Raw genomic sequence first — 72089 nt, forward strand, 5'->3', positions numbered from 1 at the left:
CTTGTTGTGCAACAGTTCGCGTATGAAGGGAAGTTTTGAAACATGAAAAATATATTGGTGCCGATTTTGTGAAGTAAATTGAGGCTAAATATTTCAATGCGTTGACAGTTTTCACACATGACGTTGGTGTTAGCTTGTTCTGATTTTCGTTTCGTTTTCATTATTTATGCTTTGTAACCTGGAAACTATCGTCTGTATTTCGTGATTTTTACGTATCAAATCAATCAGAGACTTCGGTAAATCAAACAGTTACGTTAACTGTTTACCTGCGCAAATGAAGCAAAATCTGATGTAGGGGTACTGAAATACAATTCATTCTATCGGTAATTCAGCATTATCTTTTGCGTAATGGTAGATTAATGCAATAGGTTTTGTTGAGATGCTCGGCATTTTCTCTAGTTTATTCAGTTTAAATAGAGTTTGATATCGCTTACGGAAATATGTAGGTATATCCATGTAAATATATATGATTCATTTCGAAAAAATAAATTGTGTTCTTTATTTGTTATACATGTAGTGCATGTTGTTTACAATTTCTATTTACTAACCATATTTGAGTGTTAAGCTTCGAATTATAAGCAAGATACAGAGATTTGCTCACAATTCTATGTTTGTACACAGATCTTAAAAGCTAAAGATTAAAAAAGTATAAAAAATTGTCAATATTTATTTCGAAAATTTTCAAAATCTTTTTTTCCAGAAACCCACTTATTGAATTGTAAACTTAACCTTTTTAGCTCACCTGAGGATGGGGCCAAAATGGGGGGTCGAAGTTTAACATAGGAATATATAGAGTAACTCTTTAGAAATCTTCTTCTCAGAAACTAATCGGCCAGGAAAGCTGACACTTGTGTGGATGCATCCTTAGGTAGTGAAGATTCAAATTTGTAAAAATCATGACCCCCGAGGGTAGGGTGGGGCCACAAAAGGGGATCGACGTTTTACATAGGAATATATAGAGTAAATCTGTAAAAATCTTCTTCTCAGAAACTAATCAGACAGGAAAGCTGACACTTGTGTGGATGCATCCTCAGGTAGTGTAAATTTTAAAGTTGTGAAAATCATGACCCCTGGGGGTAGGGTGGGGCCACAATAGGGGATCGAAGTTTAACATAGGAATATATACAGTAAATCTTTAAAAATCTTCTTCTCAGAAACTAATCAGACAGGAAAGCTGACACTTGTGTGGATGCATCCTCAGGTAGTGTAAATTTTAAAGTTGTGAAAATCATGACCCCCGGGGGTAGGGTGGGGCCACAATGGGGGATCGAAGTTTAACATAGGAATATATAGAGTAAATCTGTAAAAATCTTCTTCTCAGAAACTAATCAGACAGGAAAGCTGACACTTGTGTGGATGCATCCTCAGGTAGTGTAAATTTTAAAGTTGTGAAAATCATGACCCCTGGGGGTAGGGTGGGGCCACAATAGGGGATCGAAGTTTAACATAGGAATATATACAGTAAATCTTTAAAAATCTTCTTCTCAGAAACTAATTCGCCGGCAAAGCTGGAACTTGTGTGGAAGCATCCTCAGGTAGTGTAGATTCAAAGTTGTGAAAATCGTGACCCCTGGGGGTAGGTTGGGGCCACAATGGGGGATCGAAGTTTAACATATGATTATAAACAGTAAATCTTTAAAAATCTTCTTCTCAGAAACTAATTCGCTGACAAAGCTGGAACTTGTGTAGAAGCATCCTCAGGTAGTGTAGATTCAAAGTTGTGAAAATCATGACCCTTGGGGGTAGGTTGGGGCCACAATGGGAGTTCGATGTCTTACATAGGAATAAACAGAGTTATTCTTTAAAAATCTTCTTCTCAGAAACTAATCAGCCAGGAAAGCTGAAACTTGTGTGAAAGCATCCTCAGGTAGTGTAGATTCAAAGTTGTGAAAATAATGATCCCCAGGGGTAAGGTGGGGCCACAATGGGGGGGGGGGTCAAAGTTTAACAAAGGAATATATAGGGTAAATCTTTAAAAATCTTCTCAGAAACTAATCAGCCAGATGATTCTTTATAATTGTTAAGACTTTGGCCCCAGGACAATTCTTTGGCCTCACAAGAAGGTTCAGAGTTTGATGTACGTTTATATCCCATATACATGTATAAACTATTGTTAGGGATCTTTTTTAGATCTGCAATACTCAACATATGATATGACTATAAAATCATCCGTTAGAAAAGGGACTAATGATTATAAACATAAGAATATCCAGGGGAAAATGGATTTTATTTATACAGGATTTACATGAATTATTGTACATAGTCCAGATAGTTTGTATTATGACTCCATTGAGCTGATTTTATCATACCGCTTGTTCCTCAGGTGAGCGATGTGGCCCATGGGCCTCTTGTTATAAAAAAAAAATGACATTGCATTCTATTGTACCCGAAAGACTTGAACAAATGACGAATTTTGGTGGCCAAACATAACTCATATCATTTATATTTACAAATCATTGTATCCCAAAAGATATTGATAAGTGTTTTTTCAAAATGAGTACCTAACTTATATCACATTTTAAAAAAATTCTTATATAAATGTAAAAAAAAGAAAACAAAAACAAACTTATAGCCCAACTATATGGAAAATCCTTTGTTTAGTTATACACGTATGATTATATTTGGGACTTCAAACAATATTATACTGTTATGCTTATACATAAAGCTCTACTTAATAAAACAAATCAAGCAAATTTTGCTTGCAATGTGAACCTACCAAAAGCAAAGACATCACTTTTCAGGAAGAGTAGGATGATCAAATACAGCATAACTAGCATATCAGTATATCTGAAACAAATACAAAATGCGTATTTACATTATAGTTACCTCTCATATACATTGCACTACATGTATAATTTCAATGCACTTACTTTAATACATATACTTGTTATCTTTTGTGACATGTTAAACCTTCAATTAAATTAATTCAATTAAAAGAAATCAACATGCTTTTTCTGATTTTTATCATCTAATGATATGGAGGTAAATTTGTATGACTTTATATATTCATGGAAATAATATCTCAAAGAAAAAAAAACACGATGCCTTACAGGTTAAACAAACATTAATGGTTTATAAGATGTTGTAACTTTCCAAATTTCAAACGTCTGTTTAGAAGGTGTTTCTAACAGTTCATACATTTGTAATAAGCATACACAAATATATGAAATTTACAAGAAATATATTGTCCCATAACGTTTTCAATGATTTTTTTTATATATGTAAGGGAAGTGTTATATTAAGAAAATTGATTCATTTGAAGTGCATAGTAATCCTTCAAAATGAATGATTTATCACTAATGACACTGATCAAATAATAATTGGATGGAGAGAGTTTAGATAAAGCTACAAAAGTAAACATTGAATTTTTTTCGTTATGAATAAGTGACTGTAATATCATTAGGTTAACCCGATATACAGAAAACTAACATTCCAAAAAAACTTTATGACTTTCATTAGTAAACTGTCAATATGTATGTACGAATCAACAAAGAGATGGAATGATAAAACACGCAACAAAAACATAAAATACATGAAACAGATAAAAAATCGTTGGGCTTGTTAAAATTTGAATATTTTCTCTTGCTGACCCATGATTGTGCATAGACAGGCATGCTCCTTTATATTACAATAATTAAATATGGAATATTAACTACACATACATACTTTGTACTTCACTATTGACTGCATATCTTCCAATGTCATACCAACGAATTCAATTAACATTAATAAAAACTGTTCTCAATATATAAATAATGCCTGTTTGGGAGGGTACATTTGTAACTGTTGAAATTGACACCCCGAAAAAGTCATTGCCAACCGACGCGAAGCGGAGGTTGACAATGTTTTTTTCGAGGGGTTTCAATTTCAACAGTTACCCTCCTAAACAGGCACTAATTATTTTATAATACTGAATGTCCTGATTTTAAAGAAAATTTTACTGCTTTAATATAGAAAGGAAGTGAAGTCTACGGCGAACCGTACGTGCATAATTTACGCACATGTAACAATTCGTTAAGTTACCCGTTGCAAAGTGTGTTGCTAACGTTGAGGGTAATAGAACGGATTACCAACTGCGTCTAAACCAATCATATTTTAGTATTTAACATGAAAGTATAATAATAGCTTTTGTTTCCTTTAGTTTTTTGTTTTCTTTGTTTTTGTTTTTTTATATGAATCTCGTCAAATATAATGAGAATCAGATAGTAAATGTGTTTGTTTTGATTGTTTGCTATAGTTTGTATATTTCATTTAGATTATACACTTTTGGAGATAATTTTGAATGTTGTACCAAGGTATATCAATCTGGGTTTTTTTTTTCGCATCATATTCAAATAGATGGAACAAACAAACAAACAAACAAACAAACACACAAATAAATAAATAAATAAAATAAAAAACCAAGGCCATTATGAATTTTTTTCTTCCATTCTACGTAATCTGTATTTTTTAATCAGACTTGCTGCTTCCTGGTCGTTCACTTTTTTATGCATTACACATCTGTAGGCATACTAAGAGTTGTAACTATCAATTGGATTTAAATAATTAGATTTACTACATTGGCATTAAACTATTATAAACAGGCATAAGTCATTAACTGCTACTTGTTGAACTCAAATGTACTTAATTGTGAAAATAATAGAAATAGCTCAATACTTTTAAAAATGAAATACAGTTTATGAATGGCAGTGACACTAAATACATACAAAGCATTAAGTTTTCGTTCACAAATTTTATAAATATTCCAGTCCGAATTTCCTCTATCACTTTTCAAGTCCCAGCCCATTTTTTGATCCAATTTTACAAAAAATTGAATGATGATAATACAAACAGATCTATAGTATTAAACTACTTATATTGATCTTATTCTGTTGGCATATAATTTATATGAGGTCAATGATAAAAATTTTGAGATATGGTGTCTTTTCTCGATTTTAAGCAATTTCCATATTTGTTAAATTCGTGCTACATGTATACGATTATTATAATGAATGAGTGAGGTAAAACTAACAGAAAATATGCAAAATTATAAAGACCAAAACATAAAATCTTAACTTTTAAAATTAGAGTATTGCCAAAAATGTTTTAGCGGAAAACAAAATCTGCAAAATTTAGTCCGAATTCCCTCTGTTTGGCGAAAAGTTTATTACTGTTCGGGCATAATTTCATAATATAGTAGAAATATCGAATGTTATGTCAATAATAATTCATTTCACAAGTACTTTTTGTATTTAGAACAAATTTTACTCATGACATTGAACTTTATAACAATCCGAATTTCAGAACTCAAACCCTGAGTAAACAACACCCTTAATGATATAGGCGACATATGTTTATTCTATTTTTAAATGAGTTGAAAAGAAATGCTTAAAAAAGGTAACATGTAAATTCCTCATGATAAAACTCTGATATGTCAGGCCGTTTTAACCAATATATGAGTTATGGCAGTGTTTTACTATACTTTTCCTTTTCCACTTACAATTTGTAAATTCTAAAATACAATGTATGCAGTATGAAACCGCCCAATCGTCAACAACTGTTATTTTTTTATAGATTTTTTAAAGGCCCATTACTACATAAAAGATGTATAAAACATATATGCATATCCTTACCTTGTTAACGTCTGCATGTATGTATAAAATGTTTAGTGCATCAATAATTCTCTTAACGAGACAGTTTACACTCATTTTAATATAACTTCCGTTTCTATGTAATCCAATGGGTTGGGTTTTCTAACTTAAGAGTTCTTTAAAAAAAATTCCTTCCTTATTGATGTGATGAATCACCATGATGTTCGTTGTGAAATTTAACCATTTTTAAAAAATATATTACTTTCTTTTTATTACTTAGGTTTCAATAACTCCGTGCAGTTACATGTAAAGTGGATCCTCTGTCACCAGGACTCTTTCGTTCCCAAGTCAAATCGTTCGGATACGTAAGGGGTCTGGATAACTGAAATAAGTCTAGTGTTATTATAAATGATAGATTATATGTTTTTACTGGGTGTTAATACACTTGTTTCCCTTTCATTTTAAATAGCAATATATTAGTGCTGTCATTTGAAATACAACTGTTTGTGATCAACGAATTATGGTTTATATTGTTATTCAGTCCATAAAAATATCAATACTATAATAATAGCAAATGGAGCTAAATTGATTGTGTTCTAGTGTGAAATAAATGTGCCTAACAAACTATATATAGACAAGTCAATTTTTCATCGATGCACTTTTGATCAGTTGAAATACTTTCCTTATTGTTTTCTTCCCATACTTCCGATGTTCACTTAATCTAACAAGGTCTTCCTGAGACCCTTCGTTTAAAATACTTTTATTTCGAATATATATACCACAAATTTATAAAAACACTTTCCAAGTTTATGAAACACATTTTTTTCTTTTAAATAAAAGGGTTGTTTAAAAAAGTGGTTGCACTTGAAAGGTGCGCAGTGTAAAGATATTCCAGCCACGTGTAATGGGGCGAACTAATCCTGCTTAACTAGCAATATCGGTAACTTTTAAAAGTGGTTCTAGAAGTCAGGGCGTCTATACAAGCTACTCATGGAGGCTAGATGGTGAAAAATGTAAAACTAAATTGTGTAACTCAATTGTGTAATTGACAGTTACACCATTTTTTTGTGGTAAAAACAGATCGAATGATCGGGAACTCGAAATAATTTGTAGCTTATCCGTCAATCTTGTGTATAAACAGAGACAGACCTTTACATTCAATTGGATTTTGTGAAGAACTTATTATACATAGCCATTTTGAATTTCACTATTGATTGTACAATATTCAACGTCATACTAAATAATATTTAATAAAGACTGTTATCTAGCTTTTGTTTTCTAGATTTTTTTGTTTTTCCTCCCTTTGTTTTTTTTTTTATTAAGGAATCTTGTCAAAACTAATCAAATTAGAAACTTTTGATGTTTTCTTTTTAATTTATTGATATATTATTTATAGGTATAATTATTATGAACTTTTAAGGTATGAATACAATATTATGGGTATATTCATCGATTATTTTCTCCTAATTTTATGTACGGAATTAATTGACATCAAAATCATGCTTTCAAATTGTAAGACTTTTTTTTCAGATAATTTGTTCAGGTAGTAAATCAATCTGGACAAGATTTGAAATATGTTAAATTTACTAAAATAAAAGATATAACTTTCTATTATTTAGTTTGCTCTCATTAGAGAAAAGCAAACATGTTGATATAATGAACATCCTATTTAAATTTACTGATATTACATGTACTCGGTATGTTGTTTTCTTTATTTTTGGGGGGTTTTGTTGTTGCTTTTTTGGAGACTATATTCTATTTGATCTAAAGGGTACCCCAAAAAATCGGTATCTCACTGGTGTGAGCTTTCCAGAAAATTGATTTACCTCTGAAAGTCGCTCGGAATCTACAGCCACATAACAACAAACACAAGACAAATATTCTCCAATCAGTCAACTGGGACATGACTGAAGGGTTACATGTATTAGATGGTGAACACATGACAGAGCCTTGCATTACAGTCCCCTCTCAAAACTTTAAAGTTAGCATTCAGGATTTGGTTGCTCAAAACTCTGGTTAGCCTTAATCACTGTTTAATTCAACTTTTGGTCAAAGTCAGTATACACTGGTTTAATAACCAGTGGTCAGTTGAATAACCAGTGGTCAGAGCGGATAGGTATCTAGGCACTGGTTACTATGTTAAAACAGTAGTTAGTATCCCATAATGCACTTTCTTTGTCCCTTTGTCAATAATGGCTGAAAAAATAACAACACTTCAATTTGGACAATAAACACTCAATTGATCATTTAAAAAGTTAGAGACTTTATATTCATCTTAACAGCTTTTTATAAAATACCCCTGTACCTGGCTGAATATTTCTTTTTTAATTGGCATTTATATTTTCTCTACAAGTGTGAATTAATTAACTAATTAGTATTAATTACATTTTTTTCTTTAAAATAGAGGATTTGTTTTTTTAAACAAATGATTGCACTTGACAAGTTCACAGTGTACAAATATCAAATCTACGTGCAGTGAGGTGTTTTAATCATGTCTAACAAGAACAGTCGGTAATTTTTGAAGTGATTTGGGAAGTCAAAGCGTTTATACGAGCTTTTATGGTCTAGCAGGTGAAAGAGGTGTGAGACTCAACTGAAAAGCATCGTCATATTGAACTAAGTGAAGTATCATAGATTGTGTTGTCCATTTAAAGGAAGCAAAATTTATAATGTTAAAAAAAAAGAAAACAGACTGCCCAAGCCGGAAGGTAAATTGAGACAAAATAGCAGATACAAAATCTGATCCTAAATAAAATAGTATGAAATCTGGGTCGGGGTGGCGCCAATGTTTCCATTTTCATTGATAAGAGAAACTTATGTTTATATCATTTTCGATTTTATTATATTCATCGTAGCTGGATACGTTGTGACTTAGTATATACAAATAACTAATGTTTTCATTTTTGTTGGTAGAAGGGACATCAGTTCTTTATTTCCACTTTGGATGAAGTTATGCGGAATGCTTACATTACGTGTCTAAAATGTGCCAGGCCCTTTTGACCCGGTCGGAAAACTCAGCGTTTTTATAATAACTTTACAACTTATATTTTTTGTATCTGATATAGAACAAAAAAAACATCAATTGTCCAAACTTGCTAGCAAATCACTGATCAGATATATAAATGATCAGTCGGTGTGACTTTTCGATATGTTGATATAAATTTTCGGGAGTTTATTTTAATCAACTCCCCAATGCAGTTACTCTGGCAAACCGAAAGTGAAACAGTGTTTGGATCTAAGCACAAATCATCACCGCTGACAATACTTAGTTCTTGAAAATGATAGAAATATTCGATGTTATAAACGTTAAAGCATTGTTTTTCAAGAAAACTTATCTAGAAACACTCTGAAAATAGTCAGATTTTATATAATACGAACAATATAGATATATGTGTAGTTTCATGTATCCATACGCCAGAATTTAATAAAGTCTCGTTTAACCAAACGCTCGGCTGTCTCCGACAAGCAGAGAGGCTTTTTTTTTGTCGGATATTAACGGAGACAGCCGAGCGTCAGTTAGAACGAGACTAGAGTTCGATATCAATAGTGTTTAGATCAATACAATTTTTAGAATTGTTTCAATTACTAATACATGGTTTGAAATCTATCTTTAAATATTACACAACATGAGTCATATGGGGTTTCTTGAAATTCTTGCCGGAAAAGTCTTAAAATTCATATTGTAAAATAGTGCGTGATTCAAATACAGACTAGAAATTAATTGCCATGCAAGATAAGTTGAGTTTGAAATAAATGATAATCGATAAAATTAACTCCCGCCAGTTCTTCAGTACTTTGATTGACTGTGTTATAGTCTGGTTGTTCTTACAAATTCTTCAATGTACCACCATTTTTCTTCATTTTACTTCTTTGTCGATATAATCCAATGAGATTTCCTCAATTAGGAAGTCTTAAAAAATGAATTTCCTAGTTGATGTAATGCATTTAATGCATCATCTCTGATTTCCTTGTTAAATGACTTTTTAAAGTTTAATTCGTGTCATGAGGTAGTAGTATTTTATAAAATCCATATATTTACTGTAATTGCTACAATCATTTATATTTGTTAAATAATTTGCAAAACACGCGAAAAAAACTTGTAAGAGACTCTTCTGTTTTGTAGTGGTAAGGTTTTGCCGTTCATACATGATTCTTTTTTACAGGTAAAGCAGTTTTTGCTTCATACAAAAAATGTTATATCTAAATGAAGTAAGATTAACACAATGCCAATGGCACCTGAGAAGAAAATTTTTAAAGATTTAGTCTATATATTCCTATGTAAAAATTCAACCCCCCATGGTAGCTCCATCGTACCCTCGGGGGTGGGACAATTAATGCATTTTAGTATTTAAGATGAATCTGTTCAGCTTCATCAGAATTGACTTAAATGGAACTTAAATATGGTGTAAAGACAACTTAAAATGGCGTACATGCCACTTAAAGACGCTCAACTGTGACTTACAGATGGTTTAAAGGTGACTTAAAGAAGTTTGGACATAAAGGACCTATACGCTATGGCTTAAAGGTTATTTTGAGGTGGCTTAAAGATCGTACATCCTTAAACCTACCTTTACACCACCTTTAGGGAATTCAAAGATGGTTTGTTCGCCCTGTAACAATTAGTTTGCATTCATTTAAATTGTCTAAAACAGTATTTTGATCTCATCAACATTACCAACATAAAGGCACTATCGCTGAAAGACATCGTCATGCGGCACAATAACCAACTTTTTCCAGTTTCATATGTTTAGATATATCATATTTTATATTGAGCAAAACTCTCTCTCTCTCTAATATATATTTTTGAAACTATGCACCCAGCTCTTTATAAAACTTTGCTTTATGTAATATTATCAATCGATTTTTTTAGTGATATTATGTAGATATGTCTAAATGCAATGATTTCTCACTCATATCTTATATTATTTAACTCGAAATACTTTCATCACTAAGTGCTTTTCTTCTTTAAAAATATTGAGTCTTTATGATCTTAATGTGTACAAATTCTGAAATATTTTAACGAATAGTTTGCTTTTCGTGAGTCATAAGTTAACCAAATAATTTGTCCAAAAAAAATTATCACTTTGTAAACAACACAAACTAATGAAATACAGAATCATTTTTGAATAATTTGAACAAGATCAGAATCTGAATAGGCTCACTGCAAAAGCAAATCTTAAGATCAATTCTATGTAAGAATCAAACATTCGGTGGCCACGCATAGTCACGGATTTTCTTCATACTTGACAATTTGATAGACTTTGGTGAGTAAAAAAGCTGAACACCATTTGTTTGTTGCTATGTGATCCCGTTGCCATGGTAACGGGGAGTAAAGATGTAAAAATGGCATTTGAATGCTTATTTGAGAACATATTGTGAGTAATGTGCAGAATTTGGGGTTTCCAAGGTAGAATATATTATTTTAAAAAGTTGTCATTTTCAAAAGAAAGAAAACAATTCATGGAGAAACACATATTTTTAGAGTGTTTCCATGGTTACTAAACATAAATTTTAGAATCTGTTTTCTTCATCTAATTTGAATAAAAAGTGCAAATCTTGGAATTTTTGGTAAACACTATTATGATTGTGCAATTTAAATTTTAAATATGAAAATTGAGAACCGTTGCTATGGTAACAAGCTTCAAAATAAGGAAAATTATTATATTTTTAGGCATCTTTGAATGGATATTATTCAATATTAATGAATAAATATATAAAATCAAATGGTGAGAAAAAATAAAGTGTGTCCTTAACTTCAATGACACTTGAAAAAAATCTGAAATTTTCTAAAAATAACTACCGTTGCTACGGACTTTTCAAAAAGTAAGAATTTCTGTGTGATTTTTTACGCAACTTAATTTTCCATAGCAACAGCACTTCTCTGTTGCATAACAAAGGTTTTTGTCGTGTTTAATAAAAATTTAGATACATTTTTACAAGTTTCAACTAAAACAATTGCAAATAAATTCTAAAATCAGGAATGAAAGCATATCAAAAAAATCTTCAATTTCTCAGTTTTTCTTAATTTTTGGCCTTGTTGCCATAGCAACGGATGTCAATTTTCATGACAAAATATATATTGCATGGACATTGATATGGATATAAAAATTTAACAGTTTCCCATTTTGGCTTATTAAAAAATAGCAGAAAACTGATTTCGAAAATCTGTAACGGTTTCCATGGTAACATTTTAAAAGTATTGGTTTCTCCATCAATTTTCTTATATAATTAAATAATTGAAAATAGGACAAAGGCTGTTTTATGTCTTTGATAGTTAACATTAGTGGGCAAAACCTTCAAATATGGCTTCAAAGTAGGTAAGTTTGTCTATTTTCCAATTGTTAGCCTCGATTTCCATGGCAACGGTTACCCCCAGCAACCAACTTTTAGTGGGTTTTTGCGTTTTACACCTAGGTGTGTCCATGTATGAAATATAAGAAAAATTGGTGACTATGCGTGGCCAGACCCTTTTATAAATCATTGATTCTTACATAGAATTGATCTTAAAGTTCTACTAGGGGCACCAAATGTGATTTATTCAAACTAAATTTGTGAACCACATTATATATAGCAGACAGGTATGACAAAAGGCAAAGAACAAGGGACGTTATTGGCCGAAATTTGCCGTGTATCAAATATGCACAGCATCAAGCATTTTAAAAAGCCTTGAATTTATCAAATCCAATTATAGTATATAGCTTATATATGTGACTTAAGCATATATATCATGGAATGTATACTGAAAACTGTTCCATTTTTAGCAAGACGTCGAAATTTTAAGTATACCTGTGTTGTAAAACATAACGGTATCTGTGCATGAGTTTCGGGCTTGTGAACCGCAGATAACAAGATTAAATTTGCATGCGTTTAATTTAAATTTCATTGAACTTTTGAAATTATAGATGCTTCAATACAAAGTTGTATATATTTTCCCTATATGGCTTACATGTATATACTTCTGATGCATTATGCCACATTACATCTTTTCAAATGAAGAACATTTCTGTTGATTTGAGACACTATTCTTAGGTGTGGTGAGTCAGTCACATGTAAATACAAGTACCTTACGGCTTCCATTGGTCATTCACTAAAGTACAGGAAGCAAAAGCTTTCATAATCTTTCTTATAACAGGTCTTAATTTTAAATGCATGAACAATGAACTCGAAGAAGGTAGGGGAAAAGGGGGAGGAGGGTCTTCGACTCTCTGAAAGTTTGATAAGCAATCTCAATTAAAAATATAATTGGTTGAAAAAGAAATGGAAATGGGAATGATTGGACTGGACTTGAAAGATGTTAAAAACAAATTGGATCTGTTCATGTTTCACTATATTGTTCGCACCCAAATCTACACTCAAAGAGAGAGAGAGAGAAAGAAAGAGAGAGAGAGAGAGAGACGGGTTTTACACGTGTAGTTTTCTGCTTAAACAAGGTAGTATGTAGACAAATCAACTTTCACACATATAGTGTGTAAGAAGCATATTATACATTAAAAACACTATAAAATACTTTATTGTGAAACATATCAATTTCTATTTTCTTCGGACTTGAAAAACTTTATTACGGAAAGAGCACGTGGTACAGCTCGCGGGCTGATTTGATTGATAGGTGTAGTACGTGGACTGAAATTGCTTGGTTGGACTCTATCACAATGTGCATTACTTTAAAGGATAACATATTAGTGAATTACAAATGAAATGTCCCTCTCTCTCTCTCTCTCTCTCTCTCTCTCTCTCTCTCTCTCTCAGTTTCTTGAAATAAATGATGCCTGCACAAATATTTAAGAATCGATATGAAGTGTCCAAATTTTAAGACAATAACACGGAAGAAACTTTATTTAAATGTTTAAATTGTCTAATAAAGATGAAGTCGAAAATTTTAAGACAAGATCATGGAAGGAACTCTATCTGAGTGTTTTAAATGTATGATAAAGATGGTTTCAAAAACCATAAGACAAGATCATAGAAGGAACTTTATCAAAACGTTTAAAGTGTCTTATAAAGATTAAGTAAAAAACTTTAAGACAAAATCACGAAGGAACTTTATATACCGATCCACTGATTCTACGATTCCTTCTATAAAACAAAAATATACCACATGCACAGTGTAGGAACGGAAGTGTACAGTTATGGGCAGCGCTGTTTGTCGAAGCAAATAAACAAATAGACGAGGTAGCTCTGCGAACAGTCGAAGATTTTAATCAAATGAATTGATAAATGCATGGATGTAAAAAAACCAAAAACAAAAAAACTTCCTTAACAATTCAATACGTTATGGTAATAAACTGGCACAAGTATAAACAGTTGTATTCCTTTTGCAACATAGTTTTCAATGTGGAGGTAGATATATACTTTAAGAGAATAATCTGATAATTTGATATCATTGCAAATAAAAGTAGAAAAAATCCTCAGAATATCATGAGTTGTCATTATTTCATACTGTACGCGTAACGCAATTTTAAGCATATATTTAGAATTTTACTGTACACGTAGTTCTAAATTTAAGCATTGGTTTGTAATGGTAAGTTGACTCAATAGAATGACCATTGTATGAATGAACTCATCACTTCAAAAAATTTCAATGATGGAAACAACTATTTTTGCTGCAGTTTTTTGTAATTAATAGTTTTTAAATCGACATTGCACATCGTTTTACATAGCTGCCATATGCACACTAGTGTTATTTTGAGAACAACTATATAGGTTTTAGATTAATAAGATCTAAAATCGGAGTTCGAGTACAAGTATTTAGATTCAACTATTTTTATTGACAAGTGAAACTAGAAACTTTATCTATAATATGCTTACAGTATACGCAATTGATATCAAAACCTTTAATATAAAAACTAGACTTTGACCCATGCCTGCACGGGACAAGGTTGACGTTGCATATGATATCGGGCATTAACGTTTTGTTGGCATTAACATAACAAAGCTTTAAAGGGGCATGGTCACGATTTTGGTCAAAAATTATTTTTCCGATTTTAATGTTTTCAATTCTTTAGTAAGGCATTTTTTTATATGCAAACTAAATTTATGTGTCATTCTTTGACTTATAAGCAAATTACAGAGCTTACAAGACCTGAAATGAATCGATTAAACATTAGGAACTGTTTTTTATGCTTTAAATGATTAAGATAATATACAAATCAGCTAAAAAAAAAAGGCTGTTTATTGGCATATTGAACCTATGTAAACAAAAACAGGTCACGAGCCTTGTTTACATTCCAAAGAATTGTGAGCTCTGTATCTTGCTTATAACTTAATGAACGATTCTAAAATTTGATTTAATCATTAGAAATGCATTTCTAAAGCATTGTAAATAATTAAAATAGAAAAATAGAATTTGACCAAAATCGGGATCATGTGCCTTTAAGCCTACAATAATACTATTAATTTCACTACACTCTGCTTAGTAAGAATAATCTAAATGTGTCTCGGGACATGCCTTTACCACAGTTAAAACGCGTCCCATATACCTGTAATGTAGCAAAAAATTGCAGAATCGCTCCAAAACAACTTTTGAGAAAATTAATGAAGCTGCATTGAAAATAACAGTCAAATTATTCATAACAAACCATTTTGAGGCTGCAAATACCTTTCATCTAAAATTTTATTTATATTAATGACAAATTCAACACTTTTTCACCAACCTTTTTACTCGCTTCGAATCTAAACACCATGTTGACATTCGGAACTCTCGGGATTTTTTTATATTAAATGCACTGAGAGTTATCTCCCGTATTTCCTTTGACGAACAGAACATATGACAAGTTTTCAATTAAAATTTACACGTATTTTTAATATCTTTAAAGTTTATACTTGTAAATTTGATATTGTGGAAAAATAAAGTAAAGAGCCTCCCATGATTTAGCGTGAATGTAATGCGCATGTGCATGATTGTAAAATGTATACCCCCCCCAAAAAAACCCCAAAAAACCAAAAAAAACAAAAAAAACAAAAAAAAAACAAACAAACAAGAAAACCTTCAAATTTAAAGAATGCATTGCTTCCTTCATATATGTAGTTTTTATCTGAAAGATGTCCTATTGGGGAAATATTTTGAAAACATGAAACAACATGTTTTGTGAAAGAAATGAGAAACGCTTCTCTAGAAATTTTGATTCGATTTCTTATTGAATGTTTGCACTGTTTTAATCCAATAAAAGAATTTCCGAAGAGATATTTTAAGATTTTAATATTAAAATGACGAGCATAAAGATTACAGCGAAGTACATTGAAGCGTTTAGTAGGGGTTAACTCCAGAAAAGTTTCTACGTAATGTTTTGACTGACCTGTGTCCAATCAGATCGTAGCTAGGTGGAGTTAAGACATTGTCGCTCGTGACTTGAATGAGAGAGAGAGACAGAGAGAGAGAGAGAGAGAGAGAGAGAGAGAGAGAGAGAGAGAGAGAGAGAGAGAGAGAGAGAGAGTGAGTGAATTGAGTAAATTATAAGTGATGCCGATGAAGAAATCACTATTAGTTATAAACAGATTAATTAAGGTTTATATATAAAAATTACATGTATATTCTATATTGGTATAACTTTAAAGCGTTTTAAAGAAGGATTGTGAAAATTTCTTTGGCCGTCGACAACAGTGTTTTCATACATGTACATGTATAAGAATGACGCAATTAACCAACTTAATTTCCTGGCATGGGGTCCAAAAATGCGCATTAAATATTTTGAAATGCGAACGAGTCCAAAAATACGCATGTAATATTTTGAAATACTAAGTACATGTAATAAAAAACAACGACGGACAAATTTGTCCTCAGGTGAAAGAATAGAAAGTTTTTATACAAAGTAAATTTACAATCTATATTTAATTCAAGGAATATTCGGCATATTTTTATTAAATACTAACGGTAACACTTGTAATGAAAACAGTTTCTTAAATATTCGTACAATCTTCGATGTTTGACATTACATCGTCCCTTATCTATATATAGACATCGTTGTTTCCCGGTAAAAGGATTTCAAAACACTTCAAAGTTACATGAATAAATAAGATATACTAGATCTTGATGTGTCACTTTATAACTATTGTTGATAGATAGTTCACTCATCTGTGTCATTTATAATTTACTCCATTATCTCTCTCTCTTTCTCTCTCTCTCTCTCAGATAAAGTTACAATCGGTAATGTCTCAACTCCGCCCAGCTACGATCTGATTGGACAAAGGTCAGTCAAAACATTACGTAGAAACTTTTCTGGAGTTAACCTTTATTAAACACTTCCATGTACGTCGCTGTAACTTATTCTAGTTAACAACCGTTTAAAACTCAACACAACACAAACATGCATTATAGAAAAAAAATAACACAAAGTATAAAACTAGATTATTCTTTTTGAGAAAGTAGGCATACAATTGTTTTCATCAGCCCTTAGATTTGATTTCGTTGAATAGAGTTCGTGAGAAAATATAACGGGAGACAATATATGTTCTACCGTTATAATTCTACGCGCTATTTAAATTGATCAGACTGCTGTGTATATATAAACATGATTTAAACAAAAAAAAATTATTAGTGTTTTGATTCAGCCTTTCAATATGTCGGCGATAGCCAACGGAACAATTGTATAGGTCTAAGCGTTGTTTGTTTTGAAATTTGTTGTTGCTGTTGTTTTCCACCCCCACCCCATTAGTGTTTCTTTAGTAAATTAAAATATAGTTCAGTTTGTTAAAAATAACTAAATAAAACCAAAAAATGTTGTTCTTGAATCCTCCATTTTTTTTTACATATATATGTATACACCGGGTGTTACACGTTGTTGAGCCGTGCCGCACCGTACGTGTTCGTAAGCTGTACTGTATGCATAATTTAAGAATCAGTGGAACAACATTTAGGGCTAACAGAATAGTAACTTATCAATTTTAAATGCATTCTACTAATCAGCTTCTCACTCAGCGTCGATAGCGTTGTTGACGTCGATAACAATAGATAAAAACATTATTGACGTCATTAAGATATCATTTTTGTAATCATTTTCTAAAAAAATCATATTGTTCACCAGTCACAACCAACACCATTTTAAGTGTATGAAGAAATGATGAAATCATGAGCCGGCACGTAAACTATAAAAGTGGTTGCCGCATGTGAGAGTGTTTAATTTTAACGAAAACTACTCATAAAACATCATATTGTAACGCATTTAAACGAGCATTCCATGTTTAGCGCACATTAGTGACGTCATAATGAAAAATGACGTCATTTTAGTGCCTGTAGGATTTCGCTATTAACATATTTAGTACAATGCACAACTTCAATAACGCAGACAGAGACGTTGAAAGTATCGTAAATTTTGCGGCCAAATAATGCCAATAATTATTATAATCAAGATTATCAACGTAAAGTGAACATGTATATGTACCTTTAAGAGAAAGTCAAACTCTATTAAAAAAAAAATTTATGCAATAATATGGCCCACAAAACAAACCCAAACTGTCACAAATCTTCCTTTAATAACCTGAACTCTAGATCTATAAATAACAACATATGAATTTTACAATACAAGTAGCGATTTTATACCATAGTAGAATACAAACAAATAGTGCTTCCTCTTTACGAGTTGCAGATAATCTTGTGTACAATAGACACATACTGGTGACCATATTGAGAGGCTCTATTAACAGAAATGATATAAAATTAAAAACAGAAGAAAATACATCATTAAATATTGATGACCTGAGACAAAGTAACGAAGCACAGAAAAAAACTCACCAAGTCCTTTTATAAATCTGACATTTGCAGAGCTGTCAATAATCGTTAACACCCTAATCAATGCAAATTATGTTTTCAGTTTTACACTGTTCACAATAAAACTATATGTATGGATTTGATTATGAATAAAACTTAATAATAACAGAATTAACAATATTAGCAAGACACAAATGCATTTTTAACAAATAAAACAATCCTTAAAAAAATAACTTTGTTTAAAAACACAAAGCCAAAAATGCACTTGTGAAAATACATCACTTTAATCTACATGTAACTATTGATTGCATTATATGCATTACTGGTATATTGTTAGAACAAACTGATAAATGGCAATTATCATTCAAAAACATTGTGTCTTATCTACGGTACTTTCATCCCAATATGTAAGAAAAAATGATACATATGTTCACAGGTTTGAATGAATTGAACACCTGTTGATTTCATCGTAGTTGCTGGATTTGTTAATGATACCAAGTTCTGTGTATTGTTGCGATGTTTCACTTGGTCCATATGTTAACAGGAGAATGTTTCTTGATAACAATTTTTTTAACTTCATTCACCATTTATCATGCTTGTTTTTTTGTTGTTGGTTTTTTTTTTTTTTTTTTTTTTTTTTTTTTTTTTTTTTTTTTGGTTAAAATTTAACAAATATCATTTAATATTTACAAATTATTCGTTTTTAGTTAATATTTATATGTTGGCAATCTCAATAATTAGGCAAAATATAACTTCTACTATTCGAACTTACTAATCTTATTTATGTTTACAGTAAATTTTCAGTAACCGTTGTGTATGGAATGTGTTGTAAACAGTAAAAAGCATACTTGCATACAATTTAATTTTAGTTTCTGTTAAAATGATTATAATAAGCAGTTAAACTGTTATTTATTAGGGCGATTTAAAAACATTCAGTTGTTTTAAGTTATTTTTTTTATTGGATATTTATATTTGTTTGTTTTTTATGTGTTTTCTTGATGCGTTTATTAGATGAATAAGTTTATTGCAATTTTATCTCGTAAAAATGAATAATATCTATATAGTAAGAAATAAATACTTCTAAACACAATTTACCATATTAATCCTAATTAAAGATATGTCTTCGATAAAATGATTGTTAATATAATTTAATAACATAGTTTTTATAGACATATATTTGAAAGCGACTTAAAATGACAAACATAGTTTACAATTGGCTGGTATGACAAACTTATAGGCATATCGAAGCACATTTTGTATAAATATATAGACAGTTCGTCAAGAAGAAGTGTTGAAAATATTGTCTCATTGAACTTAATTTATGTGTTAAGAAGGATTGGGAATTTACGTCTTGGATATAATGTAAAATTAGTAATTTAGACCTAACCTTTTGAAACACACACTCATTAAAGTTGGTCTTTTAACTGAAGGAATTTGAAGTGTTGTACCTGTTTTCCTTCTCCGTAACATAAAATGTATCATACTTCCAGCGAGGAAAATCACACATGAAACAACAACACCAATGACAATAAGCTTTTTGTCACCATACGACTGCGGATTTAACTTGTCTGAATCAAAGAGTACATATTAACTTGATTATAATTATAAACATAATTCTTAAGTTTTTAAATATACGCAGGTAAACATGACTAAATGAATATCTATGTTTATGATCTTAACGTTTGCATTCATTATTGCATAAATCGATTAGGATTATTAAAAGGAGGTTTTTGTCAATATACCTAAACCACACATCAAGCCAGTCCATCCTGGTTTACAGCCTTCAGTGCATATTCCCAGAACTGGATCACAAGATCCGTTTTCAGAACAGTAGCTGTCACACCGGTTGATGCAGTCTATTCCAAAGAATCCAGGTGGACATGCTGTGGAAATCATGGCATAGGGGTAACGACTTTTTTTTTCGTGATCTATTTTTCATATAATGCTTATATGAGTTTAAAATTGAAACAAATCAAGTCTATGAATTTCAGTTTTCTTATTTTCTAATTAAAAAGGTATTTAAATTAATCTGAGTTATTCTATAAAAATAGTACAAACTTTCGTTGCAATAGTCCCCTCTGTATCCGTGTAAACATCCGTTCAAGCAACTTCCGTTAACATGATTGCAGTGGTTGGTTTTAAACAGTGCCCGCATTTTCTGTTGCATTCGTTTACAAAGTGTCCATTATCGCACACTTAAAAATCATCATTAAAATAAATATGGATATTTAGTGAAACACGTGTTTTTTCTCAAAAACGTCGCAATTTATTTGTGATATATTATGATTGAATGATCTTAATTGAAAAATTGTTCTTTCTTTGTTATTTTACATAGTATATTAAAGGAAGGGAGTGTCATGTTTTTAAAATATACGGAATTAGGATCATCTATAATCGTTTTGGGTCCGTTTTTATTCTATACTTAAAAATAAATATCTATTAATGTTAAGTTTTTGGACACTGCATTTGTTTTAAATTTTCTACCAAAAATTATCAAATGAACTACGTACCATGCAGTGCACTGATGACGTTAAGATATTTTTTGTATTGTGCTTATTTTGATAATATTCTTCATGCAAAAATGTATACAGCCACTGGCAAAGTTTGTTATAACTTATATAGAAAAATGGTGTTTCTTGTTCATAAAGTTATGATGCAATAAATAAAAGGAAGTGTATATACATTTCTTCTTATCACAAATGTTGGCTGTCCATCCTTGTTTGCAACCGCCATCACAATGTCCTGAGATCCTGTCACAGCTTGAATTAACGTTACAGGTTGTGCTACACTGTTCCCAACAATTTTGACCGTAGAATCCTATCATGCATTCTGCAATTATCAATTTCTAAACTACAAACAAAATGCATATATTTAAAGGTTTACATGTAATATTATTGACTTATTTTACAACTATTCGGTATTCATTTTAAACTTCATTATCGAAGTATCTACTGCATTGAATCAAATAACTAGGCAAATATTATGTGAATTGTTAAATATATTCATCGTATGTTACCAATGAAATATAACTTTGTCGTTCTCTAATCCTATACCTCTCAAGATATATCTTTGTTACGTGTAATATGTTAAGTTTATTCGAGGATTGTTGCCTACGATAACCTTCTCTGAAATTTTCTATAATAAAATCATTTATGCTACACTACAACTCGATTTGAAGCCTATATAGGACATATTCAATAGTGGGTTTTATTTTTCATTATTGATACATATGCAAGAACATATAATTCGCTTTCATTGCAAGATAATCATTTGATGAACCTCTTCAGTTAAATTACATATAAAGTATTCACAAAAAAGGTCACATTTTTTTAACATCTTTCAAATACTCTAAGAAAAGTTCTTATTTTGTTCCAAATATTTAATTTTGTCATACTTACTCTGTTCACACGTCATCCCTGTCCATCCAGGTTTACATCCTCCGCTACATTCTCCTGTAAATCTGTCACAAGAGTTGGTTACGATACAATTCAGACTGCATTGGTTACTACAGCTCTTACCATAGAAGCCCAGCTCACAAACTAGAACAGATCATTTACAAATTGAGGTATATACATTGTTGCAAAAGGATAAAAGGTAGTAATGCTGTTTATTCTATGTTAATTATAACCTACTTAGACATACTTACTCTGATCACACGTGATTCCTGTCCATCCTGGTTTACATCCTCCGTCACATTGTCCTGTAAACCTGTCACAGTTGTTGGTTACGTTACAATTTGGACTGCATTGGTAACTGCAGTTGTAACCATAGTAACCTGATTGACACGCTACAAATGTATAGTTTTTGAAATTATCGGTGATTTTTTTATTGAAATGTAATAATATCTATTTTTTGAAAGTAAAAGACAATTTATATAAACAATAAAACAAATGAACTGTGATCACACGTAATTCCTGTCCATCCTTGTTTACATTCTCCGTCACATTGTCCTGTAAACCTGTCACAATTGTTGGCTACTTTACAGTGTTTGCTGCATTGGTGGTAACTGCAGTTTTTTCCATAGTACCCAGATGGGCAACCTAAGGTAAATGAATTAATACACATTTTGTAAATAGAATTCATAGATGTTAAATTCAGTAATGATATTATATGTTTCAATAAGAATGTTGCCCATTACTAATAGTAAGAGCAATTTTTAGATAACTTTTATTCATCCTTGTCCAAGAACAAGAAAAAATTAAAAAACTTTATAAATAGGTTAAGCAAATCCAAAAACAAATGTTAGATGCATGCACAAACTGTGAGACACAGTTTATTTTATTTTTAAATGCTTGTTTTATCCCGTTATTCCCTCATTGAAGTTTTATCGTGAAACGTTTGTAAAAAAGTGATTATCATTTTTTTTAAACATTTGCATTAATAGTTTGGTCTATCTAATTCATGCGCAATCGTTGAAACAATAATATATTGTGTTAGACACATTCTATTTATTCGTTGCACCATAAAATACTACTTTAATGATAGTTTATTTTCATACTATTAACAACTTGCAGAAAAATCAATTTTATATTTTTACAGGAACCTGTGGCATTTATATTATCCTTAACCTTTATCTATTGAAAAAAAAAAAGCAAACAGAAGAAATCACACAATTCTTATTTATGTTTTTATATTCATAGTGCTTACTGGACAATTTAATTTAATCATCTTTTAGGCTTGTTTAAAAAAATTACTAAAAGATAAAATTCGTCATAGTTTGCCTGGTCAGTCTGGCGATTATTCTACAGAAGGTACCCTTTTTGGAATCTGGCACAACTCGACTACGATGTCTGCTCGACAATGTGCGGTGTTTGTGTGATGAAAGGATGAGTTGTGTCTAATTTCGAAGATTAAGTAACGAACACTTTTAGATCATCCTACGAGCAGGTAAAATGGAAGACGATTCTTATACGATACTCTCACAAATGAGTACGAAATTGTTGAATTGATACACGATATTTAGACGAGTTTTTCGATTTTATATCTGGTATGTTAGTTTATAAAGTGATAACTAAACAAATTAATGATTGCATCATTGCATACAATACTTACCTGGAAATAATTTCATATGATATAAATATAGCATTCAGAGGAATATTCATATTGATTAGAAAACATATATCAAAACACTTTCACGTAGACGTAAATTTGAGAGTGTCATCAGATTACCAACAAAATATATATTATGACAGTGTTTGCAACTATGAGTAAAACACTTTACATAATTTTCTGATTTTTGCAATTATTAACGCACAAGAAGATTGTGATAATGATTTAGTTGACCAATTGCTTAAATAATCATGAAAGCTGCGGCAATATTGTTTGACCTGTTACCTGAAAAAATGAAATAAAAAACATTTTTTTAAATGAAGTAATTACAAGTATATGGAAAATTTCGAAGGACATTGTTCTGTAATAAACTTTCATGATTACTGTACGATGTACTTACATGTAGTTATCGAAATAACAACACCATTGCGAAACACTTACAAGTCTTTACTTTCGTACTAACACGTAGTTTTATCTTAGATAAAACAAAATTATCAGAGGTTAGTGTCCTTTTACTTCGCAGGACTGTTAGGGTTTACTTTGTGGTCGCACCGACCAGTAAGTACGGGAAATGTTAACTATGACATCATACAAAACTACAAGGTGTCAAAAATGCCACTGTAATGAATGAAGTTACTTCCGATTGTTATGGGGACGGAAACATCAAACTACCTTAAATATTACCTTTGCGTGCAATTTTGTAGTCAAATAAGTCCAACAACGATAAATATAAACAACCGACTGATCGGGATGCACTTGTCAATGTGACGTCATATTGTAAATGTTGACTCATATATTGTGTAGAGAGAGGCGGTTCCATATTTTTTTTTTAACATTGGAAAATGCATTTTATAAATTAACCAGGCATTATCTTAAAAACAATTGCTAGACTTTGACCCGTGCGTGCACTGGTTGACATTGCATATCGCGGACATTTACGAAATAGAAACATTGACACATCGTATTGTTGACATCTACATAACAAAGCTATAAACCCACAATAATGCTATTAATTTCACTACACTTTACTTAGTTAAAAAAATACCTCCCATATACTCGTAATTTAACAGAATATTGAAGTTGCATTAAGATAACAGTCAAATTTATCATACTAAACCTTTTTGAGACTGTAAATACCTTTCATGTAAAATTTTAATCCATATAATCGAAGAATTCAACACCTTTACTTTAACGTACACGCATTTTTATGCTACAGACACAATACACGGAACGCATTCTATCGTAAAACCAGGTCCGTAGGACATTTATTATATCTTTTCTCTCCTAAGAAATACAATGGGATTTTTTTTTGCATGTAAGCAAATATTGTTTTGCCATCACGAAGACAAAAGTTAGTTCTAAGTTGATATGTATAATTGTTATTTTATAATTTTTCTCATAAGAAATTATAAATATATAAGAACAGAATATAAAGCAAATTGCCAATGGAAATGTACAAGTAGGTGTATTGTTTCAGAGTTTATTCATGGAAATATGGTATTATGGAAACATTAACTAAAGATCTCGTTAGCGACCATGTATTGCGCACACGCAAGATTGTAAAATCCAAAAAATCCAGATGAATGTCGGGATCTTTTGAGGAATTTTCGTTTATTATTTATTAGCGTTGCTTAATTGAGAAAAAAAAAGCAAATTGGTAATCTTGAAGAACCAATGATGTTAAAAATATATAAAACAAAAGACAGTACTCTGTAGAGCGCATATTATTTTTTTTCTAGAGTGTTTAATGTTCAGGTTCTAGCTGTTTGACACCGGGAAGCTTATCTTAATCTGCTTTTTACAAGGGCATATGCTAAACAGATCATTGCTATATTTTGGATATAAATTAAGGGATTGTTTAATTTATTAAGAGTGCTGCTTCTTCGATGAAATCAATATAATGAATTAATAAATGCGTAAAATATTTAGCGAAGGTCATGTTAGTTCCAACCGGGGTTCATTTCTTTGATATTTATTATTTAATAAAAACTGAACTCTATATAAGGCTATAAAGCAGCAGTACATTTCAGAATCTACCAGAAAATTCGAATTTAATTATCATTTAATTTTTTAATATAAATAAGGGTATGCAATTGTAATATTGAAATTTGTTTATGACCTCCGTTCGGGAGAATTATCAACAAATGTCACGTGACTATCAATTCAGGGGACCACACTAATGTCATACAAAGTAGCATTTACTATACTATTTCATTTAATATCACATTTATATCATAATAAAATTACTTAACATAAATATTTTGAAATAAAAGATGCATCGTTTTATGAACGTTTCAATCCGCTGATATTTTCATAGTAAGCCTTAACAGTGCTGCTTTACTTGCCAGCTGATTAACAAGGATGCGAGTCATTTAATCGATATATTTCCAAATGGGTGACTTTTTTTAAAATCAAGTAAAAGAAACCAAAAAAAAAAAAGATGGCATGAAATATCAAATGGACAAAAACAGAATCGCTATGTTTTAAGTGTATAATGTTTCCTAGAATTAAAACTTCGTATTTACAGACGTAAATCTAAAACAGAAATTATTTGTTATTTGTATTGTTTTACTCTTCTATTTATTAGTATTTTGGACACATCTTTAATCTCACATACCGTACTCAGTACTACAGTTTTCAAAACTGCGATAACACAAGTTTTTTTACTCGGCTTCCTGTAGCGATAATGACTCAGTGAATGATATTAACATTTGCAAATGTGTTTCTTTATATGAACGTATAGATTAGCGAAAATGCTCAATTCTGTATGAATTTCTTCATGGTGTCACAGTGATAATCTCACGCGCTTATCATTTGACGATTACATTATTGTTAACATAAAAACACGGTTATTTCAATGATTCTAAACGGGTTGCCTTTTTCAAACGTAAATATAAGTTATAAACAGCAATGTTAAAGACTTCACCACAATATGAACTTGAACACTGTGTCGGAAAATTATGCTAGTAGCAAGGTGACATTTTTGGGAGTTGATTGAGTCATTCTATATTTAGAGGTCGCGTCATCAAGCTATCACGCGACCTGGTGAACACATTGGCAGAGAGTATCTCATGCATGTCGGAGATTAACGGAAAAAGCCAAGCATCTGGTTGAACGAGACTAAATTTTATTATTGCTTGGATCCATAAAATATTTGGAATATTTCGATTACTGATACATAGTTTGATGGAATCAATTCTATCTTTAAATGTTAAACAATACGATTCACACAGGGTTTTCTCGAAATTCTTTTCGGAAAAGTCAGAGAATTCATACTTTAAAAATGTGCGTAATTCAAATACATATTATTAACTACTTGCCAAGCAAAATAGTATATCGTTGATTTTAAAACAAATAATAACCATTAAAATCTACTCCCGTCAGTACTTCAGTACAATGATTGTACATGTATCCGTCTAATCTGCACGTATCAAATAATTCAAAAATGCAATATGATAGACATTTACTTAGAGAACTTATAAACATCTTTGTTACTTATGTATCTCACCTGTCAGGTGTGAAATTTACCTTTAAAGTATACATTCTTACAGGAAAAAATACCATAAGGAAAAAGAAATTGTCTTTTAAGATATATAAGATTTCTAACCGGAATAAAATAGAGATGAAATTCCGATAGAATTTGAACAAAACCTCTGAATGATTTTATAATCAAATAAGAAATTGAAGAATGCTCTAGTCAAACTACCTCTTTGAATTGAATATATAACTTTCATTGGATTATCTTATATATCCTGTAGGAAGTTTTTTTCTCCTAAGGAGATTATTATTTTCCTATCGGGTATTAATATTTAAAAGATAATATCTCATCTGTCATGTGAGATACGCTATAACACTAAGTGGTAATATACTTTCAAGACTATTGTTTTTAATTGGGTATAATGGATTTTTACAGAACTGCATTTTAAGCGGCTGCAAAATCTTGGAACATCAGGGCTCTTCTTGGTTGGCACATGTACTACACAAAAATAACATATCATACTTGATTGTTTTACCCTGTTTAGCTCAATGAAATATTTTTAAAAACGAACCCAATGCATTCTCTGTCAAATTGATAGACATTTCCTTGATTAAAAAATTATTTTATTTTATTTTTTTATAAGCTTACGTTGTTTGACAATTAAACGGGCATGGTCACGATTGTGGATAAAATCTGTTTTTCTGTTTTTATTATTTGCAATGCCTTAGAAATGCATTTCTAATGATCAAATGATAATTGAGAGCTAGTTATTCAGTAAAAAACAATATAGAGAGCTCATAATTCTTTGTCATGTAAACAAGGCTCGTGTCCTGCTTTTGTTTAAATAGGTTCAATATAGCAGTAAAAATCTGTTTGCAGCTGAATTGTCTTTTTATTCATTTTTTAGCATAAATAAACAGTTTCTAACGTTAAACAAATTCATTTTAGGTAAAAAAAAAAATAGAATTTTAACTTCAGCATTCAAAATATAAACAAAAACTTTGTTTACATAGCAGAGAATTGCAAGCTCTCTAACTCGCCTAAAACTTAACAAATTTTGGTTGCCTTTTAAAAATGCATTACTGAAGCATTGTAAACATAAACAAATCTTGACCATGCCCCCTTAACAAATAAAGAACAAATATTTCATAAACTGCATCTCTTTGCAACAATCTATTCCTTTTTTATTTATCTATGTAGCAAGTTAACTTGTTATCTTGTAGATAAGGCTATGACAGAAACGAAAATGGTTTATATATCTTGATTTTCGAAATCAACACATTCTAATTGGCTTCAATTGCTTGTGTTTATAAACAAACATGTTGTAAAAAAAAACAGGATATGTCCGGGAAAAACAATATGATTTAAGAACATCAATGCGAGAGAAATGAAATAGGCGCAATAATGCTTATTTTTCAGTTTACGAAAATCCCATGCATGAAGTTGTCAATGGTTTAAACTTTCTAAAAATCATATTTTCGATGGAATGATGAGGGTAAGTAGACCTTCTTCCTGTAATCAATTAAATGATGTAATGATAAATGATAATGACCTGCATCAATTAACCACCCCCCCCCCCCCCACATTCTGAAAGACGGTCAACTTGCAAGTGTTAACACATCATTATACTATTTACAAATTATACATGCAATTCCAAAATTTGTTTTTTATAGGTAATTTTATAAAGTGCGTTATGTTCCTTGAAAACAAAAAAAGGTTAATATACATTTGTAACGCACTTTCAAGGAAAAAGTTCATTTACTTGCTCCCAAATTTAACGCACTTTGATTTTTTAAAGCATTTTGAAAATAAAAAACTAGAAGTGCAAAATTTTATTACAAAGTACATTTTCCCTACACACTACACATAAAAAAAACAAAACACTAATGTGTGCACATACTCACCGTATACTTCTACTTCACACAGTGCATTGTATGCATACCGTGACAGATAACTAGGGTTGTTATAATGACTACGTTCATTGTAGTAAATGACAGAACGTCCGTATATAGAACAGTTGATTTTCTGGTCAACTGATGGTTCACCAATTGACTGGTCTTTGTAACAAAGATGTCCTTGATCTTTGTATGTTGTATTTGAAACGTAAATTGAAAACCCAGCAATTCTATTGACAAATGGACCTGGATCTGAAATGAATTATTATGAGAAAGATATGAAGTCCATTCTAAAGAGGTTAGTTTCTTTGTTTTTGTCCTTTGCCTTCTAGTCTAAACATATTGTATAATATATTTCTTCTACCCTTATATTTATATTCATAGAAGTATATCTCTTTTTTGTAATAGCATATATATAATGACGCCGTTATTAACTTATAAAAAAGGATCCATCAGGATATTATTACTAATATTATTAATATTTATAAAAATAGAAAGTGCTTTATATATTCACCTTACTGGCTTAGTATCTATATATTAAATCCGACACTTTAAAGATACCTAGTGTTGTTCATTCAATTCAGTGCTCTCTCTTTCTCTCTCTCTCTCTCTCTCTCTCTCTCTCTCTCTCTCTCTCTCTCTCCACCGCAAGGTACGTGTTATTCTTAATTTCATATATTTGAAGTTTATTGCAAAAAGAAATCAATCTAGAAACACTATTGAAATAATTGTTTCACTTTTATGATAATAACACATAATAGCAAAAACATAATACGTTCGTATAGCTTGCTCATTTTATTCACAAAATATGTGTAAACCATACTTCGGTTTTCCGTCCTGTAGTAAATATTGATGTAACTAATACTGACGACCCTCCCAAGGTCCACTCTCCATTCAGCTGTATAATAACCGTCATCATTGAAAGTGCACTGGCCTCCAATTCCACGATCACTATATAAACCGTCCACTGCATTCTCACTTCCAAAATCTCTGGTTGAATCTTGCCACGTATGCTTTTGCCACGTAGGCTTATTCAATGCGAGGTTTTCTTAGCGGATGTAAAACATCAAAGTGTTATCATAAAATGTATTCAATACACACATATGTATATTATGTATAGTTGTTGGTATAATTAGTTCTATGTGCATAATGAATATGTAGACGTGCACTTCCCCCTCGATATAAAAAGAAATAAACAATAAAACATGTATTTTATATTTCAACAATGTTAATGCATTTTTGTGTTAACCAAATAAATATATACTACTACTTATGTCACGCTTTTCATTAGACTACATTAGTCTTGTTCATAATGGTAAGCATTACAGATATACCTAGGCAATCACAGAGTATATACACTATATTTATCAAATGAAATAAAAGTTAAAATACATAGTCCTTATTTTTGTTTTTAATTTTTTAGAAGAGTGGTGCATTTTTATGGTATTTTTTTCAAGAGCTAATCATACTTACCTAAAGCACACACAGCTGCGTACACCTTACTTGTGAAAATGATAATCACAATTTTAGACACCATACCTCTGTAGATAGTGGAAGTTATAAGTACAGGTATATGATGTTAACTATGAAACGAAAGGAGAAAAAAACCAACCATTTTTTTGATAAGTAAGGGTTAAATGAACATATCCGAATAACTTCCGTATTGTACATCCATTTTATTCATTCATACGAAATAAAGAGTATGTACCTATTTCTTCATTTCAATTCGAATTCATCGTTTTCTTTAAAAAATGCATGTATCTACATCTTATTTTTTTAGTATCAAATAGAATCACTGTTTCGTATTTTATATCAATGCAATAGATAGAAAAACAAATATGTATCTCTTAGTAAAAAAGCATGCACTTACATGTACTCACTGGTCATTTGGACAATATATTGTTTATGGTTCAGAAGACAACAGCTAAGGAAATAGTTTCCGTCAATAGGGTCAATAAACTTGATATTGTCCAAAAATATAAATATTAAAATGCATGTATTTGATTATACCAAATATTTTTTTTTGTCAGCGATGAAGAGTTAGTTGAAGGTCAGAAAGTCTGAGTCATCAGGAAAGTTTAAGATTAAACACGTGGAAAATTGAACGCTGTCAGTGAAATGTTTTAAATACTATTTACTATGGGCTAAGGGCTAAGAACACAGACATTTCGTTCTAGATTATTTATAGCAAGGGTGTTTACTTGTCAGAATTTAAGATAGACAGAAAAAACATTTTATCTTCCGCACTAATATCAAACAAGAAAAAATGAGATTAAGAAATCAAGGTCTAAAAACAAATGACGATGCAACAAACAAAAAACCAGGAAGCAAAAGAAATATTTCTATTGGTAAGGACATTCCATAAATTTCATAAATAATAATATTTGACAATTAAGAAAACTAAACTGTTAAGGGATATCGATTTATATTGCCTGACAGAAATGTTTTATATATATATTTCATTTAAAGTATAACCTTTACATTTTTCCTCCTTTTAAATTGTATATGATATCTAAATACAATATTATGTAATTTATGTAATATGCTAGCATCCTGATAGATTTAGTATTTACGTTTTTGTACAAGACTCCATGGGAGTTAATGAGACCCACGTACAATGCGAAACGAAAGGTTAAACATATATGTATATAAAAAAATATTTTTTTTAAAATCATTACATATCTACAATTCTTTATATAATTGTGCATACTTCCTGATAAAAGTATTAGTAAATGTAAGATTCAACCATCTTTCTTTGCGTAATAAATTTATTCCAGCCGATGATGACATTCAACATCCGATTAAGTGTTGTTCGTAAATGTTTGAGACATATACTAAGCCTTAAAACAAAATTGATTCATCTATGTCTTACATGTAATAGGTATAAAGCATCAAGACTATCGATAATAAGTAAATATGTTGCTTCAGGTCTGTACATGAAAATATTTACAAACTGTTCATTGTTTGTACATCGACTATCAGACCCGAATCCAAATATAGCTGATACATTAAGAAATTTATGTTTGATATACTATATAAAATCAATTCTATATCCCAAACAAGCTATGTTCAACAAAAAACTCTATGTGATATTAGTCAAATTTGGCCCCCATAGTTCGCAATTTTTAAAGTGATTAAGGTATAACAATTTGTTGTGTTATTTAATAAAAAAAAAAAATTGACATAAAATATGTTTTTACACATTTCTTTGATTTATATGCACTCACTGGCAGTATATGATGTCAGAAGTGACGCTATTTTTATCAGTTAATCAAAATAAATCAAAAATTGACATTTTTCTTATTTTTTTAATATGAAATAAAGAGCGACTCTTTGAACAAGAACGAAATTTTTGTCACTTATAAGTACTGGAGAGATACATCTTTGGTGAAAATCTTTTGTTTGTTCAAGCAGTCGCTCAATGTTTCCCTCAAAAACAGCTTCAAAACAAGCTGTTTTATGCTAAAAATGGCGGGAAAAAGTAAATTTCATGATGTTATATTTTTAAATTGTGGGCACTAAAATGAAAATTATCAAAAAACTTCAATTGTATATTTGTACAAATAAAACAAAGAACTACAATAAAATGACAGTTTTCATTTAAGGGAGCCATTTTAGGAACAAACCATATATAGTCTCTATCTGAGTGCACGATTATCTGCAGTTCAAACTATAACGCAATGGCGCCAACCAAGCTAAAAGATGACATCAGAATTGAAATGAAACGCTGGGCAAGAGAGTACGCAATCAAAATGTACTCAGTCTAGTAAATAGTTGTTCAAAATATTCTTTTTTTTATTCATATATTTTTTTCTATGTAATTGTACTATGCAGTACAATAACCAATTACAGATCAATGACCCGATATTAATAAAAAGATTTTTCAATCTGAGTGAGATTTGACCTTAACATGGAGTGGTTGTTCAGGAAGTTTTTATTTGCGATTCGATATTTGGTTTAAAATAATTAAAAATATACTGCTGTAAATAATTGAGACAAAACATATAAAATTGAAAAAAGAATATAATGAAAGGAAATAACAATTCTTAGTACTTTTTTTTAAATTTAGACTCCTGTTGATAAATATCTAAATTGTCAACCCTTTTTTCTTAATGTTAAATAAAAATTATTGTAAAGTTAAAGTCATTTTGTTTACAGAATATTATCTAGAAAGGAGATAATTATTAAAAAACAAAAACAAAAGCAAGATATGACAAAACTATCTTTATTCAAATTTTCGAGTACGTCAGAGCTTTGGCTATTTGTGTTTTTGTGACCGATATGAATTCCTTAATACAGAAATACAGTCCTTAGTTTGTCATTCCTTATCTTGTCTAGCTCAATATATTTTACAGTTAGGAGAACATTTGTGGACAAGCTGATCCTCTAAATAGCGATAAATCGTCAATATTTGAATGAATTTGAAGACGAATTCAACGGAATACCTTCCAAAATATACGTATTCATAATTATTTTTGTTATATATGTTCTTAGCATATAGACACAGACATGTACTCAAATTAAAAAAAAAAAACAACTTATAACTTATGAATAACCATAACTTTTTTGCTCAATAATTCTTTAAGAATAACAAAAACATATATGCGGCATATCAAATACAATGATAAAATAAAATTTTCAAATAGTCAGACTGATGCAACACATAAACTTACCCATTTTATAATTAAAATGCAATATCCTCGTAGTTCATCTTTCAATATTTTTTTTGTTTGTCAAATCTTATATTCATTAAACTGAACTTTAGTCAAATAGAACCATGTAAATTTCAGTTGTTGAAAATGAAGAGATTCTAACATCCAATGAAATGTCATCTGCTAAACCGTATGTGTCTTTACATTTGACATTCAATAATGATATACATATTAAGTGATAATATAACCAATATTAATCAAATATCTTTGTTTATATCATATACCGTAAAAATAGTTATGTATTCGTATTTGTGTATATCAAAACATTCTGGAAAAACAATTCTGATTTGAACACTATAAAAAAAGTAAGGCAATGTTATTCATAACAAAAAAAAATAATTTGTGGTATATACAAAACAACGGAAATGCATTGCTAACATGTATACATAACCGTTACGATACAAAATATGAAATGCAATATAAAAGTAATGTATCTTTATATACAATCTTAAAGTGAAAAAAGTCAACATACAAAATATATATTGTCATATGTAACTGCAAAATTATTGGTTATAGTAGATATTTTCGCACGATTTTATGTAACTCTGTAAGGCTTCCTGAATCAGTTGGTACTCTTCCTGTAGCGAAATAAAAGATAGATACAACGTTTAAAAGTTGTTGTTATTTAGACTGAATTAACGTATTACATTTATCTGTGTTTTCATAAAATTTGTAAAAATAAATGCAAAGAATATAACGCGAATGAAATATCTTTAATAAATAAAAAAAGCTAATTGTCTGATATACCTTTTTATTTAATCATTTTTTTACAGGCAAAAATTTAAAGAAAAACTCCATAAACATCGATTTTTTTTACCAATGATGAGCAAAGTTCAGGACGTCGTGTTTGTAGGAGTCTGACCACAGAGAACACGTCTATCTCCTCGTCCATTGTCAGTTGTTGTATCAGGTTGTATACAGCACAGAACACACCACACAGAGCGGCACCATCACTTTAAGTATAAAATGAGATGTAATTTCTGTTTTAACTTTGATTGCTGTTATACATTAACAATCATTGATCTTATGATTGATGTTATACATTTGGAATGAAGTAATATCATTAGAAAACAATAGTTTTATTTTGTGAAAGTCAGTATATATCTTCGGACTCTACACTCGTCATGTCTAATGTTTTTGGGTATTTTTTTTTTACAATGTCAAGGAAACTTAACCTAGAGCGGTTTTAGACTTTTTCACAAGAAAGAAAATTTGAAAATATATTTCAAAATATTGGTTGGGACATCCATTGGTTTAATTAAACATCCTTATATTCTTTAACAACAATACAGCAAGGTATAAAGGGGGTTTGGACATCAATAAATCATCTTATTTCATATCATTTAAGAAACAATCATTGTTTTTATTTTATGCAAAATAACAATTTACTTTACTATACATGTATTATATATCTACCTGCAACAGAAATTACAATGTACCTGCTTAAGACAATAATCGGAGATTCTGTTTCAATGTTTCGTGCAAACGATACCAAGCTGAGGAGGTTAGTTACTGTCTTTGAATGAGTTCCTTTGATGTCGTTCATTGGCTCGGCTATTTCAACAGACCATGTTTCGTCTTTTTTCTTAAGAAAGATATGACAATTTTGTTTTAATCATTCGGAGAAATGGTATTTTGACTGTATAGTTTTGATGTCTTTCAAATATTGTATACTAACTCCTTCTTTGGTTAGTTCGATTATGCTGCTCTTGATGTCTTTTGTTTGTTCGTGTCGTAATTTTGTTGTGAAAGGAGTAACTTGTTTTGATCTGGTTGTAGTTGGAAGCCATGTACTCGCCTAAAAAAGGAAATTTAAAACTGAGATTTTCAAAATCAACAAAAACTTTATTGAAAAAACCCCAAAATGATTAAAAAAATCAGCCTTATACAAATCAATAAACCGTACACATTCTATACTGCAGAGAGGTTCCATACAGACAACAACTTCAGAGTCATAATCAATAATCAGTCGAAGGAAGTCAACAGCGTCACCTTTTGTCGGGTAATTGGTGATGATAAACGCATTTTGATTGGTGAAAGACTAAAAAAAAATCACACTACATGTAGAATAATGATTTGTTTATGTTGAAAAAAGACGATTCCAAAATTGACGAAAACGATGGTTTTCAAAACTTACGGGAACAGTTATAGCATTTATGTACCTTCCTCGTTTTGGTACATTTGACGTAAGGAAAAGGATGTGCTTGTCAACTAAAAAAATTGGATACTTATCAGTGTCATTTAGATATTTTAAAGAACTTATACTACTCGCTCTATGTACGATGACGACAAATAAAAACATATTTGTGTTGCAAATATATGTCATTTTCAAAACATAAAAAATTACCATTGCTTCCAAATATTTTACTCTCCATATGTTACAATGATTTGAGCTTTGTAACTGTTAATCCTCTCTTACAAAAATGTATTGTATTGGTTTTTTTAAGGTCTTGAAACCTAACTAGAAACATTGCGAAACTAAGAAAAGAAGTACACAATTCCAATATGTAAAATAAGGCTACTTACGAGGGTGAATGGACGCTGAAAAATCATGAAACTGTGAAGACACTTTGTAGTCCTTTGCTGTGTATTGTGGTCGAACTGCCAGTAGTTTCTGTGGGGTACGTGTATATTGTATTAAAAACAAACGTTTATATTAACTGTCTTTTGAGACATGATATTGAACAAAAATACTATGTTGCAAAATGTAAAATCTGTTAACATTATGAATGTCACAAATTTCATGTTCATGGACCTCAGCAAATACGATTACAATTTAAAAAAAAGCAAAATAATTTAAATGTATTTTGTAATTGTTAGTTTTTTAAAATTATTCATTAAGCGAACATTTAAAAAATTCCATGGTTAAGATACAAAAGAAATAAATAATAAACTTTTTCTTATTCTTATCATCCACTTTTCACTTTGTTTTTGATTTATGCTTTAAACAAACCAACCTGAAACTCCTTTTTGAATGCTGGAACATTAGCTGGCTTATTACAGAGTTCATTCTGAAGTTTCTGAAGAAATTCTGTTGTACTCAAAACAGTTGGTGGTGCTTTAAACATCTCATGGAGGGTAAGGAATATAGTCTTGTATTGTTCCTTGTTGCGAATATACAATTTGTCAATGTTTAAAAGTTCAACATGGTATCATATATTAGCCCCCAAACTGAATATGAACGCCTGAAAATCATATTTTAACAGATATGGTTTACCCAGACTTTATCTGTTGTTTGTTGCAATATGAATAAATGCAAATTGATATTAAATCCCCCAAATCTATACAGAATTAGAAGAGCATTTAATATAGTTGATTTTCTTATTAGTCCATTATACTTATTTACTTCTTGAGGTATGATGTAAAGCAGAGTACATTTAAAACCATTTTTTTCCTTATGCATAAATTTAATACTGGTTTTTAAATGACATTTTGATTCATTTTAAGAACTAATTTTAATTATAACATAGCATTTCATGTTAATGATTTTTTTCTATCAAAAAATCTCACACTTACATAGGTCTGGACCATATTCATCCGGTTTCTTCTCATTTTTTTCACATACTCTGCAATGTTGATTTTGCTATGCGTTTTCCCTGCTTCAATCAGTACATCTATTGCAATATAGGTTCCTGTTCTCCCTATTCCAGCACTAAAGTTTTAAGTCATCAATTTCAGAACTGTCTAATCATGATTGTTAAAAATGTTTATTATATCGTTGGTTAACACTTGAGTGACCCCTTTAAATATAATCAAAAGTGTTTTTACCTGTCAAATACAGATGAATGCTGTCTATTCTACTATATAGTGTTAATGGTTTAAACAAAATACAGTATAATAGGTTATTCATACGGCGAGGTCATGTCTATATACCTGCAATGAACAAGGACAGGTCCATTGTGGCTGTCAAATTTGGATCTCGTCACTTGATCATGAAATAGTAAGAGACATAGCGCTTCTGGTATTCCATGATCCGGCCAGGCGGTATAATGATACTGAGTAATTGTTCTACTGGCGCTTTTGCGCTAAAAACGAATAAAGAAATAATTTACGCAAAACTTGTTTGATGATGGTCATAGTTGTTAATGTTAGTTTATTTTATAATATGATTATCATAAAAATATCCAATGGAAAAAAGCGCATAGGAATAAAACAACGACCCATCCTGGTTTTGTGACATTAGAATGAACTTTGTTTAGATAATCAGATGATAAGTAGTGCGTTTTCATTAAGTGATAATACAACACTATCTTTAAACAATGTTACAGTCATCTTCTGCTGGTGATTCTTACTTATTATTATTAAATTCATCTTTAATGCAAATAACTAATTACAAGAAACATGACTCTCAGTAGGTCGTTCTGAGATATATCTGCGTTTTAAGCCATTGTAGAGCTATGCTTATTATTCAGATGGTTTATTTTATTTTTCATGCTATGCATTTCAATGTAGTCGACATATATAGAAAATTGCGAAAACAAAAATTATAAGCAGAAAACAAAAAAAACCACAAAACATATTTTATGACTCTAACCTTCTTTTTGGTGACTTTAAGTTTCCGGATAACGTAAAACGCATACTGTTTCTCTTCAAAAGAGTGAACCGTGAAACTATCGCACTCTATTGATGTTTGAAAGTTAGGCCAATATTGGATGCATTTCCACTTTGGAATGACATAAATGACATATAAATGACAGATTTAGGTAAACTATTTTTAAGACATTAAATATTACAATTTTTTTTCCAAATCAAACAAAATGCACATAACAGACTAGTTTTCACCTTGTCGCCTTCCATGATATTTGTTAACATTACAACCTGCTCCACATTTTCTTGCCAAATCATCCACCAAAAGTCATCCACCGTGTTTTGTTTTGGTCCTGTTAGAATGCTTGATCATACACTACTATGCAATTTTGACATTTTATCATGGGTATTGTGATAAGTTATGACACACAACATGCTCATAGGCCATATTCTTCAACTGAGCATCAATAGCAGGAGAAAATCATCTTTATGTAGTTATGAAAATATCTGGACAGAGTTGTAAAAACATTTTCTTTAAAAATATATTCAGACTTTCTAGAACATCCTTTGCTTAACATTAAACCACTTTCGAACAGGACGATTTCAGAACCAGTTCACATTTTGAAGCTTGCAATTGTTATGATGATCCTAAAAAATGTTCATATTTATATATACCAACGTCAAACTTTGAATCCGTTCTGTGGTTCAAGAATTGTACATAGAACAAGGTCTAAACAATTGAGAGCCATCACACATCAAGATGCCTGCATATTAGTAAAACCATGTATTACTACAATTTTGAGTGTTAGAAAGTTCAAAAGTATAAACCTATGTAAAAATTTAATCCTCTTAACCCCCGCCCTATGTGGCCCCATCATACACCAGGGGATAATGATTTGAACAAACTTGAATCTACAATACCAAAGGATCTTTCCTTACAAAGTACTTGTACAGCTTGCCTCACCAATTTGTTTTTCAAAAATATTTTTTAAATCTGCATTCGAATGTAAAATTTCACCCCTACTTAAGCTCAACCACACCCACTGGATTAATAATTTGAAGAAAAAAAAACAAAACTTGAGTTTACTCTACCTGAAGATGCTCCACGACGAGTTACAAGACCGATTGTTTTGTTTAGAAGATGACCCAAACCTACCCAAGGGAATCATGATTGGAACAGACTTAAATCTACGCTTCCTGAATATGCTTCCACACGTTACAGATTTTCAATTGTTTTTGAGAAGGCTATTTTTGTTTTATTTCTCTATACTTTCATATGTAAAAATTCAATCGCCATTGTAGTCAAACCCTATTCTATGATTTCATTATTTAAGCAAACATAAATATATTCTACCTGAGGAAGTTCCCATACAAGTTACAGAAGAAAGTTTTTTGTTTAATTAAAAAAAGCGGGTACGTTAACACTTTCCGATCGATTATATCATTAACTTTGACGTGAGAATCTACATTCATTTTGATCGTTATCTAGGAATGTATCGCAACGTGTAAACCACTTGATTCCATTACATAGATTATGCTGTATATACTAATGATACTGAATTTAGTATAATCATGATTGAGTATAAAAAACAGCAGTTTTAAAACTTTATAGAAGGTGAATTTTTTTTTATAAACGATGGTTTGGAAACTTTAATTGCTACGAGTAAACAAAAAAAATGGGGATATTCATATGAATGTAAAAACAGCTTGGTATCGTAGCATATTTTACGTGCAATTGATACAGTATGTACCAGTTTTAATAAGACTGTGAAAAACCTACCTGCCAATTGACCATATTCTGTGTAAATCAAACTTAAAATGTAAAATTGCGAAAAATTTCGATACCGGTGCGAAATGTTGTGAAAATTTTTCAGCTTGAAGGGTCTGCGAGCTCCTACAAGGTGGCCATTATTCTCCGAGTAACTGTATGCGTGGTAGAACACATGTCCGTAAACTGGACACTATTCCGGTTCGTATCATGACTATTTTAGATGATAGCAAGACAATCTACCCAGGCACTGTTTCTAGGAAGTTACATGCTGTTGATGAGGCTCTTAATTAAGTGTCAGAGGGAAATAAACACTTGGATGTTGACAGACAATTACCAGCTCATTTGCAAGATGCAAATACATAAGCAACACTAGCCATGAAGATAACCATGATATCGTGAAAGCAAAAGCTTTCTTTTGAAGTATACAGCTGTATCTTTAGGGACAAATGAAGATGTAGGCCGATCAACCAAGGTCAGACGCAAGATAAAAACTCGTGGCAATGATCTATTAAACATACACTTGGTTGACTGTAGTAGAGGCGGATCTACTACAGTCGACTTTGGCGTAAGTAAAGTCCTTAGTAAGTCAGAAAAGAAATATATCGTCACCAGAAAGGAGCTTTTGGCTCTTTTCATTTTCATAAAGCATTTCAGACCTTTCTTTTATGGTCACAAGTTCTCAGTTATAACAGATTACAGCTCGGCAAAATCACTACTTCAACTCAAAGACCCGAGGAGAAATTAGCTCGTTGGATCAAGGTTAAATAGACATACTAGTGGAAATAAAGCATCGAGCTTGTTAACTTCACGGGAATGCATACGGACTCAGCCGATTATTACGTGACAAATGCGTGTATTTAGATTACCTAAATAAGATGTGTCCGAAGGACATGACAGAATTATCGAGGACAAAATAAGAGAAATAATTTAAAAGATAAATCCAATGTAGGGACATACAACTTGTTGAGTCTTTGTTGCAAAATAAGACGCGTCCAGAATATAGTTTTATTTTCTCTGGGAACTATGAAGTTGAGTCAATTTTGGAGTGGAGTAGGCTTACACTTAAGGATAATTTTCCATGCAGTATGTGGGAATTTGAAGACAGTAATATGACAGTAATATGACACCATATCAGATAGTTGTCCTGTTATCCCAAAGAAGACGTATCTTACAGCAAATGCATTATGCAAAAATTTGTGCTCACTTCTGTTTCACAAAGACCCTAAATAAAATTAGGCAAAACTATTACTGGCCAGAGCTACATAGTGATGTAAGGACCTATATCTCTGCATGATCAGGAAGACAAGGTAGCTCGGCAAGGTTCGGACTGAACCCGCAGAAAAAAGAGATGTAAATATTACCATCTACCTCCGAGGAAGACTTAATTTCAGGAAGAGTGATTAGAAATAGATCAGGGCCAATTCAAGTGTTTCCATTTAAAAAAGGAACCAACTCTGGCGTTGTTGAAAAAACCGTGCCGACGAATAGCGAGGAGTTAGGGAATCTAACTGTCAACCTTTATCTTGTCCTATCCACGAACATGGTAGATTAAGCTACTCAAACGGAGGTATATCATCCTAGAGTGAAGGAGATCACCAAATACCATGGAAATAGACAAAAATTTAAGAGAATCAAAGAAAGTAAAGAAATGTTTAATTTGTAGAAACTTACTGACACATTATTTGTACTGTGGTTGTCGAACACTTTGTTTTATTTTACATTTTTGTGAATTAGCATGTTCACGTATGCTTATTCATTCTCATATCAAAGAATGTGCTTTATATCCATTACTTATTCTGTACAGTATTCATATTTCATATGGCATTTTTTAAGCAAATTAGAAAAAACAAAACAAAAAAAAACAAAACATTTTATCATGTCATGCTAGAATTCATGAAGCAATAAGCCGTGGATTATGTAAATAATAATCGGGATTGGAGTTCTAATAATTTTCTAGCATTTCCTCATAACATACGGGCGTTATCTTTGATGTTAATGGTAATGTGCGAGAATATTCCGAAAGACAGTAGTATGTATAAGAGCACACACGAGATTAGAGATGCATTTGTGTTAGACTGTCGAATGAGCAGGTACGATGAACAGTGCAATACATAGTGTTCTATTTCAGTTTAGCTTAGGTTGTTAATATTTCATCACACTTCATAAGCTGTGTGTGTCTGGCTGCAGCTTTTGTCAGGTGCAGGGATAAATCCCTGTAAATACAATTTAGGCATTGAACCTTATAAAGACATATCTCGAGGCTGAGATATGTGACTCGGATAGAGCCACGGAATACATCCACAGACTACAGCGACCCGTCTGTTTTATTTTGCGAACCACTTGATTTGTATGCTTGGGATAGGTAATACTTACAACTATCTGTATATATTAACTAATAACCTTAATTTATTATATAAACGTATTCCTCAAAATCCCCAAAACTAAACACATTTTGTTTTAAAATACCAATACATTTCAATTGATTTTTAATTAACTTCCCTTGAAACAGAGCACATTCTTTCATATAAACAAACCCGTATCCCCATCACCAATAATGATCGTGTCTTGTTGGTTGAAATTAGCCCAGTTGTTCTGGAGAAGAAGTCAAAAATGTTAAAAATAAAAATTACAGATACACAGACAGACGGACGTCGGGCAAAAAATGATCAAAAAAGCTCACTTAAGCTTTCAGCTCAGATGAACTAAAATACATCGACTGCGCACTAATTACCTTGTGCAGCTATGAAAATTCTTTCTCTTTCAATACCCTGAAATAAATAGTATGCCAATATTGAATATTCATATCTTAATATATAAGAATAAAAGAAAAGAAATTCACTATTAACACAAATGAAATGAACTTACATCGATGTAATTAGCATTGATGTAGTCTGGATGTTTGTTGGCTAATACAACTCTTGAATGGTCATCTACAGATTTTCAAAAGATTTAAATCTAAAAACTTGTTTTTATCAAGAATACAATTACATTGAATCTTTAAAAAAAAAATATTACCAATTTGATAAGAAATATGATATATTTTCACAAGATCGTGGGAAGGTTAAGGCAACTCTGAATTCAATGATCGTTAATATTACGGTCAATTTTATAATATCATTTAAACAATGCTGAATATTAATATCATAAAATTGTTTTCACAAAGGATTCATGTTTATGTGTCGGAATGATTCTGCTCTTAGAAGCTGTCGTGCCATTGCATCATGTACCAGTTTAAAATAGATCACTATTTTACTTTAGTAAAAAAAATTAAACAATTGTAACAATAGCCCGAGGTTTAATACTACGTATGATAAAATGATTCGATCGGCCATAAGTTCATGTTTGACAGTATTACTGCTTGAATTCTATTGTTAATCGCATGATAAAAATGGTGTCTTCATCAGTCGCAAACCTTCTCAATCTCTTCAAGTTCATGGAAAATACCATGTTATTTTCATTTTTAGCAATGAATCAAAGGATTCTACCAGCATGTTCATGATTTATAGTCATGTTACGTCAAGTTACGTATGATATTTGCAAAATTCATCATTCATAATATACGGGGTAGTTTTACACTTTTGTTTTTTGTCACACTGACAAATGAAACACGTTCAAGCCATATAAATGTCTACCTGCTTATCTTATAACACTTGCTGATAAAACAAAATATTCATGCTTATATTATCCTGGATATTACCTACAGTGTAACTGACACTCATGTAAATCTTGGGTATCTGTATTTAATAAGTCTTATGTTAACACTACATTTTGATTATTTGTTCTCCGGCACTGATCTCTTCCATTAAACATGCATGTGACGTCATCAATGAGTATGATACGTAACAAAAGAGAAATTGAAGATATTTTTCATTTAAAAGAGTATATTTTAACATTCTATGCCAGTAGATTTTGTATAATTTGGACAGATAAAGTTGAAATATGACATTTTTCCTGAATAAAAACAACATTATTATGACGTCATATAGATTCCAAGAATATTTACTCACACAATCACTGAGAGTTGTCTCATATCTTTAATTTAATCATTATCATTTCCTTTTTTTATTTTTTATTTTTTTATTTTTTTTGGGGGGGGGGGGGGAGTATTATATTATTACATGGAAAGGTTTTTTTAAATCTGTTTTTCGAGACATTTTCAGTGCGTTTTCCAAAATCACATGGGTACCTCTCTCCATATAACAACATCTGAAAAAAATAACATAAATTACCGTACAGTTATTTGCAAGAAAAAAATATGTACATACTAAATATGATTAAAGATTGATTATTTTTTATTTTCATTCTTAGTAGTTTAAAACTTAGTAGTTTATAACAGTGTATAACCTACTGTATATTCCTTTTTAAACCCATCATTCTCATTCTTTGATTTTTCTTTAATTACACTTTCCAAGTTTGATATCTCAACACCAAGCAAGGGTTCTTCATTCACATAAAAATCTCCGTAAGGATTTTCCTCGTGTATTTTTTCGTCAATGTCAATTTCTTCAACCTTTAGTTCTGATGTTCTATGTACTTCTGTTGGTTCACTATTTTCTACCGGCCTTGATTGAATCTCAAGACTGATATCATTCGACTCGTTTTGTACTTCAAATCCAACATTTTGATATAAGTTTGAGAAGGCCATCGTGTTTGTGGTAGCTGCTTTTTAAAGAAACGATATGTTTAGTATATTTATATTTAGAAATTGAGATTGTTTCCTACGTTTGTTCTCCTTTTTTCCCATTAAAAAACTTTGTATTTAACCTAGTGATTGTGGTACATGTATTGAAACCAACAGAATATTCTTCTAAGCCAATGCTATCTAGTGAACAAAATTTGCATTTACAAACAAAATAGAATTTTACAAATGAGTACAGTTTCTGATTGTTTCATATTGGTCGTGCTTTAACGTGAGGTTTGCTGTTATAAGGAGATAACTCCAATGTTCATTGTGATGTATAATCAGTTACCCTTTTTTTATGCATGATATAAATATGTATTTGAGAAAACAGCTGACTTTAGTTATTTATTTTGCATGACGTTATTGTTTAATGTAAAAACAAAGTAGCAAAATATAAGTTATTATTGATTTCTACAAAGAAAAAGTCTCCAATATTTTTTTTATTTATATTTTATGAAAGTAATGGCTTTAATTGTTTTTTCATTTACACAGGAGTAGTACAATAATTTGACTTGTGTTGCATTTTATTCTGTTTATAAAAATAGAAAATAACCCCTTTTCTATTTCATTTTCAGCAGGCTAACTGCACTATCCAAATATCTTTTCATTAAAAGTGAAATATAAGTTAAGCAATTGTTAAGAAAGCGTCACGTTTTCGTTTGTTCTGTTTAACATTTGTTGTACATATTTTAGACGTGCGTTACTTACCATTGGAATAGGATTGGTTTTGCTTAAATTTTGAAGAACGTCTAATACTACAATAAATAAACATGCATTTATATCCTCGTACTACAAAATTTAGCAGAACAAAAAATGGGGAGAAAATGTTTAAAAAAAAACCACACACATAAACATATTTTTGTGTAGTGTTTATATATTTTTTGCAATTTTATTCTATATTTTATTCTTTACCTTTAGTGTGTGTATATTCATGGATTGTTTAACTTTATCCAAGTACTTTCATTTTATATGTCCATGCTACCAGCAGGAAGAAACATGTAAGAATCTGTGTTTACAAAACGCACTCATTGTGTATTTTAACCGGTTGATTACTAAAAAATCACTTGTTAACTGATTTTTTAAATGTTGGCAACAATCTAGATCCCCGACTTTGCGGAATCTTAAAATATTGATTGTTAATAAGAAGAGGATGTTTAGACAGATTTGTACACATGACTATAAAAATACATTCTATGATTCGAACATAGTGATATTTTTTTTTCTGTAAATAGCGGTTCACAATCTTTCAAATAGGTTGATTTTACAGTTGTACTTGTAATTTTGTGTAAATTTAAGTTTAAAGATGTAATGAAAAAACAAATTACAGGAAATCTATGGACATCTTTATTTTGATATCTGTTGATTATGGGAAAAAGATACATGTAGACAAATTAAAGATATCGCCTAGTTTGTCGTTAGGAGAATCAAAATGCATGCCCTTCAGTCACTAGTAAAGTTACTAAGATAAATCTGAACATCATTTTTTGGCAATTCAGGAATCCTTCCGAATAAATCATTTACTAGTATTCATTTTTCTTGATATCTTGAGTGTATTTAGAAAATTTAACTTTGAAAATCACCAAGGGCATTAAATACGAGGACTTTGGGAAAAAAGGCAAGGAATCACGTAGAAATAATTGTCTAACTGTTTATCAATTAGCAAAGTATTTTTTCAGTAAGAAAATGCACGCAATAGTTAAATATTGCTAATAATACATTTATCCAATTACCATATAAAAATATATTAATGTATTTTCAGTACAAACGATCATCGTTACATTACTTTAAATATAGGCTGACTTCTGTTCATCCAAACGATACATCACACATAAGGCAATGGAATTAATATATTACTTTAATTTTCTAAGAATACTTAAAGGAAGTGAACATGAAAAAAATAATTGTTGCTTAATAAATTTTAAAAGCCTTTTGAAACTTAAAAATGAGGTCTGTTACCTTTTTGTTTATTTCTATCAAGAGATTTTATCAATTTAACACTCAGTGGAAGGTTTATGGAGGTAATCCATTATTCCCAAGCATGCATCTGTTCTCTGACGTAGATAAGCCACATTACTGCTGGTGACTGGATTAATGTTGGAACTAGGCCAGTGTTTATGTACAGAGTTGATAAAAGTTACGAAGAAAAAATAAACCTTGATGTGAAGAAAATTGTGTGTACTGTCATGAGAATACAAGGATTTAGTACATTTCTATAAATTAACCTCAGTTAACTATATATATGATTTGTGCAAAAAATGAATAGATAAATCAATTTGTGAAATATGAGATATGCATTCCAGATGTTTGTAGGGAGATAAAATGCTGCTTGTAGATTCCAATTTAAATTAATATAAAAATGTAATTTCATTTTCTTTGTTGGGTTTCTTACTGTTACTTTTTATTTAAATGCTCTGGAAATTTTTCTGATTTGTTTTTATATTTTTTGATAGATAATATCTTGATGATATATACGCTGGTTCTGTTTATACTGTCAGAAGAAACACAGGAATAAGACATATTTTAAAAGTCAGAATGCTGAACAATGCATCTTGTGTGCTCATTTATGTAGAACACATAATGTTTAAACTCATAAACAAGAAATTCCCGAGTGCAAGAAAAAATAGGTCACAATAACACTGATCCACGGACATTCCATTCTAGTTACATGTCATATTAACTGCTGGTGGGAATCCATTATTCTGAGATTCAAAATCTTCCTCCATAAACACTGTTTATAAATGACAACTCTTTACATCCAGTTCAAGTTTCAATTCACATTTTGATGATGGCATTTTATCTCTGTTACTAATCGTGTGTAAAAATGCAATGTGTCTCACTGACGTCAGCATCAGTGCTGCCCTCTCTTAGATGCTTAGCGATAACCCAGCAGGGAGGTAATGATTTTAACAATATGGCAGCACTCATGGATTGCAAGAATTAGTTATTCTAAGTGGTATATCTATTTACTGAGGAAAGCTCTGTCTAAACGGTTTTCATATATCATTATGCACATCAAACAGACAAATTTGAGACCTTAATATTTTTTTCATGTACCCTTTCTTTAATATAATGTTACCTGCAGGTGTAGTGAAAAAAGATTTATAAAAACGTTTACATATATATGAAGTTAGAAGTATCTCTGATTAACAATTTCATGCAAAAAAAATGTCGACCAACGCACGTAATTTGTCGTTGCAAAATTTTCCATTTCTTATGCTTCTTACCGTTTGTATGCAATGATGACACCAATGATTAAAATAAGTATGATGATAGCAGCAGATGTCCCACCAATAACTGGTAACGTTGGAATAATACTGTTGTCGGTGTTCTTTAGGGGCTGAATTTAAAAGAGAAATAAATATAATTGATTATTACTTAAACTTTAAAAATTGTGGTTTCTAAAAATAGGGTTTTCGTCTTTGAAACGTGCTTACGTGTACCGATAAGTATTAAAGGAATATCAGGAAAAAAAGAATAAGCAGCTAGATTGTATTTTGGTATCTCATTAATGAATATTAATGGATCGTTTTTCAGAAGACAATGTGTACTTTTTTTCTCACAGAAAAGACCAAGAAAAAACATTTCATTGATTTAATGAGTTACTTTTACATACTTAGTTGGTATCCATATACCTGAATGTAAACGTTACATTTTCCAGTCACATGGTGGCAAGAAGAGTTGACACAATTTGATTCACAATTCTCTGAGCAGTTAATACCGTACAATGTTTCATCACAAACTGTAATACGCAATGCATTATTGATTTAAATAGCACATGTCATGCTCACGAAAAGATTTTATTAGACATTATTATACTTTCATGTTAAATACTGAAATCTGATTGGTTTCGACGCAGTTGATAACCCGTTCCATTACTATCAACGTTAGCAACACACTTAGCAACGGGTAACACAACGAATTGTTGCATGCGCGTAAATTATGAGCGTACGGTTCTCTGTAGAATTCAAGTCATTTCTATATAAAAGCAATATAAAAATTCTCTAAAATTAAGACATTCAGTATAATAAAATAAATAGTGCCTGTTTGGGAGTTTGTTGTTGAAATTGATACCCCAAGGAAACCATTGTCAACCGACGCGAAGCGGAGGTTGACAATGGTTTCCTTTGGGTGTCAATGTCAACTGTTACCCTTCCAAACAAGCACTATTTATATACTACCAGCTATTCCTTGATAATTTTGGCACCAATTGTTTTTATAATGTACTTTGATTTCTATATTTGATTCAAAAACTACACTGTATTTTAAATCCAATTTAAAAATTGATACGTTAGATCTATTGCCGCTTCTCAAAGCATGTGTGAGAAGAGAAAGCGTTGCGTTCTAAAACATCAAATTTCAATGATATTTAAAATATCTCATTACCGTTTATTAGAAAAAGATTAATGAAGCTAAATCATTATCCGAGGAGGCGTTTAGGAGTGTGCTTATATTTAGTTTTGGTATTGTTAAGCGGATGAGAGTCATTAGCTCCTTAAAGGTTGGAAAAAGAACACCAGCTCATTCAAGTTAACTCTAAGCATAACCCGATTGAAGCTTGGTGAACTGAGACAATAGAGATAATGTGCCTTGTCTTAGGGCACACTAAACAGCATCAAATGATCTCAGAGGGGCTCGGATCGGCCACCTTTGAGTAACTGGCCTAACATCTAGGGCCATTTAACCATGTGGTCCACAAACAATAAAAAAAGATCGATATTTTAGTGTTATTATAGAATACAAAACTAACTAAGGGTGTAATGCTTAATGGTTTGTTAAACGAATTCATGCTTTAGTACAACATGTTTAAGGTTCATGTATTAATATAACGGTATTTTATTAGCGTTGCATTGTAGCTCAACGATTCTATCATCTTAGACAACAACATTTACACTTACTTTCATTGCACGTAACGCCTTTCCATCCTGGTTTACATCCATCGTCACATCGTCCAGTAAATTTGTCACAGCTACCGGTTTCATTGCAATAAATACTACATTGGTTACTGCAATCTTTACCATAGGAACCATTGACACACTCTACAATAGTATTTTAAATCATGTTTTTACAATTAGCTTATAATTTTGAATGAATGTTGCGGGTAAGTTGCGGCAACTCTGAGTTTAATGACCGTTGCAATTATAATTTATTTATCTCTTTTTTATGAAAACAGTGCTGAATATTATTATCAAATGAATGGGTTAAGCAATATAGTTATTTTTTTTTTTACTTCAGAATCGAGTCGATCATTAAAGCTGCCGTACCATGGTTTCACCTGACTGTTAAAAATAGATTTTTTTTTAAATTTACATTTCTCTTTTCTTATTATTTTTATTTCTTTTTTAATTGCAATATTTGAAAAAAAATGTGTGGATATTACATATACGATTTGTAGAATGCATACATGTATAATGAATTATATTGCTGTCCATAACTTCTAGTCGTCACAGAAAAGAAAGAAAAAGTTCAGATTGGGATGTCATGGCTCATTTAATAAATTTTCAAATTTTTATATTTCTAACAAATGAATTACATGGCTGTAGATACTAGCGTAATGAAAAAAAAAAGAAGAGTATATCTTTTTTAACAATTTCTTCAATTCATTAAAACATTTTAGATGAAGTTAAATGACCTTTATCGTTATCGACAAGCTCATCGGTAATGCCCGTACATTGGAAGTATATGTCAATGTTTATCAGTGAAAAATCAAAATAGTAGAACATTTCTGGTGCTGTAGTAAATGCAATCCTTAAAAATGAAATATGTTTACCTTTCGTTGAGATATGTCAGATATCTAATTGAGATTTTTTTTTTAATTTTGTCTGACTGAGCATTGATAACTAGTATATGTTTAAGCAACCAGATGTAGATGTGCAGATTTAGTTTTTAAAATCTGTCTCTCACTACTGGTAGTCCCATGAAGTAAAGAGGAATGTATCTTTTACTTTGATAATCCTCAATAGAATTTTCCAAGTAGTTTTTAGAAATACAACACGACATTTAAATGTTAACAGCAACAATATAATTGTCCTTTATTGAAATACAAACATTATCTTCTAAACAGGTAAGTTTGTTTTGTAATGTTCTCTAAGGTATGCCTCCTATTTACAGCATATTCTCTTTTCTATAGAAAATAAGATTCCCCAATTTGCATCATAAAAACATTGCAACATGATTTAAATTGAGATGAAAAATGGCATTAACAAACCGTCAACCATCTGAAAATCCATAAAAAACATACAAATTCAAAATCAGAGCAAAAAGATCCGTTCTTGCTGTTACTAATTTACTCTCTCCGTGATCAGCAATTTGTTTCCGTTAATATTTGATTTCATAGGTTAGGGGATGTAAATATAAGCATTAAATGGTTTATTTTTGCTCACCTGACGAGTATTATATATGTATTGACATGACGACGTCAAATATAAATCATCCAATGCTATCAAAAATGTATTTGTTAGTGGTATGAGACACACTTACCTTGATTACAAAAGTATCCTCTCCATCTACGTTGACAGCCTCCATGACAATGTCCACTTAACCGATCACAATTTCCAGACGCATTGCAGTTTGCGCTACATAGGTTACAGTTGATACCATAGTATCCAAGTTGACACTCTAGAATGCATGATAAATTGAAGAAAACATTAGATATTATTTAACAAATGAAATTGTTCTTACACTCTAAACAAAAGTATATTTTCAGAATGAATATTATCCGCTATACATTTTCAAATGTAAACAAATTTTATTTCATATCTATACTACTATATTAAATTTTAGGGCTTTAATACCGATAAATCGGAAAAGTGCTGCCTTTTGTTTTATATATTCTAAACATCATTGATACTATAAGATTACTAATTCATTTTTGGTTTTTTTTCTCAATTAAGCTTTGCTAACCAATGAAAATTCCTCAAAAAATTTGTTGTTCGTTTTTATCAAAAAATGTTAAAATATATCCGAAAGTTCTTAATCGTTGTGTGGTGTATCATGAAAATTAAAATTGAAATTATAATGACCTTTTAAACAAAGTTTTTGAAACGTTTTCTCCCAGATATTTAAGAACTGTTGTAAAACACTTTCATGACATTATTCAATTTTTACATTGTCTGGTTATTCTTTTGCATTTTGTATGCACGGATAATTACTAACCATTACACGTGTCTCCTGCCCATCCTGACACACATCCGCCATTACATTTTCCTGTTACACGGTGACAGTTGTAGGGAACCGAGCAATGCTTGCTACATTGGTTAACACAATTGTAACCGTAGTACCCTGGGGAGCATACTAGAATGGATAATTAATGTATGCAAACAATTGAAATCAAATAATGAGTTTTATTCAGTGAACTTTCCAATATTATTGTGAATATAGAACATGTGCATATCAATCCCAAAGTTAAAAAAATATATATAATACACATTTTGGTACTGCATGTCAAAATTATGCGAGAAAATCGGATTCCATACGTTATGAATAAGGGCATTTGAAAAAGCACATACCTTAAAAGAAAAACAAAACAACATATTGTTTTGTATTATTGAGTAAATAAATAAAACTCTCTTTTATTTTGAAAATGTAATAAGAAATCATGATTTATTTTTGTATGTGATTTTAACGGATAAATTGATTTAAATGATGATCACACATTGTACCTTAATATAATTTTCTTTGTAGACTTTGATTTTATTATGACGTACTCAGAAATTATCATATTGATTCAATGAGGTTTGCACCTGAAATACAAGTTGCGCCAATCACACAAAAAGTTTTCATGTAAAGTTTTGGACTTCAATTGTTAATTTATGTTATTGGTGACCCATGCCACATGTAACCTTTTTGGGGAGCCGAAAACTGAAACGGTAATTTTCTTGAAAATGTATCTACAATTTGAATTAGATTAATGATTTCCTGCTTGATTTCAAACATGCAAACAATCAAAGCATAAGAAAAGAAAACAAAAATAAAACATTAAAAAAAGGTCAGTGTGTAATACACTTAAACAGAAAATGTACATAGCACAAGAAAAGAAACCACATAATTTAAGACAATTTATCGTAGGTCACGATTTTTAATTGTGCAATCGAATGTCACAAATTATAAAAATTGAAATGCCTTAAAGTATTGATGCCTATCAATTATTCGTGTCAAGATTGTCAAAACATAATACCATTTCCAGTTTTATTTATTAAAGAAGAATCAAATACAAATCAAGTTCAATAAACTAGAGCCAAGCTCGTTGCACAGCAACATGAATGTCCTCCGTTGCAGAGGCAAAAGAAGATTGTAAACTTGATCATAGTTAAGATGTAATATAGTAGAGCTAAAAAAAGAAGGGATAAATGACATGAATCATTCCTTCATAGAAAAAGACAAATATTTCATATCACTCACGGACAAAAAAAAAATGATTTCTCCTTTTAATGCATTTGACGCTTAGCAATACGTTATAAAGATCTTCGACTTTTCAATCAATAATTTATCAACGGTGTAACATTGAAGAGCACGTTGCGTAGCCGTTTGCGAAAAAAACATATCGTGTAAGTTCACAACACACAATTTTCTTTTTTCCCCGGAATCTAGAACCATACTGTACAAAAGAGACAACATAAAATTCGAACAAAGAAGTATATGTTTCACGTGTGTCATTGATCTTGACTTTTTAAGTAAAGAAAAAGTTAAAGATCATACATTAACTACACATACTATCTGTATGAAGCATGATCTATGTTTTTAAAATATTGAAATATCTTTAAAATATGTTTTTTTGAAACAACCCGAAGATATCCCAATGCATAAACTATCTGTAAATTTGGTCTGAAATGTTAAGAAGAAAGCTAAAATTAGAAATGAAACTGAGTTATGAAAAATGTTCATTTTCTTCTTAAAACACCCTCCGCTGAAAAATATATTCTCTTTCTAAACTCTGTTAAAATGGAATTTTCCTTAACTATTTTATTCAATTTAGTTTATTTGGCATTGTGAAAAGATAATTTACAAGTAGAACTCACATATGACGCAAAATTTTGAGACTAGAGGTTACCCAAAATGGCTATCCAAAATCAGATGAACGAACCTCTGCAAAAGTTTGGTGGTGCATTATTTTAAATCCTTCGGCAAAATGCTTGCATTGTTGCATCCTGTATATTTTAGAATCGTTTGAAACGTCCAAAACATATTTATATATTTACATTATCAGGTAAATCTTTAGCATTTTGTATGCACGGATAATTACTTACCATTACACGTGTCTCCTGCCCATCCTGACACACATCCGCCATAACATATCCCTGTTACACGGTCACAGTTGAAGGACATCGAGCAGTGCTCACTACATTGGTTAACACAATTGTAACCGTAGTACCCTGAGGAGCATTCTAGAATAAGTAATAAACTAATGTATGCAAACAATTGAAGATAATAATGTTCTCTAAGGTATGCCTCCTATTTACAGCATATTCTCTTTTCTATTGAAAAGAAGATTTCCCAATTTGCAACATAAAAACAATGCAACATGATTTAAATTGAGATGAAAAATGGCATTAACAAACCGTCAACCATCTGAAAAATCCATAAAAAATACAAATTCAAATCAGAGCAAAAAGATCCGTTCTTGCTGTTACTAATTTACTCTCTCCGTGATCAGCAATTTGTTTACGTTAATATTTGATTTCATAGGTTAGGGAATGTAAATATAAGCATTAAATGGTTTATTTTTGCTCACGTGATGAGTATTATATATGTATTGACATGACGACGTCAAATATAAATCATCCAATGCTATCAAAAATGTATTTGTTAGTGGTATGAGACACACTTACCTTGATTACAAAAGTATCCTCTCCATCCACGTTGACAGCCTCCATGACAATGTCCGCTTAACCGATCACAACTTCCAGACACATTGCAGTTTGCGCTACATCGGTTACAGTTGATACCATAGTATCCAAGTTGACACTCTAGAATGCATGACAAATTGAAGAAAACATAAAATATTTTTTAACAAATGAAATAGTTCTTACACTCTAAACAAAAGTATATTTTCAGAATGAATATTATCCGCTATACATTTTCAAATGTAAGCAAATCTTATTTTATATCTATACTACTTTTATATATTCTAAACATCATTGATACTTTAAGATTACCAATTTGTTTTTATTTTTTCTCAATTCAGCTTTGCTAACTAATAACCAACAAAAACTCAAAAAATTCCGGAAATCATCTGAAATATTTGGATTTCACTATCTTGCACATGCGCATTTTATTCACGCTAAATCATGGAAGGCTCTTTATTTTATGTTTCCACAATATCACATTTGCATTGATAAACTCAGAGACGATAAAACAAATGCGTGTAAATTTTCATTGGATTTTTTTTTTTTGAATTATCAAAGAAAATATGGTAGATAACTCTGACACAGTGCATTTACTATACAAAAAATCCCGAGAGATTGTCAACAGGTGTGTAAAATTGTTGTTGAAAAAATATTTAATTCTGCAATTATAGAAATAAATATTTCGAAGAAAGGTATTTACAGCTTTAAAATGATTTGTTATGAACAATTTGACTGTTATTTCCAATGCTTCTCTATTAATTTTCTCAAATATCGTTTTGGGGGCGATTCTGCAAATTTCTGCTACATTACATGTATATGGAAGACATTTTAACTAAAGGCCTTTCCCCAGACACAATTACAATATTCCAGCTCAGAAGAGTGTAGTAAAATTAATAGCAATATTGTAGGCTTAAAACTTGGTTTTGCAAGTATCAACAATATACAGTGTGTCGATATATCTATTTCGTAAATGTCCAATATCACATGCTATCTGGCTATGTCTACCCGTGCACGCACGGGTCAAAATCTAGTAAAGGTTATGCATATAGGTGCATTACATCTACATTAGTTTTTAGATCTTCCTACAAATAACATATTATGATATCATAAACTAAAGATATGTTAAGCTATGTACGCAAAAACATGAAGAGAATTAATTTACCTGTTCAATAATGTTAAATAAGGTTCCTGGCACCGCATGCCAGTGTTATATGGGATAATCAGATTTCACACGTTGTGAATGAGAGCACATACGAGGGTTGTTTGAAAATTTCGCGGACAATTTCGATTGTGATAGGACAATTCGCATGTTACCAGCGAAACTTTTTTATATTTAATCTTGACGTATTTTCTAAGAAATAAGTAAATATTTGTTTATTTTAAATGCACCTTAGAAATTTTACAGATTAAATATTTTGATAAGATATGCTTCACAGAGCATGTCAGTTTTTAATTGATTTATATTTTGTACGCATTTTTCCCATTTAAGAAAATGCACAGTTTAAGCGCATAAAAACAAGCATTCTGAGAATATTGCATAAGCAATACACGTCCCCTACCGGTTTGTTGAAATTTGCGAAAACAATGCACTGTTATGCAGAATATCATTTCTTACCGTCTTCTGTACCCCGAATCGACAGACGAACCCGATAACGAACCCGATTGTAATAATACATTAAACCCTGTCGATTAAATTTACAATACATATATTACTTTGTATGATATCCTAGGATATGAAATATTCTTGCAATTTTCCTCGTTTAACGATGTAAAGGCTCGCAATCAATATAAAGTGAGACTACTCGAAATGTCAACTACAACTTTTTCTAGGTCACGGAAAATTTGGATTTCGTTTTTTGACCTTTGTAACCGAATTAGCATTTTTCACATAATTTCAATGATATTAATGTCTGAACAGTATGTAAGCCAAAGTATGTGTTGATGCTGTCAGTCTGCTCTGTTTAGTTGGGCCTAGAAGTCTGGTTATCTTTTTCAAATAAACTATTGGCGATTTGTGAAGTGACGAACAATTACAGATGAGAGGTAGTCTACTTACAGTTTTTTTCATCACATTTCACTTTGGTCCTGCTCTAAATCAAGCTGTTTGGTTTTTGAAAGCATGTTTTTGGTTGGTTCTGGGGACTTTTAAATGGGATTCAGTCATCTCGTGGTTACCTAATCTTACAACTTTCAGATCGAGTTATGATTTTACCATTATTCCGGTCTTCCGTATTTTTAAACTTTACATAACAGTTTCGGCTGTTTATTCCGTTGTTCCTTCCAGTTTTATTTATGTATAAATCCCAAATCTGAAATCTGTATTATGACTTGTTTCTGTCTTCCCATACGTTTCTTGTCGTTCGTCGCCATGTTGTTGTGCAGACAATAAATGTTTACAAAAGGGGAATAACTCCAAAAATAAATTCGGCAAAAGAAGAAAAAAAGTCGGAAAATCATAGGGCACATGTTTTAAATCTGGCCATCAAAGGAAAATATGCTTTATTTCCTTTTAAAATGTGCCTTTCAGACAAAAAAAATGTTATAGCGGCCATTTTGGAAACATACTTATGGCCAACTACTGTACTTTCCTCGTTTATTTGATACACACCGAACCCGATAACGAACCCGAACATTAAAAAAATTGGAATATAAAAAAAAATGTCAACCAGACGCTACAAAAGTGTAAACTTGATCTGTAGTTTGACATTTTGAAGCTGTTCAGCAAATTTCATATTATTCCTCAACGCATAAAGAAAAAAGGTGTGGAAAGCTGAAGTGGGACAGACAGACGGACGGACGGACAGACGGACTGACGGTCGCAGAGGAAAGCTATAGTCTCCTCCGGTGAAAACCGGTAGGGGACCAATAAACGATATGTCATATGAGATCACAATAAGTTATGAAGGTCATTTTGTGAAATTTATATTGACGTAATTGGACACCGTGGACCAGCGGGCCGTCAGTAAATTTTGTGAACACGCAGGGAAATCTCCGATGAAGACCAAAAAGATCTTGCTATTTTGATAGGACAAAGGTTTACAATTGGAACCACAATTAAATTGAAGGTTATCCCAATGCATAAACTATCTGTAAATTTGGTCTGCACTGTTAAAAAAAAAGCTAAAATTACGGTACTCTGAAACAACTGAGTTATGAAAAATGTTCATTTTCTTCTTAAAACACCCTCCGCTGAAAAAATATATTCCCTTTCTAAACTCTGCTAAAATGGAATTTTCCTTAACTATTTTATTCACTTTAGTTTACTTGGCATTGTGAAAAGATAATTTACAAGTAGAACTCATATATGACGCAAAATTTTGAGACTAGAGGTTACCCAAAATGGCTATCCAAAATCAGAAAAAAGAACCTCTGCAAGAGTTTGGTGATGCATTACTTTAAACCCTTCGGCAAAATGCTTGCATTGTTGTATCCTGTATATTTTAAAATCGTATGAAACGTCTGAAACATATTTATATGTTTACATTATCAGGTAAATCTTTTGCATTTTGTATGCACGGATAATTACTTACCATTACACTTGTCTCCTGCCCATCTTGACACACATCCGCCATAACATTTCCCTGTTTCACCGTCACAGTTGTAAGGAACCGAGCAATGCTCGCTACATTGGTTATCACAATTGTAACCGTAGTACCCTGGGGAGCATACTAGAATGAATAATTAACGTATGCAAACAATTGAAATCAAATTATGAGTTTTATTCATTGAACTTTTCAATATCATTGTGAATATAGACATGTGCATATAAATCTCAAAAAAAAAATACAGACTACAAATTTTGGTACTGCATGTCAAAATTTTGCGAGAAAATTGGATTCCACGCGTTATGAATAAGAGCATTGGATAAAGCCTATGCCTTAAAAGAAAAACAAAACAACATTGTTTTGTATTATTGAGTAAATGAATAAAACTCTGTTTTATTCAGAAAATGTAATAAAAATCATTATTTATTTTTGTATGTGATTTTAACGGATAAATTGATTTAAATGATGATCAATTATTGTACCTTAATGAATTTGTCTTTGAAGACTTTGATTTTATTATGACGTACTCAAATATTATCATATTGATTCTATGAGGTTTGCACCTGAATACAAGTGGTGCCAATCACAAAAAAACAGTTTTCATGTAAAGTTTTGGACTTTAATTGTTAATTTATGTTATTGGTGACCCAAGCCACATGTAACCTTTTTCTGGAGCCGAAAACTGAAACGGTACTTTTCTTGAAAATGTATCTACAATTTGAATTAGATATATAATTTCCTGCTTCATTTCAAACATGCAAACAATCAAAGCATAAGGGAAAAAAAAGGTCATTGTGTAATACACTTGAATAGAAAATTTATATAACATAAGAAAAGAAAGCACATAATTTAAGACAATTTACCGTCGGTCACGATTTTTAATTGTGCAATCGAATGTCACAAATTATAAAAATTGAAATGCCTTAAAGTTTTGGTGCCTATCAATTATTCGTGTCAAGATTGTCAAAACATAATACCATTTTCAGTTTTGTTTATTGAAGAGGAATCAAATACAAATCAAGTTCAATAAACTAGAGCCAAGCTTGTTGCACAGCAACAGGAATGTCCTCCGTTGCAGAGGCAAAAGAAGACTGTAAACTTGATCATAGTTAAGATGTAATATACTAGAGCTCAAAAAAAAGAATTGATAAATAACATGAATCATTCCTTCATAGAAAAAGACAAATATTTCATATCACTCACGGACAAAAAAAATGGTTTCTCCTTTTAATGCATTTGACGCTTAGCAATACGCCATTAAGATCTTGGACTTTTCAATCGATAATTTATCAATGGTGTAACATTGAAAAGCACGTTGCGTAACCGTTTGCGAAAAAAATATATCGTGTAAGTTCACAACACACATTTTCTTTTTTTTTGTGAAACTAGAATCATACTGTACACAAGAGACAACATAAAATTCGAACAAAGAAGTATATGTTTCACGTGTGTCTTTGATCTTGACTTTTTAAGTAAAGAAAAAGTTAAAGATCATACATTAACTACAAATACTATCTGTATGAAGCATGATCTATGTTTTTAAAATATTGAATTTTTTTTTTTTTAAATATGTTTTTTGAAACAATCCAAAGATATCCCAATGCATAAACTTTCTGTAAATTTGGTCTGCACTGTAAAAAAAAAAGCTAAAATTACGGTACTCTGAAACAACTGAGTTATGAAAAATGTTCATTTTCTTCTTAAAACACCCTCCGCTGAAAAAACATATTCTCTTTCTAAACTCTGTTAAAATGAAATTGTCCTTAAAGGTGCTTGGTCCGATTTTATATCAAATTTTATGCACGCTTTTAAACGATGGCTAAGCTTAGTATATGTATAATAATAGACACTGCAGTAGTTTTACCCGTCAATTATGCCACATTTCAACGAAGAAAAATACGTACAAAATTCGCTAACAAAACAAACGACATTAAAAGGTACCGCGTTATTTCGCCTCATGTTGAATTTCACCCCTGACGACGGGATGGGTATGGTTGTATTACGACTTTGACATCGCTTTGAATAAATGTCGAAATGATCAGACAAATTACAAATAAACATGTGTACGTTTTGTTCGCTAATATTTCCAAAGTCTGCTTTCTTTACAATCGATGCATAGCATGCGGGTTGAATAACCCCAATCATTCGGGGGACGAAACCCAGCGGTTTCCTTTTCTAAACATTCCCGTGATGCATTTTGGTTTGTTTTTTTGTTTGCCCAAAGACAAATTATTTTTATTTACTTTGAATATTTCTAACTTTGAAAGGATACTGATTCTGCTGGTGTAAATTGGAGAAAGTCCATAACTTTCTAAGATAAATGATGTGTATGAAAAAAAAATTGATACTGCAATTACAAAAAAATCGGACCAAGCAGCTTTAACTATTTTATTCAATTTAGTTTATTTGGCATTGTGAAAAGATAATTTACAAGTAGAACTCATATATGACGCAAACTTTTGAGACTAGAGGTTACCCAAAATGGCTATCCAAAATCAGAAAAAAGAACCTCTGCAAGAGTTTGGTGGTGCATTATTTTAAATCCTTCGGCAAAATGCTTGCATTGTTGTATCCTGTATATTTTAGAATCGTTTGAAACGTCCAAAACATATTTATATGTTTACATTATCAGGTAAATCTTTAGCATTTTGTATGCACGGATAATTACTTACCATTACACGTGTCTCCTGCCCATCCTGACACACATCCGCCATAACATATCCCTGTTACACGGTCACAGTTGAAGGACATCGAGCAATGCTCACTACATTGGTTAACACAATTGTAACCGTAGTACCCCGAGGAGCATTCTAGAATAAGTAATAAACTTATGTATGCAAACAATTGAAAGATGATAGAGTGGTATTTAGTGAACTTTCCAGTATCATTGTGAATATAGTATATGATTAAGCAACCAGATGTAGATGTGCAGATTTAGTTTTTAAAATCTGTCTCTCACTACTGGTAGTCCCCTGAAGTAAAGAAGAATGTATCTTTTACTTTGATTATCCTCAATAGAATTTTCCAAGTAGTTTTTAGAAATACAACACGACATTTAAATGTTAACAGCAAAAATATAATTGTCCTTTATTGAAATACAAACATTATCTTCTAAACAGGTAAGTTTGTTTTGTAATGTTCTCTAAGGTATGCCTCCTATTTACAGCATATTCTCTTTTCTATAGAAAATAAGATTCCCCAATTTGCATCATAAAAACAATGCAACATGATTTAAATTGAGATGAAAAATGACATTAACAAACCGTCAACCATCTGAAAATCCATAAAAAAAAAATACAAATTCAAATCAGAGCAAAAAGATCCGTTCTTGCTGTTACTTATTTACTTTCTCCGTGATCAGCAATTTGTTTACGTTAATATTTGATTTCATAGGTTAGGGAATGTAAATATAAGCATTAAATGGTTTATTTTTGCTCACCTGACGAGTATTATATATGTATTGACATGACGACGTCAAATATAAATCATCCAATGCTATCAAAAATGTATTTGTTAGTGGTATAAAACAGACTTACCTTGATTACAAAAGTATCCTCTCCATCCGCGTTGACAGCCTCCATGACAATGTCCACTTAACCGATCACAATTTCCAGACACATTGCAGTTTGCGCTACATCGGTTACAGTTGATACCATAGTATCCAAGTTGACACTCTAGAATGCATGACAAATTGAAGAAAACATAAAATATTATTTAACAAATGAAATAGTTCTTACACTCTAAACAAAAGTATATTTTCAGAATGAATATTATCCGCTATACATTTTCAAATGTAAACAAATCTTATTTAATATCTATACTACTATATTAAATCTTAGGTCTTTAATACAGATAAATCGGAAAAGTGCTGCCTTTTGTTTTATATATTCTAAACATCATTGATACTATAAGATTACTAATTTGTTTTTGTTTTTTTCTCAATTAAGCTTCGCTAGCTAATAACCAACGAAAATTCCTCAAAAAATTCCGGAAATCATCTGAAATATTTTGATTTTACAATTTTGCGCATGCGCATTTCATTCACGCTATATCACGGAAGGCTCTTTATTTTACTTTTTCCACAATATCACATTTGCATTAGATAAACTTAGAGACAATAAAACAATGCGTGTAAATTTAATTGAATTTGTTTTTTTGAAATTATCAAAGAAAATACGGGAGATAACTCTAACACAGTGCATATACTATACAAAAAATCGAGAGTTTCGATTGTCAACAGGTGTGTAAAATTGTTGTTAAAAAAATATTTAATTCTGTAATTATAGAATTAAACATTTCGAAGAAAGGTATTTACAGCTTCAAAATGATTTGTTATAAACAGTTTTACTGTTATTTTCAATGCTTCTTTATTAATTTTCTCCAAAATCGTTTTTGGGGCGATTCTGCAAATTTCTGCTACATTACATGTATATGGAAGACATTTTAACTAAAGGTCTTTCCCCACACACAGTTACATTATTCCAACTCAGCAGAGTGTAGTAAAATTATTAGCAATATTGTAGGCTGAAAGCTTGATTTTGCAAATATCAACAATATACAGTGTGTCGATATATCTATTTCGTAAATGTCCAATACCACATGCCATCTGGCTATGTCCACCCGTACACGCACGGGTCAAAATCTAGTAAAGGTTATGCAAATAGGTGCATTATATCTACATAAGTTTTAAGATCTTCAAACAAATAACATATTATGATTTCATAAACTTAAGATATGTTTTTTAAGTTTAGCTATGTACGCATAAACATAAAGAGAATTGTCTTACCTTTTTATAATTATTTCCGCAGTAAAACACGGTTTTTTTGTAAATATATGACCACATTTTGCCAAATTATTCAACTTGTTTTAAAACCAATATTAACATTATATAGTTAGTTCGTTTTTATCAAAAAATGTTAAAATATATCCGAAAGTTCTCAATCGTTTTATGGTGTATCATAAAAATTAAAATTGAAATTATAATTACCTTTTAAACAAAGTTTTTGAAACGTTTTCCCCCAGATATTTAAGAACTGTTGAAAAACACTTTCATGACATTATTCAATTTTTACATTGTCTGGTTATTCTTTTGCATTTTGTATACACGGATAATTACTTACCATTACACGTGTCTCCTGCCCATCCTGACACACATCCGCCATTACATTTCCCTGTTACACGGTGACAGTTGTAGGGAACCGAGCAACGCTTGCTACATTGGTTAACACAATTGTAACCGTAGTACCCTGGGGAGCATACTAAAATGGATAATTAACGTATGCAAACAATTGAAATCAAATAATGAGTTTTATTCAGTGAACTTTCCAATAGCATTGTGAATATAGAACATGTGCATATCAATCCCAAAGTAAAAAAAAAATATATAATACAAATTTTGGTACTGCATGTCAAAATTATGCGAGAAAATAGGATTCCACACGTTATGAATAAGAGCATTTGATAAAGCACATACCTTAAAAGAAAAACAAAACAACATATTGTTTTGTATTATTGAGTAAATAAATAAAACTCTCTTTTATTTTGAAAATGTAATAAGAAATCATGATTTATTTTTGTATGTGATGTTAACGGATAAATTGATTTAAATGATGATACCACATTGTACCTTAATATAATTTTCTTTGTAGACTTTATCATGACGTACTCAGAAATTATCATATTGATTCAATGAGGTTTGCACCTGAAATACAAGTTGCACCAATCACACAAAAACAGTTTTCATGTAAAGTTTTGGACTTTAATTGTTTATTTATTTTATTGGTGACCCATACCACATGTAACCATTTAGGGGAGCCGAAAACTGAAACGGTAATTTTCTTGAAAATGTATCTACAATTTGAATTAGATAAATGATTTCCTGCTTGATTTCAAATATGCAAACAATCAAAGCATAAGAAAAGAAAACAAAAATAAAACATTAAAAAAAGGTCAGTGTGTAATACACTTAAACAGAAAATGTACATAGCACAAGAAAAGAAAGCACATAATTTAAGACAATATACCGTCGGTCACGATTTTTAATTGTGCAATCGAATGTCACAAAATATAAAAATTGAAATGCCTTAAAGTTTTGGTGCATATCAATTATTCGTGTCAAGATTGTCAAAACATAATACCATTTCCAGTTTTATTTATTGAAGAGGAATCAAATACAAATCAAGTTCAATAAACTAGAGCCAAGCTCGTTGCACAGCAACATGAATGCCCTCCGTTGCAGAGGCAAAAGAAGACTGTAAACTCGATCATAGTTAAGATGTAATATACTAGAGCTCAAAAAAAGAATTGATAAATGACATGAATCATTCCTTCATAGAAAAAGACAAATATTTCATATCACTCACGGACAAAAAAAAAAATGATTTCACCTTTTAATGCATTTGACGCTTAGCGAACGGCATTAAAATCTTGGACTTTTCAATCGATAATTTATCAATAGTGTAAGATTGAAAAGCACGTTGCGTAACCGTTTGCGAATAAAAACATATCGTGTAGGTTCACAACACACAATTTTCTTTTTTCTTGTGAAACTACAACCATACTGTACAAAAGAGACAACATAAAATTCGAACAAAGAAGTATATGTTTCATGTGTGTCTTTGATCTTGACTTTTTAGGTAAAGAAAGAGTTTAAGATCATACATAAACTACAAATACTATCTGTATGAAGCATGATCTATGTTTTTAAAATATTGAAATATTTTTTTTTTAAATATGTTTTTTTGAAACAACCCAAAGATATCCCAATGCATAAACTATCTGTAAATTTGGTCTGCACTGTTAAAAAGAAAGCTAAAATTACGGTACTCTGAAACAACTGAGTTATGAAAAATGTTCATTTTCTTCTTAAAACACTTTCCGCCATGAAAATATATTCCTTTACTAAACTATGTTCAAATGGAATATTTCTTAACTATTTTATTCAATTTTTTTTTGGCATTGTTTAAAGACAATTTACAAGTAAAATTCATATATGACACAGAATTTTGAGACTAGAGGTGACCCAAAATGGCTATCCAAAATCAGAAGAACGAACCTCTGCAAGAGTTTGGTGGTGCAGTATTTCAAATCCTTCGGCAAAATTCTTGTATGCTATATATTTTAAAATCGTCTGTAACGGGCAGAACATTATTAAATGTTTAAATTGTCAGGTTAAATTGGTGTATTTTGTTTGAACGGATAATTACTAACCATTACACGTGTCTCCTGCCCATCCTGACACACATCCGCCATAACATCTTCCTGTTACACGGTCACAGTTGGAAGGAACCGAGCAACGCTCGCTACATTTGTTAACACAATTGTAACCGTAGTACCCCGGGGAGCATACTAGAATAAATAATAAACTAACATTTGCAAACAATTGAAATCAAATGATAGAGAGATATTAAGTGAACTGTTCAGTATCATTGTGAATATAAAACATGAACATATAAAGGCCAAGGTAAAAAAACACAATATAATAAAATTTTGGTACTGCATGTCAGAATTATGCAAGAAAAACATATTGCAAACGTTATGAATCAGAGCATTTGATAAAGCGCATACCTTAAAAAAAACCCCAACATTTTGTGTTTTGTATTATACCGGCGTTCAACCAGTTCTCGCCGAGTACCATTTCTCTCCAGTTCATTGTGACGTCATTTTATCAACACATAAAATTATATACGAAAAAAGACGCCACAATGTACTGGGGAGAAATGGTACTTGGCGAGAACTGGTCGCACGCCAGTAGAGTAAATAAATATTATCATATTATTATTATCATAATATTATTATTCATCATATTATTTCACTGTTTTTGGTTAAAGTAGCAGTAAATGCATCTCAGGATTAAAGACTGCATAGATAGCAACACAACAGTTTCCTATTCTCTTAGTTTCTTAGAAAACATCATATTTTTTAACAGTCAATAAAGTCCATTTTTATATATCTAATCCGTGTAAAAAGCTTTGAAAAATAATTGTTGAAAATACAAACCGTACTGGCAATGCTGCCCGTGATATCCTGGGGAGCATTTAAGACAGTGACCTGTATATGCGTTACAATTTCCATTTAGACAGTTTGTAGGGCACGCATACTGACAACCATCACCAAAGCTCCCGCGACATCCTATTAAATTCAAATCGTCAACGAAAAATAAACCACTTAATACAAAAAGTAACTTCAAACTGAGAACAAAATACAACATAACATTGTGTGTATACTTACCATATACTTCTAACTCACAAAGTTCGTTGAAGGCATATTTTGACAAATAGCTAGGATTATTATTTCGACTACGTTCATTGAAGTAAATGACAAAACGTCCGTACATAGAACAGTTGACTCTCTGATCAACTGATGGATTGCCTCCAGTTTGGTCCTTATAACAAAGATGTGCTTGATTTTTTGATGTTGTATTAGAAATGAAGACAGAAAAGCCTGCCATTCTGTTGACAAATGGGCCTGGATCTAAATTAGAATATTAGGTACTAATTATTTAAAGCAGTGAAACCACATCTCATAACTTAAGATTCGTTACATATTCCAAATAAAGTATAGAATAACAACATAGGATATCCCTAATACTCCTTTAAATGAAAAAAAGTATAGCACCGTTTTTTAATTAGTACGCCTAAAATATTGTATATATTGAATAAGAAGTATATATATATATATAAATATATATATATATATATATATATATATATATATATATATATATATATATATATATATATATATATATATATATATATATATATATATATATATATATATATTCAGCCAAACAAACAAATAAATATAGCGAATTTCTAAACAATTTTAGGTATAAGTGGCGTATTTGGAGTAAAACTTTTGACATGAGTTTGAGTAAAACTATACATCATGCTTTTTATACTTTAATGTTCCACAAACTGCAGGCCCGTAAAACATGTTCTGTCTTTAATTATTTGTCTCTGAACTTTGCTACATGTCAAATGAATATTTATGTAATCCGCCATTCGTAACGCCAATGCGCACGAGTGCAGGATAACATAGCATTGAAAACGCGATAGAAGAACAGTTTGTGTACTAATTAATTAGAATCACGTTTTTCATGTCTTAAATTAGATAATTCTTGTATCAGAAGATACTCGAAGCATAATTATTCCGATATTCATTAATGCTGAACGATATAAATTGTTAAACATGTATAATAAAGATGAAACATGTTTTATGCATCATCGGCCCAGTAAACTGAATACCCTTCTACCTGAGGGATGCATGAACTGAAAGTGTTTATTTATTCTTTATTCAAAAATCCCTCTAAACGAAAACAGCTTGTGGTTTATAACTTATAAAGTAAGACATGGAACGCATTGAACACGTGGAACCTAAGTAGCAAACCCCTTTCAACTTCATGATAAAATCATGTTTCATTTCCTTGTTAACCTGCATTGACTGAGTAATTATTAATTGTTTCTACATAAATATATTAAATAAAATGTATCATTTTACTACATATTTTTTAGAAAACTATTTTTTTCAGCAAGGGTTCATGGGAAAAAATATTTCAAAAAAAATATTTAACTAATGGCTGTTACTAGACAGTAATACCAAGTGTTTCCCCCTAAATATCACTCTCCTGTATCAGCTCTAGTCAAAAGGAGGTCACTTGCAATATCTGGTATTATTTTTTTTTCATCAAGGATGAGATCCCTGCTAATAATACAAATGAGTGACCCTTTATGTACATTTTTTGGGTTAAATTATTGCATATAAAATTGAATATATCAATTGTCCTAACATTTTTATGCAATGTCATAGAATTTACATTATTACAAAATTATGTCCATTGTTCCCCTTGGTAGTTTTCGGCGCTAAATTTACTTCTATGTGCCAACATCATCCATGTTTCGTTTAAAGCAAAATAAGGGTTAAAGATCCAAAATACGTCGCCAAGCACTATAACAGAATTGATTTTTATCTCCCTGAATTGAAAGAGTGTTCCATATGAAGACTCTCTGTGGGTATATTTTTGACAGTTCATACTCAGTTTCCATAGCAACGACATTGAAAAATTTTGCTTCTGACCAAAATGATATATAGAGTACCATTATATAAATTAATTGTATGGTCCCTAAATGCATGTAGGTTTGATAATGACATTGGTTTGATTTTATCAGCAAGTAATCAATGTACTTGTACACATAAATTGATTTCAGTGAAATGTACAGATAACAAACCATCGGTTTGTGTTTCATAAATTTAGCTTATAAAATAGTGAAAAACATGCACATTGAATAATATCAATATAATTTTAAGCAGGCAATTGAAAGCAGGAATAGGTTAAACATTTTTTTAATAAGATAAGACCTTAGTCTAATAAATACAACCAAAATCGGCTTGGGTATATTCACTGGTTTTAATATACAATTACTTGAAGTTATTGCTTTTCCACAAAATCCAACTTAAAGTTATTTCCCTTTGTTATTTTTCTGTAGTGAAGAACAAAAAAGACGTCACAACAACATGGCAAAAGCAGACGTTGGAAAAACATATATCAAATGGGGTGGGGAAAGCATGTGCTTTAAGTTTTAGTGTATTTAGAGTTAGTCTCTAATGAATTGGTGAATATGAAATGAACCATGCTTTATTGGGATTTAGCTTAATTACTGATCTGTGCTCTATTCACACCTTTTGTAAACACGTGACTGTCTTGTACAAAATTATCAAGTGAAACGGACAGAATCTTCCTCTACATAAGTTTCGTAATCTGACATACGAATCCAGCACTCAACCAAGGAAGCTAAAGAGCTACCAACCTGCAACACTTATATAGGATCAATGCAATACAATTAAACACCCCCACCCCGGACTGATGGTGTGGTCCAATAGGAAAGAATCGCAGTGTGTACTCTTCTAGAGTGTCAACGCATGATGAGCATAGTTATGAGGTACCCACAGCGATTACAGAAATCCATCATTGCCAGGCATTTTATGTGAAAGTCAGATCTGGTGTCAATGATGTGGTTTAATTAAATTAATCCAAAATCTCTGGAACATATATGTTTAAAACCTCATGAACAAGCGAAAAATAGGATCATAAAAAGGCAGTCTATGGAGATAAGATGCAGTCCATAGCAGTCCTTATTCCAATTGGTCAAGGTATGTATATTCACATCCAAATCAAATAATTTTCATCAAATCTTATAGTCTGTTTAACCATGCATCGCTTGTTGATTTTCTCAATGAATACACCTCAGGTGTAAATTTACAGAGTAAATTTTAAAAATCAGGCATCAGATTCCACTGGCAAACAAAATTAATCCCCCAAACACCCTTTCCAATTATTAAAAGTATCACCCAGGTTCTTCATGTTATTTGCAATGTTAAATTTCAGAGGTTATTTTTTTTTTAAATGATAATTTTAGGTTGTCTGTATATGATACTCAAAGTAATAGAAAATACAAATACCCCCCCCCCGCCCTCCCAAAAAACATGTCTTTCACCTTTTTGATTTATATTCTTCTTTCACATAATGTTATATTTCATACCTAGGTTGTTTTTGGATTGCTTTTTTTTTGCTGATTTGAGCCATCTTAATTAAGCAAAGAGTAATGGAAATACAATTTGGAACAGACTACTTAATTTAGATTATATGATATACATGTAAAGTTAACAGGATTAAAGTTAATGTAAAGGTAATTTGTGAATTGTTTAAAATGATTCATTTTGTTATAAATTTGTTGTAAATATATTAAAATACATTTGTAGGATTATGTGTATGCTGCAGAAATAAAAGAATTTGGCTCTTATCTTCACAACAGAGTCTGTCAAAAGGGAGACATAGAACAGAAAATGTGAGTTGATGATTTAAACAAAATTTATCAAAAAGTGATGTCACATGTATATATTCAAATCAACTGATAGTATATTATCTATCATGCAGGGATCAGCAGTTACACTTTTCCACTTGCTGTGTCCAGCTGATTTTTGTATTTGGACAAGTCAATCTACACAAACACTTGTCTGGTTTACAATTTATTTTTCTCTAACAATTATGATATGATGATAGACCTCATAAAATGTCATGGAAAATTTAACATTTTTTTTTCTCTGTAATGGAACAGATCAAACTTTTAGAATAAAAAAAAAGAAACATGAAATTTCAGTGAAGGTTGAAAACCTTTATCCAAATTACATATGTATATAGAACCTTATTTACTGAAATAAATGTTCTAAATCTACTTGTCAGTGTCACTAGAACACACCAGCAGATTGAGTAGAATGTTATTCTCTTGATTGATATTATATACAATAGTAAGATATGTTTTAAACCTTAATAATTTATTTTAAATATTAAGATTTTTTGTTATACTGACTCAGTACTGAGATACACTGTATTTAATAACAACAACAATAAGAATAATTTTTAATGAAATATTTTGTGACAGTAAATAATGTGGAGACCAACACTACTCTTATCAATATCTATCATTTATTTTATATGCCATTCATAATTTTCCATACTTTTCAATGATAAATTACAATTTATTATCGCATTTACACAAGAACGTACGAAAGCCGAGAAGGATCATTCGAGATTCGAGATTCGAAATACGAGATTCGAAATACGAGATTCGAGATTCGAAATTCGAGATTCAATATCTTAATTAACCAATCAAATCATGGATCTGAAACCTGTATCCTAGCAACATCAAACTGTTCTAAATAAAAATCATACGTACATGCTCTTATATACAAATAAATGCTATGTTCACTTCTCCCTATCTAACTAAATAATTATTTGTATTTACTTTTACACAGAATATCTAAGTAGACTAGTAATAATGCAGTGTGCTTCGCGGATCTGAGTGATTTTGTTTGCCCTGGTGCATTTCCACCTGATGCGTTTGAACCCTAAGGTATTTCACCACCAGTAATAGTTTAAAACCCGGGTTTATTAACCCCTTTTGTGTAAAAATGCGGTTATGGTAGAGAACTTCATAAGCGTAGCTAATTTTTTCTGTAGGGGGTCCTAGGCCAATTTTAAAAAATTTTACTATGTAAATTTAATAAGCTCCAATTTTCCCGAGGAGGGGGTCCAGATCCCCTGACCCCCTCCTTTCTAGATCCCCGCATGAAGATTAGTACATTTATCTAAATAATCTAAATATAAATAATCTGTCCTGTTTCACTAATAAATATAAGCATTACTTATCGTTTTTATGTATGCATACAGTGATACACTAGTACTATGATTATAAACAAATCATTGAGATATTATCACATCATACGGAATTATTAATAAATACAATTTTTTTTCCTTTTCCTCAGTAAACAACTTATTATGAGTCTTACTTTTGGAATTCTTTTCAATATAGAAGGATACCTACTCTCTACAATTAAAGGTAGGGATGATAGGGTGCCAATTTGTTCACATTGCCGATTTCTTGTGCAGAGAACAGTAAAACCTTTTATTTGATTGTGCATGAATATTTCAAAATTAATTGTTGTACATATATTTTGTTATAATTCATTCATTGATATATCAACAAGAAAGAATAAAAGCATATGTTTCACAGCCAAGTTAAGTTTCTCTGTAGTTTCCTACCCCCCCCCCCCCCTACCCCCCACCGCACCAAAATTGACAATAATTACATATATTTACATTTTCCAGTGTCATTGCCTGTGATAACACTACGTATCGATTTTGTACTATAAAACCCATAACTACAAATTGGGGCGCCAGCGGGGTTTTCTTAGTTATATTTAAACAGTTAATCGTACAATGGCTTAAAATTATATAAATATAAGTAATAAGGAATCATTCTTTGAATATTATGAGATGATAATTCCAGTCGGGACGTGATCAAATCTATCATAAAGCCCTTCGGGCTTTATTGGATTTGATCACGCCCCGACCGAATTTATCACCTCATAATACTCAAAGAATGATTCCTTATTCCTTATATAAGTCATACAAATGTTTACTTTTTTTGTAAGTAAATCTCTAAAGATGTAAATAAGCACTGCAAACAAAGATGTGTGTATTTAATATACTACTACATTACACTTAGCCAGATAAAATGTATTCAGGATGAAGCTACAAGGGGTGAGTTGTGCAAATTTACCAATTTGTCGCCATACACACAGAACACCAAATAAAGAAACTGTGAGTGGTGTGTGGAATGCATAAAAGATGGCGGCAAATTATCTCAAATAATCAGTGCAAAAACCCAATTTCAAAAATGATCGGTTGAATTACATTAAATGCTATGAAAATTGTTTTAAACTATCGCACGGGTCAAAATGCGTGATAGAAGCTATGTA

The 72089-nt window shown here is 31.0% G+C and overlaps 1 protein-coding gene and 1 pseudogene across 1 annotated transcript in view; both read right to left on the minus strand.

Moving 5' to 3' along the window:
• Window positions 1-18025: 18025 nt before the first annotated feature.
• LOC128170801 (multiple epidermal growth factor-like domains protein 11) lies at window positions 18026-30229 on the minus strand (annotated as a pseudogene).
• A 2127-nt stretch (window positions 30230-32356) lies between these two features.
• LOC128174316 (uncharacterized) overlaps window positions 32357-72089 on the minus strand; it is a 147842-nt gene continuing 108109 nt past the window's right edge. Inside the window, exons 12-39 of the mRNA XM_052839891.1 lie at window positions 64980-65117; window positions 64821-64826; window positions 62891-63028; window positions 61307-61444; window positions 60443-60580; window positions 56041-56051; window positions 54208-54343; window positions 53626-53763; window positions 49279-49419; window positions 48016-48122; window positions 47608-47720; window positions 45092-45138; window positions 44051-44361; window positions 43821-43908; window positions 42568-42632; window positions 42434-42470; window positions 38187-38284; window positions 37939-38067; window positions 37278-37429; window positions 36921-37056; window positions 36362-36508; window positions 35931-36018; window positions 35542-35615; window positions 35311-35445; window positions 35083-35202; window positions 34844-34989; window positions 34222-34357; window positions 32357-33982 (exon numbers count right to left, since the gene is read on the minus strand). Coding sequence (XP_052695851.1) covers window positions 33908-33982; window positions 34222-34357; window positions 34844-34989; window positions 35083-35202; window positions 35311-35445; window positions 35542-35615; window positions 35931-36018; window positions 36362-36508; window positions 36921-37056; window positions 37278-37429; window positions 37939-38067; window positions 38187-38284; window positions 42434-42470; window positions 42568-42632; window positions 43821-43908; window positions 44051-44361; window positions 45092-45138; window positions 47608-47720; window positions 48016-48122; window positions 49279-49419; window positions 53626-53763; window positions 54208-54343; window positions 56041-56051; window positions 60443-60580; window positions 61307-61444; window positions 62891-63028; window positions 64821-64826; window positions 64980-65117 — 3188 coding nt within the window. The 3' untranslated portion in view covers window positions 32357-33907. The remainder of the gene's footprint in view (window positions 33983-34221; window positions 34358-34843; window positions 34990-35082; window positions 35203-35310; window positions 35446-35541; window positions 35616-35930; window positions 36019-36361; window positions 36509-36920; window positions 37057-37277; window positions 37430-37938; window positions 38068-38186; window positions 38285-42433; window positions 42471-42567; window positions 42633-43820; window positions 43909-44050; window positions 44362-45091; window positions 45139-47607; window positions 47721-48015; window positions 48123-49278; window positions 49420-53625; window positions 53764-54207; window positions 54344-56040; window positions 56052-60442; window positions 60581-61306; window positions 61445-62890; window positions 63029-64820; window positions 64827-64979; window positions 65118-72089) is intronic.

Source organism: Crassostrea angulata, chromosome 2 (assembly GCF_025612915.1).
Source record: "Crassostrea angulata isolate pt1a10 chromosome 2, ASM2561291v2, whole genome shotgun sequence".
In the NCBI taxonomy this organism is placed as follows: domain Eukaryota; kingdom Metazoa; phylum Mollusca; class Bivalvia; order Ostreida; family Ostreidae; genus Magallana; species Magallana angulata.